Source organism: Oncorhynchus gorbuscha, linkage group LG10, assembly GCF_021184085.1.
Source record: "Oncorhynchus gorbuscha isolate QuinsamMale2020 ecotype Even-year linkage group LG10, OgorEven_v1.0, whole genome shotgun sequence".
Taxonomy (NCBI): domain Eukaryota; kingdom Metazoa; phylum Chordata; class Actinopteri; order Salmoniformes; family Salmonidae; genus Oncorhynchus; species Oncorhynchus gorbuscha.
The window spans coordinates 27,784,223-27,845,170 of NC_060182.1; the positions used below are offsets into that span (position 1 = coordinate 27,784,223).

The 60,948-nt window shown below is 45.1% G+C and overlaps 2 protein-coding genes and 1 pseudogene across 2 annotated transcripts; 2 read left to right on the top strand and 1 right to left on the bottom strand.

The window, feature by feature from the left end:
* Positions 1 to 26,613: 26,613 nt before the first annotated feature.
* On the top strand, positions 26,614 to 37,361 carry LOC124045813 (von Willebrand factor A domain-containing protein 1-like). Its single transcript, XM_046365477.1, has 6 exons — positions 26,614 to 27,093; positions 29,955 to 30,512; positions 31,432 to 31,764; positions 33,731 to 34,006; positions 34,176 to 34,457; positions 34,917 to 37,361. The coding sequence occupies exons 1-6, from the start codon at positions 27,009 to 27,011 to the stop codon at positions 34,943 to 34,945; spliced, it is 1,563 nt and encodes a 520-aa protein (XP_046221433.1). The 5' UTR covers positions 26,614 to 27,008; the 3' UTR covers positions 34,946 to 37,361.
* A 14,409-nt stretch (positions 37,362 to 51,770) lies between these two features.
* LOC124047020 lies at positions 51,771 to 52,873 on the top strand (annotated as a pseudogene).
* An 802-nt stretch (positions 52,874 to 53,675) lies between these two features.
* LOC124045074 (OTU domain-containing protein 3-like) lies at positions 53,676 to 59,985 on the bottom strand. Its single transcript, XM_046364302.1, has 8 exons — positions 59,852 to 59,985; positions 58,894 to 59,202; positions 56,198 to 56,346; positions 55,947 to 56,059; positions 55,417 to 55,539; positions 55,168 to 55,297; positions 54,668 to 54,858; positions 53,676 to 54,437 (listed from the first exon to the last, which is right to left on the bottom strand). The coding sequence occupies exons 2-8, from the start codon at positions 59,100 to 59,102 to the stop codon at positions 54,273 to 54,275; spliced, it is 1,080 nt and encodes a 359-aa protein (XP_046220258.1). The 5' UTR covers positions 59,103 to 59,202; positions 59,852 to 59,985; the 3' UTR covers positions 53,676 to 54,272.
* Between the last annotated feature and the right edge of the window lie 963 nt (positions 59,986 to 60,948).

The following is a 60,948-nucleotide window of genomic DNA, read 5'->3' on the forward strand; positions in this document are numbered from 1 at the left end:
CAAACTGCTGTCAAAATAAGTCACACTGTCAAATATACAGTGAGGATTGAAAGGTCGTACAAAGAAAATAAAAGTCCAAATACAGACATTGTGATCTGACGTGTCATTAGGGGTGAGTGGTAAAGGCAGGGCTCAAGGCTGTTTGGATCATTGAGGTTGTCAATGGTGAGTGAGTTGACATAGCTTTGTAGAAGAAGGTTTGTAAAGAAGAATCATCTAGTCTACCAGAAGAGAGAGAGAGAGAGAGAGTGTGGAGCTAAGGATACTTCTCACTGTCCTAACCTGTCACTCCCAGATGCCATCAACGTGACTTGAATGGGGAACATTCATGCTGAAGTCACTGTTTCTCAGCGAGATAGGCAGTCAGCATGTCCATGTCAACTTTCTTGAGCCCTTCCTTCAGTTCATTTTTGATTCCAACAAAGTTGCTTCCTTGGTCAGATTTAATCTGACGAACATCACCACGTATGACCATGAAGCAGCGCAGACCATTCATGAAGGCATCTGTTGACATGTCATCCAACATTTCAACATATATATTTTTACATTTAACCTTTATTTAACTAAGGCAAGTCAGTTAAGAACAAATTCTTATTTACAATGACGGCCCACACCGGCCAAACCCGGACGACGCTGGGCTAATTGTGCGCACTCTATGGAACTCCAATCACAGCCGGTTGTGATAAAGCCTTGATTCGAACCAGGGTGTAATATAATAATAATAATATATGCCATTTAGCAGACGCGCCTCTAGCAGTGAGATGCAGTGCCTTAAACTGCTGCGCCACTCTTGGGTGGTGGTCTAAGGCACGAGAGCAAAAACAGGTGAAGAGAAGGCCATACCTTTTGTGCAGTCTTCATCCTTTCTTAATGAGAAATGGGCCAAAACAATCCATACTGCAGTATGTAATGGGTGGTGATGAGTCCATGCGCTCTGGAGGGAGATCAGCCATCTTTTGCCCTTCTGTGGGTCTCCTGAGCTTTCTAGAAGTCACACATTGGTGTAGATGAGGCTACGGCCTGATTGATACTTTAGGATAAGGTAGCCCTTTGACCTGATTTCATTTATGTTCTGGCCTTTACTCTGGTGTTTGACCTTTTCATGGTGGGGAGCAATTATCATTTTTGCGATGTTGAGTTGCTTAGGAATGATTGCAGGTTGGTTGACTGAGTTAGGAAGAGAGGAGTCACAGTCTTCCTCCCACCCTGAGCACACCATTTTTGTCTAGGAAGGCATGGAGGAGGTCGTACTCATTTTAGTCTCAGCTGTCCCTTTACATAGTAACTTAGGCTCATCTTGATATAAAGTGCCTTGCAAATGTATTCATCCCCCTTGGTATTTTTCCTATTTTGTTGCATTACAACCTGTAATTTAAATGATTTTTTATTTGAATATCATGTAATGGACATACACAAAATAGTCCAAATTGGTGAAGGGAAATGAAAAAAAAATACAACATTTAAATGGAAAAGTAGTGCGTGCATACAGTTGTAGTCGGAGGTTTACAAACACCTTAGCCAAATACATTTAATCTCAGTTTCACAATTCCTGACATTTAATCCTAGTAAAATAATCCCTGTTTTAGGTCAGTTAGGATCACCACTTTATTTCAAGAATGTGAAATGTCAGAATAATAGTAGAGAAACGGATTTATTTCAGCTTTTATTTTTTTCATCACATTCCCAATTAGTATTTGGTAGCATTGCCTTTAAATTGTTTAACTTGGGTCAAACATTTCGGGTAGCCTTCCACAAGCTTCCCACAATACGTGGGGTGACTTTTGGCCCATTCCTCCTGACAGAGCTGTACACAAATCAGGTTTGTAGGCATCCTTGCTCGCATACGCTTTTTCAGTTCTGCCCACAAAATGTCTATATGATTGAAGTCAGGGCTTTGTGACGGCCACTCAAATACCTTCACTTTGTTGTCCTTAAGCCATTTTGCCACAACTTTGGAAGTGTGCATGGGGTCATTGTCCATTTGGAAGACCCATTTGCGACCAAGCTTTAACTTCCTGACTGATGTCTTGATATGTTGCTTCAATATATCCACATCATTTTCTTTACTCATGATGCCATGAGTAAAGAGGTGTGAGGTGCACCAGTCACTCCAAGCACCCCCACAACATGATGCCCGCCACCCCCGTGCTTCACGGTTGGGATGGTGTTCGCCGGCTTGCAAGCCTCCCCCTTTATCCTCCAAACATAACAATGGTCATTTTGGCCAAACAGATCTATTTTTGTTTCATCAGACCAGAGGACATTTCTCCAAAAAGTACGATCTTTGTCCCCATGTACAGTTGCAAACTGTAGTCTGGCTTTTTTATGGCGGTTTTGGAGCAGTGGCTTCTTCCTTGCTGAGCAGCCTTTCAGGTTATGTCGATATAGGACTCGTTTTACTGTGGATATAGATACTTTTGTACCCGTTTCCTCCAGCATCTTCACAAGGTCCTTTGCTGTTGTTCTGGGATTGATTTGCACTTTTCGCACCAAAGTACGTTCATCTCTAGGAGACAGAACTCATCTCCTTCCTGAGCGGTTTAACGGCTGCGTGGTCCCATAGTGTTTATACTTGTGCACTATTGTTTGTACGTGGTACCTTCAGGTGTTTGGAAATTGCTTCCAAGGATGAACCAAACTTGTGGAGCTCTTGGCTGATTTTCTTTTGATTTCCTCATGATGTCAAGCAAAGAGGCACTGAGTTTGAAGGTAGGTCTTGAAATACATCCACAGGTACACCTCCAATTGACTCAAATGATGTCAATTAGCCTATCAGAAGCTTCTAAAGCCATGAAATATTTTCTGGAATTTTCCAAGCACAGTCAACTTGTTTTTAATTTTTACATTTTTAATTTCACCTTTATTTAACCAGGTAGGCTAGCTGACAACAAGTTATCATTTACAACTGCGAGCTGGCCAAGATAAAGCAAAGCAGTACGACACAAACAACAACACAGAGTCACACATGGAATAAACAAACAGACTTTTTCTATTGTGTATGTACAGTGTGTGCAAATGAGGTAAGATAAGGGAGGTATGGCAATAAATAGGCCATAGTGGCGAAATAATTACAATATAGCAATTAAACACTGGAGTGATAGATGTGCAGAAGATGAATGTGCAAAGGAGCAAAAATAAATAACAGTATGGGGATGAGGTAGATGGATGGGTTATTTACAGATGGGCTATGTACAGGTGCAGTGATCTGTGAGCTGCTCTGACAGCTGGTGCTTAAAGTTAGTGGGGGAAATATGAGTCTCCAGCTTCAGTGATTTTTGCAATTTGTTCCAGTCATTGGCAGCAGAGAAATGGAAGGAAAGGCGGCTGAAGGAAGAATTGGCTTTGGCGGTGACCAGTGAAATATACCTTCTGGAGAGCATGCTTTAGGTGGGTGTTGCTATGGGGACCAGTGAGCTGAGATAAGGCATGGCTTTTCCTAGCAAAGACTTACAGATGATCTGGAGCCAGTGGGTTTGGCTACGAATATGAAGCGAGTGAAAGCCAATCAGAGCATACAGGTCGCAGTGGGGGGTAATATATGGGGCTTTGGTGACAAAACGGATGGCACTGTGATAGACTGCATCCAATTTTCTGAGTAGAGTGTTGGGGGCTATTTTGTCAATTATATCGCCAAAGTCAAGGATCGGTGAAAGGATAGTCAGTTTTACGAGGGTATGTTTGGCAGCATGAGTGAGGGAGGCTTTATTGTGAAATAGGAAGCCGATTCTAGATTTAATTTTGATGCGAAGCGCAGTCAGACAAGATCATAGCAAGAGTAATACAACGGGATGGTTAGTAAGGATGAAAGTATAATTTGTTTAGATCATATGTATAATGGATTATGCCACACAGAAAAGAAAATCAACATCACATTCACACTCTGTTTGTCACGTTCTGACCTTTATTTCCTTTGTTTTGTCATTATTTAGTATGGTCAGGGCGTGAGTTGGGTGGGCAGTCTATGTTTGTTTTTCTATGATTTGGGTATTTCTATGTTTTGGCCAAGTATGGTTCTCAATCAGAGGCAGGTGTCATTAGTTGTCTCTGATTGAGAATCATACTTATGTAGCCTGGGTTTCACTGTGTGTTTGTGGGTGATTGTTCCTGTCTCTGTGTTACTTTGCACCAGTATTAGGCTGTTTCGGTTTTCGTGTTACATTTATTGTTTTTGTATTTGATTCGTGTTTACTTTGTTTTATTAAACATGAATCTCAATAGCCACGCCGCATTTTGGTCTGACTCTCTTTCACCAGAAGAAAACCCTTACACTGTTGCCCCAGAAAGCCACAACGATTACTGCAACTTATAACATGTAACGTGTATTAGTCTCCTCATGGAATAATGCAGCACACCCTTATTATTTCATGTTATATAGTTCCATATGTTCTTAATTCAAGTCTGATTGTACATATGTTGTATGACTTCTGTATGTGTCTTTGAGAATATCTACCATTTCCATAAGTCTCTCTCTCTCTCTTGGTATAGCAACTGCTTGGCATCCGACCGCAGATTGCTACAGAGGGTAGTGCATATGGCCCAGTACATCACAGGGACCGAGCTCCCTGCCATCCAGGATCTCTATGTCAGAGGAAGGCCCTCAAAATTGTCAAAGACTCCAGCTATCCAAGTCATAGACTGTTCTCTCTGCTAACGCACGCCAAGCGGTACCGGAGTGCCAAGTCTGGGACCAAAAGGCTCCTGAACAGCTTCTAACCCCAAGCCATAAGACTGCTGAACAGCTTCTAACCCCAAGCCATAAGACTGCTGAACAGCTTCTAACCCCAAGCCATAAGACTGTTAAACAGTTCATCAAATGGCTACCCGGACTATTTGCATTGACCCTTTTTTATTTGCACTGACATTTTTGCACTGAATCTATGCACACTCACTCAGGACTCTCCCCACACACTCACATATATTACACACACACACACTCACTCAGGACTCTCCCCACACACTCACATATATTACACACACACACACACACACTCACACATGACTCTCCCCACACACTCACATATATTACACACACACACACACACACGCACACTCACTCAGGACTCTCCCCACACACTCACATATATTACACACACACACACACACACTCACACATGACTCTCCCCACACACTCACATATATTACACACACACACACACACGCACACTCACACAGGACTCTCCCCACACACTCACATATATTACACACACACACACTCACACAGGACTCTCCCCACACATTCACTCAGGACTCTCCCCACACACTCACAGATACTACACACACACACACACTCACACAGGACTCTCCCCACACACTCACATATACTACACACACACACATGCATATTGACACCACACACACACACACACACACACATAGAAACACTTTCATCTGTCCTGATTGCCTAGTCACTTTTACCCCAACCTACATGTGCATATTACCTAAATGACCTCACATACCTCTTACCCCTGCACATTGAGTCGGTACCGGTAGTCGTTCTATATAGCCTCGTTATTGTTGTTTTATTGTGTTACTATTTATTTATTTTTTACTATTTAACTCTTCATTGTTGGGAAAGCCCTTGTAGGTATGCATTTCACAGTAAAGTCTACACCTGTTGAATTCGGCGCATGTGACAAATCAAATTTGATTTGATCTCTCTGTCTCACCAGTTCATGCCTGGCACTGTCTGTGGGCCTGGGACATCTTGAGTGCATCTGATCTGTATAATAACAACGGAAAGACAGGAAAGTACATGTGGGTGGATTAAGAGCAAGGCCTTCATGTGGTGAAAATGTTACAACCTGTGTACTCTGTCAAGATAATATCCTGTCAGAGTGGAATCCCCAGCCTACGTACTGCATATTCAGTGTGCAGCCTAAAAGGCACCCTTTTCCCTATTTGGTGCATTACTTTTGACCAGGGCCCATAGACCCATAGGCCTTTGGTCAAAAGTAGTGCACTAAATAGGGAATAGGATGTAATTTGGGATGCTGACTATTGTCTATCTGAAAGGCATCCTGTTTACACTGTCTTTCCAGTCTTGAGTCTCTCTTGTATCATAAACATTTCTTTATTTCACAGACACAAATCATTACTATACAAGTAAAGTAATTAAGTAAGTAGAACAAATAAGAATAAGGGGCATGTGAAATGTTTTCCAGTGAATCCGACTAGAATTGCTGTAATCTCGTCCACTCAGCCTGCTTTCATATGCGGTAGCAACTGACCCTGGGGATAAGGTTAGAATTTCTGTAGTCGGTGAAAAGAAGTTGTGGAGCAAGACATGTCATGTTTGCCCTGCAATTATGTGCAGTGCAGCATTCAATTGAATCTTCATGTATCTGGCCATGCATTGTGTAGTTTTCTATAGCGCAGTCGATGGGACAAGACGGCACTGGCAAACATCAAGGGCGTGCTTGATTCACACAGCTGTTGTTAGACATTGACTGTGACCTTCAGTTAGACTTTCTACACAGCGTCCCATGCCAGCTGTTCAGAAGGGCCATCAAGCTGCAGCTGATGTTGAAAGGAATAAAAGGAAAAACGGCAGTTTTGAGTAAAACAAATGCTTCTATTTGGCAATTGTTCAAATAGCTCTGTTCACAAATGTTCCATTTCACTCTGGAAAAATAGATTATATTGACTTACAATATGTGGCAGCAAATAGAAATGTTCTGATGTGGTTCACTGGTGACATTATGAAGTCAGTGTTTCCCAAAGGACCCACTGGTGTTTACATGGTGGCTAAAAGGAACATCTGAAAGCCATACAACACAGTGAAATAAAGTTCTAATCGCTGTTATAAGTGATTGTTACAGTATATGTAGCCTATGTATGAAGTTTGCGTTTGCGAAACAACTTTGGCATTATATACTATAACAATTTTTGCCAATTAATTATATTCCTTGACACACAGTACGTCCCACTGATCCCATCTTGATTTTGATTTTGTAGGAAACAACCCCTAAACCTTGGAACACTACTGACTCTGTCTCCTTTATCTTTATCTATAACCCCAGGTAAACCATCCATTCTCCCATGCGTCTGAGCTATATGAAGCACGCTTCCATTCTATGTGACCTCAGCCATAGGTGACTCATTGACCGGTAGAAAGCAGTGTTCATGCAGACAAGTTCAAAGTTCAAAGTAACACAACCCCCTGGTACCATATCACTGACAGACAACGTGAGGACTCTTTTTGCCTCCTTCTGGTTCATTGACAAGTGAAAATAAGGCAGGCAGCTTCACCAACTGACCCTACGGCACAGAGGGAGGGAGAGAGAAAAGGGAGAAGATAAATGAGTGGAATAAGAGGAAAACATTAATAATAGATGACTGTGTTAACAGGCAGGATGAACTGGGCACATCAACTGTCATCTCCCTGTCATTAATAAGTACTTTACACATATTGTGAGAGCTATGAGTACAGGTTTGCACTGCTGTATGTCTCCACAAGATGGAAACACAGACACAAACAAACAAACACACACACACACACACACACACACACACACACACACACACACACACACACACACACACACACACACACACACACACACACACACACACACACACACACACACACACACACACACACACACACACACACACACACACACACACACACACACACACACACACACACACACACACTGAATGAGGTCACACTACTGTTACGTTAAACTCAGGGAGATGTGGAGTTGTATGTACATCCACAGTGGAATCTGTTAGCGCAAGTTCAGAGAGGGAGTTGGAGAACTTGGCAACCAATCAAAGGTATCATAAAGCAAACCCACCCTTTCTTGCATCCGCTCAATCCAGAAACTCACAAACACATATAGTTTACCCCACACAATGGCCAACTCAGACTACCTTAGCAGATCTTTGCTTTGGTGACAAGTGAGTACATAGGTCCCACGGATGTAATGGAAACTAAAATTTGCACATATGTGAATAGTGTGTGTTTTGTGTATTGATGAGTGTTACTCAGGGTGGAAGGCAGCTGTGAAACAAAGGGAGTGTGTGGGGTATGAAGAGTAAACTCATGATATCACAAAGGGAGGAAGGAATGGAGAATGCAGCTGCATTCGTCCAAGGCCAAGGCGTGCTGGGAAATACACAGAGTACGAGATACGAGAGAACAGGGTCACGTAAAAATACATAAAATAAGAGAGGAAAAACTCACACAGTATGGTTGGAAGATGGTCTGAGAAAATGAAGAATTGAGAGAGTTTAAGGGAAATGAGCACAGTGGTGTTTGAGAAGAAAATAGAAAATGAAGGATAGAGGTGGGCTTAGGTGGAGGAAAAGAGAGAGTGGCCCCACGGCCAGCTCGAGATGAGGAATCATTTAATGTAAACAGTGATATAAACACGTCTGCACCGAGATAAGGGATTTGTGAGCGCTTGTGGTGCTGTGTTACAATTTAATGTTGCATTCTTTTCCTCCAGATTGTATGATAGAACCTGGGAGTAAGGGCTTAGAGAACTGTCTCTGAAATTGGATGATTCATTGGGCCAGTAAGCAAAAGGTTGCTGGATCGAATCCCCGAGCTTACAAGGTAAAAATCTGTCGTTCTGCCCCTGGACAAGGCAGTTAACCCACTGTTCCCTGTTTCCTGGACTGCCGTGCCATCCTGAGCGGTGTCTAGTAATACGCACGGTGTTTCCCCGCCCCTCCCTGGGAGGGCATCTCGGTAGTGTTATGCACTTGAGTGAGGACCCAAAAGCGGTATTCAAAAACAGAGTCCTTTAATGTAAACACAGGGAAGACATAGATCCTCTTCATGTCATACTGGCTCCCGAACGTAAGGCTCTCGAGGATTATTTGTCTGTGTCTCTTGACGCCGGCACCGTAGTGCCTTCTTCCTCTCCTGCCGGGGCGGGGGTTTTTTTTGTTAAGAAGAAGGACGGTACTCTGCTTCCCCTGCGTGGAACCTAGGGTTAATAACCCACCTTGTTATCGAGGGCTGAATGACATAACGGTTAAGAATCGTTATCCGCTTCCCCTTATGTCATCAGCCTTCGAGATTCTGCAGGGAGCCAGGTTCTTTACTAAGTTGGACCTTCGTAACGCTACCATCTCATGCGCATCAGAGAGGGGGACGAGTGGAAAACTGCGTTTAACACTCCGTTAGGTCATTTTGAGTACCGGGTTCTGCCGTTTGGTCTCGCCAATGCGCCAGCTGTTTTTCAGGCATTAGTTAATGATGTTCTGCGCACGGTCTTCCAGTCGGTCCAGAGCCAACTCCCTTCCTCCTCACCGGTCGTATGATTGTAGTATTGATCTCCTTCCGGGGACCACTCCTCCTCGGGGTAGACTATACCTCTGTCGGCTCCCGAACGTAAGGCTCTCGAGGATTATTTGTCTGTGTCTCTTGACGCCGGCACCGTAGTGCCTTCTTCCCTCCTGCCGGGGCGGGGTTTTTTTTGTTAAGAAGAAGGGCGGTACTCTGCGCCCTCTATCGAGCTGAATGACATAACGGTTAAGAATCGTTATCCGCTTCCCCCTTATGTCATCAGCCTTCGAGATTCTGCAGGGAGCCGGGACATCAGAGAGGGGGGCCTCGTTAACAGATTCATTTTGAGTACCGGGTTCTGCCGTTTGGTCCGAGGCATTAGTTAATGATGTTCTGAGAGACATGCTGAACATCTTTGTTTTTGTCTACCTGTTTTTGACGATATCCTGATTTTTTCACCGTCACTCGAGATTCATGTTCAGCACGTTCGACGTGTACTCCAGCGCCTTTTAGAGAATTGTCTCTACGTGAAGGCTGAGAAGTGCTCTTTTCATGTCTCCTCCGTTACTTTTCTCGGTTCTGTTATTTCCGCTGAAGGCATTCAGATGGATCCCGCTAAGGTCCAAGCTGTCAGTGAGTGGCCCGTTCCAAGGTCACGTGTCGAGTTGCAGCGCTTTCTAGGTTTCGCTAATTTCTATCGGCGTTTCATTCGTAATTTCGGTCAAGTTGCTGCCCCTCTCACAGCTCTTACTTCTGTCAAGACGTGTTTTAAGTGGTCCGGTTCCGCCCAGGGAGCTTTTGATCTTCTCAAAGAACGTTTTACGTCCGCTCCTATCCTCGTTACTCCTGACGTCACTAGACAATTCATTGTCGAGGTTGACGCTTCAGAGGTAGGCGTGGGAGCCATTCTATCCCAGCGCTTCCAGTCTGACGATAAGGTTCATCCTTGCGCTTATTTTTCTCATCGCCTGTCGCCATCAGAACGCAACTATGATGTGGGTAACCGCGAACTGCTCGCCATCCGCTTAGCCCTAGGCGAATGGCGACAGTGGTTGGAGGGGGCGACCGTTCCTTTGTCGTTTGGACAGACCATAAGAACCTTGAGTACATCCGTTCTGCCAAACGACTTAATGCACGTCAAGCTCGTTGGGCGTTGTTTTTCGCTCGTTTCGAGTTTGTGATTTCTTACCGTCCGGGTAGTAAGAACACCAAGCCTGATGCCTTATCCCGTCTCTTTAGTTCTTCTGTGGCTTCTACTGATCCCGAGGGGATTCTTCCTTATGGGCGTGTTGTCGGGTTGACAGTCTGGGGAATTGAAAGACAGGTTAAGCAAGCACTCACGCACACTGCGTCGCCGCGCGCTTGTCCTAGTAACCTTCTTTTCGTTCCTGTTTCTACTCGTCTGGCTGTTCTTCAGTGGGCTCACTCTGCCAAGTTAGCTGGTCATCCCGGCGTTCGAGGTACTCTTGCTTCTATTCGCCAGCGCTTTTGGTGGCCTACTCAGGAGCGTGACACGCGCCGTTTCGTGGCTGCTTGTTCGGACTGCGCGCAGACTAAGTCAGGTAACTCTCCTCCTGCCGGTCGTCTCAGACCGCTTCCCATTCCTTCTCGACCATGGTCTCACATCGCCTTAGACTTCATTACCGGTCTGCCTTTGTCTGCGGGGAAGACTGTGATTCTTACGGTTGTCGATAGGTTCTCTAAGGCGGCACATTTCATTCCCCTCGCTAAGCTTCCTTCCGCTAAGGAGACGGCACAAATCATCATCGAGAATGTGTTCAGAATTCATGGCCTCCCGTTAGACGCCGTTTCAGACAGAGGCCCGCAATTCACGTCACAGTTTTGGAGGGAGTTCTGTCGTTTGATTGGTGCGTCCGTCAGTCTCTCTTCCGGGTTTCATCCCCAGTCTAACGGTCAAGCAGAAAGGGCCAATCAGACGATTGGTCGCATACTACGCAGCCTTTCTTTTAGAAACCCTGCGTCTTGGGCAGAACAGCTCCCCTGGGCAGAATACGCTCACAACTCGCTTCCTTCGTCTGCTACCGGGTTATCTCCGTTTCAGAGTAGTCTGGGTTACCAGCCTCCTCTGTTCTCATCCCAGCTTGCCGAGTCCAGCGTTCCCTCCGCTCAAGCGTTTGTCCAACGTTGTGAGCGCACCTGGAGGAGGGTGAGGTCTGCACTTTGCCGTTACAGGGCACAGACTGTGTGAGCCGCCAATAAACGTAGGATTAAGAGTCCTAGGTATTGTTGCGGCCAGAGAGTGTGGCTTTCCACTCGCAACCTTCCCCTTACGACAGCTTCTCGTAAGTTGACTCCGCGGTTCATTGGTCCGTTCCGTGTCTCCCAGGTCGTCAATCCTGTCGCTGTGCGACTGCTTCTTCCGCGACATCTTCGTCGAGTCCATCCTGTCTTCCATGTCTCCTGTGTCAAGCCCTTTCTTCGCACCCCGTTCGTCTTCCCTCCCCCCCCGTCCTTGTCGAGAGCGCACCTATTTACAAGGTACGTAGGATCATGGACATGCGTTCTCGGGGACGGGGTCACCAATACTTAGTGGATTGGGAGGGTTACGGTCCTGAGGAGAGGAGTTGGGTTCCGTCTCGGGACGTGCTGGACCGTTCGCTGATTGATGATTTCCTCCGTTGCCGCCAGGATTCCTCCTCGAGTGCGCCAGGAGGCGCTCGGTGAGTGGGGGGGTACTGTCATGTTTTGTCTTATATTGTCTTGTCATTTTGCTTTCCCTTCTGTTCGTTTTCCCCCTGCTGGTCTTTTTAGGTTCGTTCCCTTTTTTCTCTCTCCCTCCCTCTCTCTCTTCTCTCTATCGTTCCGTTCCTGCTCCCAGCTGTTCCTATTCCCCTAATCAATCATCTAATCTTTTCACACCTGTTCCTTATCTTGCCCTCTGATTAGAGTCCCTATTTCTCCCCTTGTCTTCCGTTTCTGTCCTGTCGGATCCTTGTATATTGTTCACCGTGCTGTGTCTTTGTCTCGCCCTGTCGTGTCTTGTTTCCCTCAGATGCTGCGTGTGAGCAGGTGTCTGAGTCTGCTACGGTCGGTGCCTTCCCGAGGCAACCTACAGTTTATGGTCGAGTCTCCAGTTTGTCCTCGTCACTACGAGTGGAATTAGTTTTTTATGTTTTGTTTTCTGCTCCGATTTGTCTAGGAGTATTGCCTATTTCCTTTACTGGAATAAAGACTCTGTTTTCGCCAAGTCGCTTTTGGGTCCTCATTCACCTGCATAACACTTCAGATGTAGATAATGGAAAAATAGACAACCCGCAGAGAGGGCGACAAATGAAACAAAAAGTCCTTCTGATAATTACAAAAGAGCCCCCTTCTTAGCAGCAGAGGAGAATAGCTGGGTTAGCGGCGACAGGCTGCAGGTCTCTCTGGGTAGGCGCGGGTCGTAGAGGAACAGTGGTACCTGATCTCACGTAGCATCAGATGAACTGGACACAGTACAAACGATAAGACAGTTAGCTGAGTACAGGATGCACTTGCCAGGCAGATTCCGACAGGACGGGACGGGACAGGGATGAAGCAAACGAGACGATAGTTTGTTTCTGGCATGAGAAACTCAAACGAGAATCTGACAAAGAAAGAAGCAGGAACAGAGAGAGAAATAGAGACCTAATCAGAGGAAAAAAGGGAACAGGTGGGAAAAGGGTGAACGAGGTAGTTAGAGGAGATGAGGAACAGCTGGAGGAGGAGAGAAAGAGAAGGTAACCTAATACTACCAGCAGAGGGAGACAGAGTGAAGAGAAAGAACAGGAACAAGACATAATATGATAAGACATGACAGGTAGGCCATTATTGTAAATAAGAATTTGTTCTTTAACTGACTTGCCTAGTTTAATAAAGGTTAAATAAATACATAAATAATACAAAAATGACACTGACCTTGGTCCATGGTTACTGAATAACGGGGCTTTAGTATTCCACATTTTAATGAACAAAATACTGTTTATTTTACCCAAGTACAAACTACTGAATGGACGTTCAAGTCACTATACAATAAAAAATGGCATTTGGCTGATGAACTTCCTATTAAATGTTATTATAACAAAGTTGTAATAGTGATGTACAGAAATCATTGCGATTTTCTGTTTATACATACAATTATAGAATAGCATTAGTATTGTAATCACATCTTGTCACGTTCTTTCAAAATCGAACCCAGAAGCAGACCAGGACAAGGAGAGTAGGAAGAAGGTGAGTATTTATTTACAAGTGAATGTGAATGGGTAGATATATCCAGGTGGCGTAGCGGGCAGCGGTGGTGAGTTGATGGGAGTAAATAGGTGGATCCAATGGGGTAGCGGAATCCTCCGACGACCAGGCGGGAATGGGGTAAATGATCCGGGTGAGTAACTGAAGACAGAACAAACGGAGGTAAGTTTAAGGCAAGCAATACGTAAAAAACAACAAAACAAATTCTATTCAACTTGAGGCTGATACTATGGCACAACATACTGTTCATGGCTAACGATCCGGCAGGGAATGGATGTCAGGTCCGGGCTTATGAAGAGGAGAGATGATGATCAGGACCAGGTGTGCAGATAGCTGATGGGATACAGGTGCGGGTAATCAGAACTCCCAACTGGCTACATTGCCCGGCAACCAGACAGGGTGTGTTCCAGGACGCCGGAAAAAACACTCCAGGACAGAACACAGGCAAAAAACAGACTCAGGAAACGGGATTCGTGACACATCTGTGCAAAATGTAAAGAAAAATGTATTACAAAGCAAAGCGTCTGGAGGAAACCTGGCACCATTCCTACAGTGAAGTATGGTGGTGGCAGCATCATGCTTTTGGGATGTTTTCAGCGGCAGGGACTGGGAGACTAGTCAGGATCGAGGGAAAGATGAACGGAGGGAAGTACAGCGAGCTCATTGATGAAAACCTGCTCCAGACCGCTTCAGGACCTCAAACTGAGGCAAAGATTCACCTTCCAGCAGGACAACGACCCTAAGCACAAAGCTAAGACAACGCAGAAGTGGCATCGGGACAAGTCTCTGAATGTCCTTGAGTGGCTCAGCCAGAGACCAGACTTGAACCCGATTGAACATCTCAGGAGAGACCTGAAAATCGCTGTGCGGCGAAGCTCCCCATCCAACCTGACAGAGCTTGAGAGGATGTGCAGAGAAGAATGGAAGAAACTCCCCAAATACAGGTGTGCCAAGCTTGTAGCATCATACCCAAGAAGACTTAAGGCTGTAATCGCTGCCAAAGTTGCTTCAACAAAGTACTGAGTAAAGGGACTGAATTCTCATGTAAATGTGATATTTCCGGGGGTTTTTTAAAATACATTTGCAAATAGTTCTAAACCTGTTTTTGCTTTATAATTATGGGGTGTTGTGTGTAGATTGATGAGGAAAAAACAAATGTCATACGTTTTAGAATAAGGCTGTAACATAACAAAATACTTTCCAATGTAACGACGTTCGTCTGTTGTATGAAGAGAGTCAGACCGAAATGCAGCGTGTAGGTTACTCATGACTTTAATGAAAATAATCGCGGTACATGAAAATAACTGTATATGAAAACAACAAACGAAACGTGAAACCTATTACAGCCTATCTGGTGACTACAACACTAAGACAGGAACAAACACCCACAAAATACAACGCAAAAGTCAGGCTGTCTAAATACGGTTCTCAATCAGAGACAACGACAAGCACCTGACTCTGATTGAGAATCGCCCCAGGCAACCAAGCCTAACTAGACACATCCCTAATCAGCCGCAATCCCAAATAATACAAACTCCAATACAAATACAACATATAAACCCATGTCACACCCTGGCCTACCCAAACATATAACAAAAACACAAAATACAATGACCAAGGCGTGACAGAACCCCCCCCCCTAAGGTGCGGACTCTGGGACGCACCTCAAGAGCATAGGGAGGGTCCGGGTGAGCGTCTGTCCATGGTGGTGGTTCTGGCTCGGGACGTGGACCCCACTCCATAAATGTCCTAGTTCCTCCCCTTCGCGTCCTGGGATAATCCACCTTCTCCGCCGACCATGGCCTAATAGTCCTCACCCTGATCCCCACATAACTGAGGGGCAGCTCGGGACAGAGGGGCAGCTCGGGACAGAGGGGCATCTCGGGACAGAGGGGCATCTCGGGACAGAGGGGCATCTCGGGACAGAGGGGCATCTCGGGACAGAGGGGCATCTCGGGACAGAGGGGCATCTCGGGACAGAGGGGCAGCTCAGGACAGAGGGGCAGCTCAGGACAGAGGGGCAGCTCAGGACAGAGGGGCATCTCGGGACAGAGGGGCAGCCCGGGACTGAGGGGCAGCTCGGAACAGAGGGGCAGCTCGGAACAGAGGGGCAGCTCGGGACCGAAGCAGCCCGGTACTGAGGGGAAGCCCGGTACTGAGAGGCAGCCCAGTACTGAGAGGAAGCCCAGTACTGAGAGGAAGCTCAGTACTGAGAGGAAGCTCAGGCAGGTAGTAGGCTCCGGTAAATCCTGGCTGGCTGGTGGAACTGGATGATTAAGGTTGTCTGGCCGATCTAGAAGATCTTGGCAGACTGGCACTTCTGGCGGATCTTGACAGACTGGCACTTCTGGCGGATCTTGGCAGACTGGCACTTCTGGCGGATCCTGGCAGACTGGGAGCACTGGGCAGACTGGGAGCACTGGGCAGACTGGGAGCACTGGCCTCGCTGGGCCGACTGGGAGCACTGGCGGCGCTGGACAGACAGGAGACTCCGGCAGCGCAGGAGAGGAGAAAGGCTCTGGCTGTGCTAAACAGGCGGGAGACTCCAACAGCGCAGGAGAGGAGAAAGGCTCTGGCTGCGCTGAACAGGCGAGGCGCACTGGACGCGCTGGGCCGACTGGGAGCACTGGCGGCGCTGGACAGACAGGAGACTCCGGCAGCGCAGGAGAGTAGAAAGGCTCTGGCTGCGCTAAACAGGCGGGAGACTCCGATAGCGCAGGAGAGAAGAACAGCTCTGGCTGCGCTAAACAGGCGGGAGACTCCAACAGCGCAGGAGAGGAGAAAAGCGCTGGCTGCGCTGAACAGGCGAGGCGCACTGGATGCCTGGTGCGTGGTGCTGGAACTGGTGGTACTGGATCTAGGACACGCACAGGAAGCCTGGTGCGGGGAGCTGCTACCGGAGGACTGGTGTGTAGAGGTGGCTCTGGATAGACCGGACCGTGCAGGCGCACTGGAGCTCTTGAGCACCGAGCCTGCCCAAGCTTACCTGGCTCGATGCCCACTCTAACCCGGCCCATAGGAAGGGCTGGTATGTGCCGCAGCTGGCTCTGCATCCGCACTGGAAACACCGTGCGCTCCATAGCATAACACGGTGCCTGCCCGGTCTCTCTAGCCCAACGGTGAGCACAGGGAGTATGCGCAGGTCTCCTACCTGGCATAACTATTCTCCTTTCTAGCCCACCCCCAATACATTTTTTGGGGTGACTTTCCGGTTTCCAACCGCGTCGCTGTGCTGCCTCCTCATACCTGCGCCTCTTCGCTTTAGCTGCTTCTATTTCCTCCTTGGGACGGCGATATTCTCCCGGCTGCGCCCAGGGTCCTTTTCCGTCTAATTCCTCCTCCCATGTCCAAATCTCCAAATGGTGCAGTCTCTCCCACTGCAACTGCTCTTCACGATTAACAGGGAGAGTAGGCTCAGGTCTGACTCCTGACTCAGCCACTCTCTCTCTGCGCTTTCCCCGTTACTTTCGGTTTTCGCTCTGTATAGCCGTGCTTTCCTTTTAGACTCCATACGTCTATAGCCCTCTTCGCATTGCTGTAGGGAATCCCAGGCGGGCTCTTGCACTCGCTCTGGGTCGGCCGCCCACCTGTCGATTTCTTCCCACGTAGTATACTCCATGCTTCTGCTGTCCATAACGTCCTCCTTTAGATCCTGCCAGTTCACACGCTGCTCGGTCTGTGAGTGGTGGGTGTTTCTGTAACGAAGTTCGTCTGTTGTATGAAGAGAGTCAGACCGAAATGCAGCGTGTAGGTTACTCATGACTTTAATGAAAATAATCTCGGTACATGAAAATAACTGTATATGAAAACAACAAACGAAACGTGAAACCTATTACAGCCTATCTGGTGACTACAACACTAAGACAGGAACAAACACCCACAAAATAAAACGTGAAAGTCAGGCTGTCTAAATACGGTTCTCAATCAGAGACAACGACAAGCACCTGACTCTGATTGAGAATCGCCCCAGGCAACCAAGCCTAACTAGACACACTCCTAATCAGCCGCAATCCCAAATAATACAAACCCCAATACAAATACAACATATAAACCCATGTCACACCCTGGCCTACCCAAACATATAACAAAAACACAAAATACAATGACCAAGGCGTGACATCCAAAGGCACAGTGTAAATTGTGCAAAACTTACCCCAATAAGTTTTTTTCTCTCCAAATAAGCCATTCATTACGATGACCCCATTGAACACCAACTCTAATGACAGTCCACCATTCCCTGTCACAATAAGGCTATTTTCAGATCAGTCCTCTGAAGAATCCAGCACAGCTTTAGAGAGAACTTCCATTAGTCAATCTTGGCAATAGGGGAAACTGTAATATTTCACTATGGAAACTTTAAATGTTACACAGAGGGTGTTGGCCCCTAGAATTTGGGAGTGCAGAAAATAGCAAAACAGATGTGTATCCTTGCTAGTTGAATCTTGTAGTTGAATCATTAATTCACACACAGATGAGTGTAGTGTGTTTTCCTCCCTAAGTTCAACATACATGATGTTTGACATATCCATGATCTAAGTCAAAGGTACCATGCAATGTACAGTATGTTGTGTTTAATGTAACTTGTCATATTTGTTTAGGAGGTCTTATGATGAATCATTTCCTTTTGAGCTCGATGCAGTTTGGCTGTCTGGCAAAGCATGGTAGAATATCCTGCACTTGGTCAGCCATTTTGTCCTGAGGGGCTTATTTAGAACCCCCCATAAAACAGTCATTTATGTGGTAACAAAGTTCGCATGATGAGCAATGGGCAGGATGCACACCCCATGAAGAGCAGGAAGTTCCAGTGACGCAGGAAAGTAAGGATCACAGCGTGTCAGGAAGACGCTGGACATTTGGTCAATTAAGTTCAACACAGCCCAGTGATGGGAAACCTCTCTGACTTCCCCCTCCTAACTTATTTTTACTTTTATTTATGTCTGGTGTCCAAATCAAAAATAGTGCATGAGCTTACACATGAGTGTTCTAGGCCTGGCATGCATGGGCTGTGAGTGTGAATACTTTGGGCTTGCTTCTGACATCAAGCAGATTGGGGGATTAATAATTGGTCTATTTTGTGGCCTATCAGATTGCCCTGTTCTTCGCTCTCATATTTTATCTCCCTTTAACCCACTTTCCCTCTTACTTCTCCTGATCAGATAGGGGCTCAATCTCTCCTCTCATTCATCGCCTGTCTCCTATCTTTGCACTGCCGTTTGTTTCCCCATAAAGGCCGGGAGAAAGTCAACACTCCACCTCTTAATTCTCACAACTCTACAAAACATGGCACGCTCATAAACCTAAAATTCCTCAAATTCGTGAAGGAAGGTGCAAAAACTGGCAAGGAGTGATGTGGAGAATTGTCTTTACTACTGAAATTGTGTTTCCATTGTGATGTGATGCCAGAAGCACTGGAGCCAAAGTTTAAATGGTAAATAACAGCAGGAGCACTGACAAAGTGTTAAGAGATTGTATAAACCCCAATTACAAATCGTGCATAGTTGTGTAAACTTCAAGTGTTCAGAATAAACAAAATAGGTCCCTCCAAACACAAAATGCTGTGTGTCTGTGTTTCCATGTTGTCACACTGTGAAGGTTGAGCGGTGTCATACAGTATTAGACTTGTCATCCATTTGTCCGTCTCCACTTCCTTTACTCGTTCACCTCCCTTCCTCCCTTATTCCTATTGCCTTGTCCACTGCCAAAAATGGTCAACTAACCTCTCTTTGCAGCTTTGCCCAATCGATTTCAATGACACTGTTCCAGAAAGACATGTGAATCTCAGAGGAGCACAACTACTCTTCCACAGAGATTGCTAGGGTATGTGCAAATAAGTGAAAACAGATAGCCAGTTTGGTTGCGTAACCTATGCTTACTGAGAGAAGATAGAAATGTGTCAACATGAGCTGGTGTGCGATTGAAATGATTTCCCTTACTCTGGTCCCCCTGTAACAACATGTGATGTGAATTGCATACAGCACAGACACTCACTTGATCCATTAGTCAAAACCTGCATGTCATAGATGCACATATGTGCACACACACACACATACAGTACACACATACCAATACAAAGTTATTCCAGGTGGGTATTTCTAACTGATTGACTGCTTACTGGACAGTGCAAAGAGCAGGACTCCCATCTGCTGAGATAAACAGTGTGCTATACAGTGGACCAGACTGGGGGGGTTGTTAAGTTTAGTTCGGTTTGGCTAACGTTAGCTAAGCTAGGGGTTAGGGTTAAGGTTAGGGTAAAGGTTAGCTAAAAGGGTTAGGGTAAAGGGGCAGGGTTAGCTAATATGCTAAGTAGTTAAACAAGTAGTAAGTAGTTAAAGTTGCTAATTAGCTAAAATACTAAAGTTGTCCATGATGAGATTCGAATTCGCAACCTTTAGGTTTCTAGACTTTCGCGTTCTATGCCCATCCATCCACCCCGAACAACCACCCCCATTTCATTTTTTGCATTAAGTAACCATCTGTCTTCTGTAACCATACCAAAGTAACATTTCATACTAATTTGAGTGTCCCAGATTTATGTTTACTATGTTACGTCTAGTCTATGAGACCAGGCTGGTCAAACAAAACAATATTATTTTTGGAAAGGGTAAACTCCTTATCTTTCATAGAGCAGCCCCTATCTTTTACTGTTTTGTGTCATGTTTGTCATTTATTATCATGTCTTGTCCCTGTGCTCCCCATTCTATTCGTTTCCCTCTGCTGGTCTTATTTGGTTCTTTCCCTCCTTCTATCCCTCTCTCTCCCCCTCCCTCTCTCACTCTCTCGCTCTCTCTTCTCTCTATCGTTCCGTTCCCGCTCCCAGCTGTTCCTATTCCCCTAATCATCATTTAGTCTTCCCACACCTGTTCCCGATCCTTTCCCCTGATTAGAGTCCCTATTTATTCCTTTGTGTTCCGTTCCTGTCCCGTCGGTTCCTTGTTTAGTATTCACCATGCTGTGATTGCGTTTCGCCCTGTCCTGTCGTGTTTTTGCTGTGATTGTGTATCGCCCTGTCCTGTCGTGTTTTTTGCCTTCATCAGATGCTGCGTGTGAGCAGGTGTCTCTGTCAACTACGGCCTGCGCCTACCCGAAGCGACCTGCAGTCTGTGGCCGCTTCTCCAGTTATTCCCTCTACAGACTAGAGGATTTTTGTTATTCCCTGTTTGGACTTAAATAAACTCTGTTTCTGTTAAGTCGCTTTTGGGTCCTCTTTCACCTGCATGACAGAAGGAACCGACCAAGGAATGGACCCAGCGACTTCAGACGCTCGTTACACTGCCGTCGAGATCCAAGGAGCCATGCTCGGCAGACACGAGCAGGAATTGTCTGCTGCTCGCCATGCCGTGGAGAACCTGGCCGCTCAGGTTTCCGACCTCTCTGGACAGTTCCAGAGTCTACGTCTCGTGCCACCTGTTACTTCCTGGCCTGCCGAGCCTCCAGAACCTAGGGTTAATAACCCACCTTGCTACTCCGGGCAGCCCACTGAGTGCCGCTCCTTTCTCACGCAGTGTGAGATTGTGTTCTCTCTCCAACCCAACACATACTCTAGAGAGAGAGCTCGGGTTGCTTACGTCATTTCACTCCTTACTGGCCGGGCTCGAGAATGGGGCACAGCTATCTGGGAGGCAAGGGCTGATTGCTCTAACAAGTTCCAGAACTTTAAAGAGGAGATGATTCGGGTTTTTGACCGTTCAGTTTTTGGTGGGGAGGCTTCTAGGGCCCTGGCTTCCTTATGCCAAGGTGAACGGTCCATAACGGATTATTCTATTGAGTTTCGCACTCTTGCTGCCTCTAGTGAGTGGAACGAGCCGGCGCTGCTCGCTCGTTTTCTGGAGGGACTCCACGCAGTGGTTAAGGATGAGATTCTCTCCCGGGAGGTTCCTTCAGATGTGGACTCTTTGATTGCTCTCGCCATCCGCATAGAACGACGGGTAGATCTTCGTCACCGGGCTCGTGGAAGAGAGCTCGCATCAACGGTGTTTCCCTGCTCCGCATCGCAACCATCTCCCTCCTCTGGCTTTGAGACTGAGCCCATGCAGCTGGGAGGGATTCGCATCTCGAATAAGGAGAGGGAACGGAGGATCACCAACCGCCTGTGCCTCTATTGCGGAGTTGCTGGACATTTTGTTAATTCATGTCCAGTAAAAGCCAGAGCTCATCTGTAAGCGGAGGGCTACAGGTGAGCGCAACTACTCAAGTCTCTCCATCGAAGTCCTGTACTACTTTGTCGGTCCACCTACGCTGGACCGGTTCGGGTGCTACATGTAGTGCCTTGATAGACTCTGGGGCTGAGGGTTGTTTCATGGACGAAGCATGGGTTCGGAAACATGACATTCCTTTCAGAGAGTTAGAGAAGCCTACGCCCATGTTCGCCTTAGATGGTAGTGATCTTCCCAGTATCAGATTTGAGACACTACCTTTAACCCTCACAGTATCTGGTAACCACAGTGAGACTATTTCTTTTTTGATTTTCCGTTCACCGTTTACACCTGTTGTTTTGGGTCATCCCTGGCTAGTATGTCATAATCCTTCTATTAATTGGTCTAGTAATTCTATCCTATCCTGGAACGTTTCTTGTCATGTGAAGTGTTTAATGTCTGCCATCCCTCCCGTTTCTTCTGTCCCTACTTCTCAGGAGGAACCTGGCGATTTGACAGGAGTGCCGGAGGAATATCATGATCTGCGCACGGTCTTCAGTCGGTCCCGAGCCAACTCCCTTCCTCCTCACCGGTCGTATGATTGTAGTATTGATCTCCTTCCGGGGACCACTCCTCCTCGAGGTAGACTATACTCTCTGTCGGCTCCCGAACGTAAGGCTCTCGAGGATTATTTGTCTGTGTCTCTTGACGCCGGTACCATAGTGCCTTCTTCTTCTCCGGCCGGGGCGGGGTTCTTTTTGTTAAGAAGAAGGACGGTACTCTGCGCCCCTGCGTGGATTATCGAGGGCTGAATGACATAACGGTTAAGAATCGTTATCCGCTTCCCCTTATGTCATCAGCCTTCGAGATTCTGCAGGGAGCCAGGTGCTTTACTAAGTTGGACCTTCGTAACGCTTACCATCTCGTGCGCATCAGAGAGGGGGACGAGTGGAAAACGGCGTTTAACACTCCGTTAGGGCATTTTGAGTACCGGGTTCTGCCGTTCGGTCTCGCCAATGCGCCAGCTGTTTTTCAGGCATTAGTTAATGATGTTCTGAGAGACATGCTGAACATTTTTGTTTTTGTCTATCTTGACGATATCCTGATTTTTTCTCCGTCACTCGAGATTCATGTTCAGCACGTTCGACGTGTTCTACAGCGCCTTTTAGAGAATTGTCTCTACGTAAAGGCTGAGAAGTGCTCTTTTCATGTCTCCTCCGTTACTTTTCTCGGTTCCGTTATTTCCGCTGAAGGCATTCAGATGGATTCCGCTAAGGTCCAAGCTGTCAGTGATTGGCCCGTTCCAAGGTCACGTGTCGAGTTGCAGCGCTTTTAGGTTTCGCTAATTTCTATCGGCGTTTCATTCGTAATTTCGGTCAAGTTGCTGCCCCTCTCACAGCTCTTACTTCTGTCAAGACGTGTTTTAAGTGGTCCGGTTCCGCCCAGGGAGCTTTTGATCTTCTAAAAGAACGTTTTACGTCCGCTCCTATCCTCGTTACTCCTGACGTCACTAAACAATTCATTGTCGAGGTTGACGCTTCAGAGGTAGGCGTGGGAGCCATTCTATCCCAGCGCTTCCAGTCTGACGATAAGGTTCATCCTTGCGCTTATTTTTCTCATCGCCTGTCGCCATCTGAGCGCAACTATGATGTGGGTAACCGTGAACTGCTCGCCATCCGCTTAGCCCTAGGCGAATGGCGACAGTGGTTGGAGGGGGCGACCGTTCCTTTTGTCGTTTGGACAGACCATAAGAACCTTGAGTACATCCGTTCTGCCAAACGACTTAATGCCCGTCAAGCTCGTTGGGCGTTGTTTTTCGCTCGTTTCGAGTTTGTGATTTCTTACCGTCCGGGTAGCAAGAACACCAAGCCTGATGCCTTATCCCGTCTGTTTAGTTCTTCTGTGGCTTCTACTGATCCCGAGGGGATTCTTCCTTATGGGCGTGTTGTCGGGTTAACAGTCTGGGGAATTGAAAGACAGGTTAAGCAAGCACTCACGCACACTGCGTCGCCGCGCGCTTGTCCTAGTAACCTCCTTTTCGTTCCTGTTTCCACTCGTCTGGCTGTTCTTCAGTGGGCTCACTCTGCCAAGTTAGCTGGTCATCCCGGTGTTCGAGGCACTCTTGCGTCTATTCGCCAGCGCTTTTGGTGGCCGACTCAGGAGCGTGACACGCGCCGTTTCGTGGCTGCTTGTTCGGACTGCGCGCAGACTAAGTCGGGTAACTCTCCTCCTGCCGGTCGTCTCAGACCGCTCCCCATTCCTTCTCGACCATGGTCTCACATTGCCTTAGACTTCATTACCGGTCTGCCTTTGTCTGCGGGGAAGACTGTGATTCTGACGGTTGTCGATAGGTTCTCTAAGGCGGCACATTTCATTCCCCTCGCTAAACTTCCTTCCGCTAAGGAGACGGCACAAATCATTATTGAGAATGTATTCAGAATTCATGGCCTCCCGTTAGACGCCGTTTCAGACAGAGGCCCGCAATTCACGTCACAGTTTTGGAGGGAGTTCTGTCGTTTGATTGGTGCGTCCGTCAGTCTCTCTTCCGGGTTTCATCCCCAGTCTAACGGTCAAGCAGAGAGGGCCAATCAGACGATTGGTCGCATACTACGCAGCCTTTCTTTCAGAAACCCTGCGTCTTGGGCAGAACAGCTCCCCTGGGCAGAATACGCTCACAATTCGCTTCCTTCGTCTGCTACCGGGTTATCTCCGTTTCAGAGTAGTCTGGGTTACCAGCCTCCTCTGTTCTCATCCCAGCTTGCCGAGTCCAGCGTTCCCTCCGCTCAAGCGTTTGTCCAACGTTGTGAGCGCACCTGGAGGAGGGTGAGGTCTGCACTTTGCCGTTACAGGGCACAGACGGTGAGAGCCGCCAATAAACGCAGGATTAAGAGTCCAAGGTATTGTTGCGGCCAGAGAGTGTGGCTTTCCACTCGCAACCTTCCTCTTACGACAGCTTCTCGTAAGTTGACTCCGCGGTTCATTGGTCCGTTCCGTGTCTCCCAGGTCGTCAATCCTGTCGCTGTGCGACTGCTTCTTCCGCGACATCTTCGTCGCGTCCATCCTGTCTTCCATGTCTCCTGTGTTAAGCCCTTTCTTCGCACCCCCGTTCGTCTTCCCTCCCCCTCCCGTCCTTGTCGAGAGCGCACCTATTTACAAGGTACATAAGATCATGGACATGCGTTCTCGGGGACGGGGTCACCAATACTTAGTGGATTGGGAGGGTTACGGTCCTGAGGAGAGGAGTTGGGTTCCGTCTCGGGACGTGCTGGACCGTTCACTCATCGATGATTTCCTCCGTTGCCGCCAGGATTCCTCCTCGAGTGCGCCAGGAGGCGCTCGGTGAGTGGGGGTACTGTCATGTTTGTCATTTATTATCATGTCTTGTCCCTGTGCTCCCCATTCTATTCGTTTCCCTCTGCTGGTCTTATTTGGTTCTTTCCCTCCTTCTATCCCTCTCTCCCCCTCCCTCTCTCACTCTCTCGCTCTCTCTTCTCTCTATCGTTCCGTTCCCGCTCCCAGCTGTTCCTATTCCCCTAATCATCATTTAGTCTTCCCACACCTGTTCCCGATCCTTTCCCCTGATTAGAGTCCCTATTTATTCCTTTGTGTTCCGTTCCTGTCCCGTCGGTTCCTTGTTTAGTATTCACCATGCTGTGATTGCGTTTCGCCCTGTCCTGTCGTGTTTTTGCTGTGATTGTGTATCGCCCTGTCCTGTCGTGTTTTTTTGCCTTCATCAGATGCTGCGTGTGAGCAGGTGTCTCTGTCAACTACGGCCTGCGCCTACCCGGAAGCGACCTGCAGTCTGTGGCCGCTTCTCCAGTTATTCCCCTCTACAGACTAGAGGATTTTTGTTATTCCCTGTTTGGACTTAAATAAACTCTGTTTCTGTTAAGTCGCTTTTGGGTCCTCTTTCACCTGCATGACAGTTTTGTACAGACTCTGTGTTTAATTACTAGGTGTGTGGTGGAGTGTTCTGTTACAATGGAAATAAGCTTGGGTAATGTGGTGCACCGAGGTCTCTAGACATCAGACCTTTCCCACTGAGCATAGAAGTAATTTCAACCTCTAGTTTTGATTTCAGTTGACACCTGGTTGAGTTGTCAACTAATCTGAATTCAATGTGAAATCAACAAAACATTTCATCATGTCACTGGATTAAGGTAAAAATGTGGTTTAAAAAATCCAAAATTCCCTTACATAACTTTTAGCAAATCCAATCAGTTTTTCACATTGATTCAAATTATTCACATTAAGTTATTTTGTTCAAATGACGTGGAAACAATGTTGATTCAACTAGTTTTTGCCAAGTGGCTTGTTCCTTCTCTTAATTCCCACTTTTGTCTTCTACCCTATTCCTACTCCTCCTCACCTCTCTCTCTCTCTACAAAAGCTGCCTGCTTTTCACTCTCATATAGACCCCATCCCAATATCACATTCTCCAAGTCTCCCCTGAGGCACTGTAGGCTGATGCAATTCAATTAAAAATAATATTTAATGGAATTTAGTTTGACTACTTGAGCAAACCTGATGCTGAAGTCCAAGAACTTGACCCCATTATTTTTGTCCACCAGTCAGTGAACAGTTTGTCATCATACTGTAATTCTATATTTAGAATTTTTTACATGATCTTATAGTATCATATTTAACTAAGCATGCACATACACATTAAATAGAATATAGCCTACATTAGGGTTGTCATCTTGAGGAGGCACTCTTATTAAAATGATTTTGGTGCTGAAAGTCAGTGGCCCTCTGGTAATAAAAGTATCCATAATTACAACTCTTCTAATAGGATAAGTGTACAGAATCCAGACAATTATACCGTTGGCTAATTTCAAAGCTTAAAGTTACAATTCTTCTTTATGTTTCAAATTTTCAAGACTCTTCACTTTTTTGCATGATTGACTACTCGCCATAAAATGTAAATATAACCTTTATGAGAAAATGGGCACCTTTCCAGAGCAATGACGTTTGGCGAGAGCTCTCTTGAGCTTCTTGCTATTCGAAGTCTCTTGAAAGACTGGAAATAAAGACGATTGAACACTGGAAGGGGAGGACCTGGACACGGGACTGGAGTCAGGGCGAAGAACCGACTTGAACACTCACGCCCTAGTTCGCTCAAAGCGCCTTTTACCTCACAAACTCACGGAGGATACCCGAGCAACCAATTTCCTGGGGAAATATTACGAGAATAAAATGTTCCGGAAAAACAGAAACAAAACTGGAAAAGTCTGAGTGAAAGTGAGGATATGTGAAGTTCCAATCTTTTTATAGCCTATTAGAAGCTCGAATGTAAGCCTGATTACCATTTCACTTGGAGCGACGGTCCAGGCAATGGACACTTTTTTGGAGGAAGCCCTTTCGATATCGTCATAATATTCTGTATACTGGAACTGATCACAATTGCAATGAAGGGTCGGTGTTTATTTACTTGCATGCTGGTTTACGTGTTCCTGTGGTCGTCCAGTGGTCAAAACTCCGCACCAGAAGCAGGTGAGTTTTGCAGGTGATTGTCGGTGTTCTGGTGGTGGGTGGATGTTATAGCCTAGTTCTACATGACTGACAGACTAGGGAGGAGAGGTGCAGTCAGAGTATCTCCAAGTGGTGTTATTAGATTGGCACAATAATTTTATCATAGACTACTGTTCATAGGTTACTGTCAAAATTGAGGAAATTCTATTTTGATACTTGTTCCTGGATTTTAATGAGACGTTTAACGCTATGTTAAATGTATTTATGCATATGATTTATGGTGATGTAAATTAAAACATCTAATTGATTATAACACCATAATAATTACTGAACGCTTGTTACAACCATGCTTGTGTTAGCTAGAGCTCATAACCATAGTGGTGAAAACTAAACTTGGTGGTGAGTCAATTCAATCTGTCAGTGGTCTGTTTTTATGACTCAGGGTAAAGGTATAATGTACAGAACATTACACTTCTCACACCCTCTTCCATTTATAGACAAGACATGTTTTGACTAAGAGCCTAATTACTTTCTATGCATCACACTCAAACATAGAAATGCTTTTAATACTAAGGACTGGCTGAGAAGCACAATTTATTCAGGTTTAATCTCCTGTGGTGTATTTTGATCCTACATATAGCCTACTGATGTTTTTTCATTTTTATTTATTTAACCTTTATTTAACTAGATAAGTCAGTTAAGAACAAATTGTTATTTACAATGACAGCCTACCCCGGCCAAACCCAGACAACGCTGGGCCAATTGTGCGCCGTCCCATGGGACTCCCAATCACTGCCTGTTGTGATACAGCTTGGTGATATAACCACATCATGTTTTAGAATCAAGAAGAACTGCGGATGAGGCCTTTTCTATCACATCTGGGCTGTCAATCTGAAGTACACACCTGTGTGTGTGTGAGCTTCCATGCATGTGTGAAACAGGTCTAAAGGGTTATGGTCAGTCACTCCCATGCTCATCAAGGTTATGGGGTTTCATAATTTACATTCAGTGTAACCATTATGGTGGACTGCAAATCTAATACTGCGAAAAAGCTAATACTGTACAAAGCAAATATTTGGTTTACAATCAATAGGCATGAGCAGAGAGAGACATATATACTGTAAATACAGTTTACAGGCGCTTTAACCTGGAGGCCACTAAGGCAGCTGGAGGAGTACAAAGTCCAAACAAGAAGACAGATGTAGCGAATTCTTTAGGAAGCAAGAGAGTGAAAGAGAGAAAGGCAGTGTTTTCACACTCACTGCAATTCGTCCTTCAACACTACACACTTGTCAGTACAACCACCACAGATCGAGCGTCAAATTAAAGCCTGAAGAAATTCACTTTTAAGGACCCAAAGAAAATAGTGCATTTCAAAAGTACTCATAGCTGGACAACTAACTTAGCATGTTTCGCTCTCGCTTTCTCTTTCTTTCTTTCTTTCTTTCTTTCTTTCTTTCTTTCTTTCTTTCTTTCTTTCTTTCTTTCTTTCTTTCTTTCTTTCTTTCTTTCTTTCTTTCTCTCTCCCTCACTCTTTCTGCTCTGAGCACATATGCTACTACTGCACATTCTTCCTCTTCTCTCAAATGGAACTGCAAAAACACACCTCCCCCTTATCCTCTCTCTCCCTCTCTCTCTCTCTCCACCTCCAACCCCCCCTTATACCACCAATAGCTCCTACTGTTCACCCCCTCTCCCCTCTCTCCCCCTAACCCCCTCTCCCTTAAATGAGAAGCCATGTTTCGTGCTACTGTTACGAAATATGGAAAATTGGCAAATCTGGAATATTTGGCCTAGTCTTCCTAAATGTTGTGACAGCATATTTCATCCATCCTTCATCCGCCCAGTCCTACTCTGATCTATCTCACTTCATCCATATTTTTTGTTTGTTTTGATCTGGTCTAATTTCTGTAATTACTTGGTTCTCACTCCTCCACTCATTTCTCTGTGTGGGTGTGCACACACTTGCATGCATGCACACTCACACTGAACAGGGAGGGGACCACTGGAAAAGGTTAAGGGAGGGAGAAGGAATCAGAGGGAGAGAGAAAATAGAGAGAAAGTTGGAAGTGGTAGTGGGTTTTTCCACAGATGCTCCACACCGTCTCAGTTTGCTCTAGGATTGTACTGTACATATCCCCGTAAATATGTGTGGCTATGAGTTTGCCACTTCTCTATGGGAAGTTTGTAGGTTAACTAACTATACCACTATGTTTCCCACATACACTAATTGTTGTGTATCTCACACACTTATTATAAGCACTATGCTTATAGAAATTCACCCACCATGAAGTGGGGGAAGAGACAGACTGAGAAGGTGTAAATATTGCTACATTTAATCTCTTGGAGCATATTCTCATTCATTTTCACATATTATTAGCATGATAATCTGTAGCCGTAGCCTATACATACAGTGGGGCAAAAAAATATTTAGTCAGCCACCAATTGTGCAAGTTCTCCCACTTAAAAAGATGAGAGGCCTGTAGTTATCATCATAGGTACACTTCAACTATGACAGACAAAATGAGAAAAAAAATCCAGAAAATCACATTGTAGGATTTTTTATGAATTTATTTGCAAATTATGGTGGAAAATAAGTATTTGGTCAATAACAAAAGTTTTCCACCATAATTTGCAAATAAATTCATTAAAAATCCTACAATGTGATTTTCTGGATTTTTTTTCTCATTTTGTCTGTCATAGTTGAAGTATACCTATGATGAAAATTACAGGCCTCTCTCGTCTTTTTAAGTGGGACAACTTGCACAATTGGTGGCTGACTAAATACTTTTTTGCCCCACTGTATGTATCTATATTCTCGTATAGCTGTAAAAATCTACTGAATGTGTGTCCATCACCTGTAACCTTTCCTCTCCTCTTAGTGTTGAACTGCTGTGAGGGTGACGTCCTCTTCCTATTGGACTCCTCGGGCAGCGTCTCATCCTATGACTACTCCCGCATGCTGGGCTTTTTGTCCGAGCTCCTCCTTCCATTCTCATTGGGTGAGGACCAGGTGAGGGTGAGCCTTCTGCAGGTGGGCACCCAACCCCGCCTTGAGTTTGGTTTTGACAGCCACAATAGCCAAACTGGCCTACAGGGGGCGCTGGGGAACACCAAGCCTCTGAGGGGCGACACCAACACAGAGGAGGCCCTCAGGATGGCCAAGGACTGGGTGCTGAAGCCCGGGGGTGGTGCGGGGGCCAGGGAAGAACTCCCCAGAGTTCTAGTGTGGCTGACGGATGGGGTGAAGCCGGGTGATGTGATTGGACCAATGGAGAAGCTGAGAGAGGAGGGCGTGGCCGTTCTGGTTATCTCCACGGGCCACGGGAACTACCAGGTGCTGCGGCAGGTGGTCACCCCTCCTGTGGAGTCACACCTGTACTTTGTGGACATCGACGATATGAGTATCATCACTGAGGACCTGAGGGATGCCATTATTGGTGAGTGCGTGTGGGGTTCTGTGTGTGTGTGTCCATTTTGATTCCACAATTGACTGCAACTAACATGGACCTGACACCTTCTTTTGAGCTCTACTATAAACTGTGCTGCTTTACAAATCCATGTCTCTGTGCCACTCCTTTATCACATACCCACTCCTAGAGACAGTGGGACATAGAGGGAAGAAGAGACCGTGTGTTTTAGACTGTAATGAGAGAGGGGGGACTATTAATAAAGACATTATTCAACCCAGCCCCCTCTACCGTGCCCCCCTACGGTGCCAGACAGATATATATATATAGACAAGACGGTATTTTTCTGGTCAGATAGGGTAACAGTCATATCGACACACAGGCACTTCCAGTAAACATATGTAGCTCTAAGACATGATGCATAGTGATGGCCGGACGCAGAGTGTAAATACAGTTTGTTTACGACACAGAAGGAGAATCCAGGGTCCCTTTAGCGAGTGCCCGAGGTTCCTTTCCGCTGATACTGAAACCTGAATACTGGTTTGCTATTTGTTACAGTGGTATCCTCCAGAACTAGTTTGTCTATTTCGAGGGTTTTTATGGTACAAGTTGTGAATGCATTGGAGAACCCACAGTTTGTCTGTCTGAGCTCCTCTCTTACTGGCGTGTCCTCCACAACTCATCCCTTTCCTCCCTCTCTTTTTTGCCATCCTGTTCTGGTTATCCAAGTATGAATGTTTGCCAGTGAGAGAAGGGAATCTGCACACTGTGTTAATATGGTATGGTACCGCCATCGTTTCAATATAAATGTCCATTAATTCCATTCCAGCCATTACAATGAGCACATCCTCCGATTTAAAGTGATTTAAAGTGAAACCAGTCTCCACTGGAGGTGTATATTGCACCAGTGGTTCAGTCCTTCGGTCTCAGTCTGTTTCTTCTCTAACAGAGATTCTCCGGGCTGAACGGCTCCAGGTGCGAGACGTGTCCACAGACAGCGCCATGCTGCAGTGGCGACCGGTTCTGGCCGGTTTGACCGGTTACTATGAGATCCGGTTTGGACCGGCTCCCAGTCTAGGAGTGAGCGAAAGAGAAGCAAGGGGGCCTGGGACCAGCCCCAGTACCAGTGGTAGTCATTACCAACGACTGACCCAGCCAGGGGACTCCAGCATGGCAAGGCTGATGGACCTGAAACCAGACACCACATACATGGCCACACTGACTCCCAAGTCCAACCTACAGGTGCTCAACCCCCTCTCTGTCACCTTCACCACTAAGCCAGGTAAGAGGAGGTGGCACGTTTACATTGGACATTTACATTGTTACAATTAACAATGTTGACTTGGAGTGTGATGTCTTTAGGGTTGTGTCCAGCATGGGCATCACACTGTATATCGAAAATTCTTGAAGATGGAATCCGCAGTAGGGGAAACAGCACCACTGTCCAATGCACGGCCGTTGTTATTCTTTTTGTTTTGTTGACAAGGTAGAGCTAGGGAAGATTGTGCCTCGTTGTAAAATTAGTACATGTGCTGCTGTTCTATCGCACTTGCAATGATGTCAGATGGGAAAAAACTGTGTTGGTTGTTTGAAGTATCTTCTTTGTTGTAATATCAGAAACGGATGTTGCAGTTCCCCCGTTAAGGATTCCAGCTTTCACTTCCACTTTAGAATAAAATCACCTGGTAAATCATCATATTATATATATTTTATTATTACATACAGTTGAAGTCGGAAGTTTACATACACTAAGGTTGGAGTCATTAAAACTCGTTTTTCAAACACTCCACAAAATTCTTGTCAACAAACTATAGTTTTGGCAAGTCAGTTAGGACATCTACTTTGTGCGTGACACAATTAATTTTTCCAACAATTGTTTACAGACAGATTATTTAACTTATAATTCACTGTATCACAAGTTTACACACACTAAGTTGACTGCCTTTAAACAACTTGGAAAATTCCAGAAAATTATGTCATGGCTTTAGAAGCTTCTGATAGACTAATTGAGTAAATTGGAGGTGTACCTGTGGATGTATTTCAAGGCCTACCTTCAAACTCAGTGCCTCTTTGCTTGACATCATGAGCAAATCAAATGGAATCAGCCAAGAACTCAGAAAAATAATTGTAGACCTCCACAAGTCTGATTCATCCTGAGAGCAATTTCCAAACGCCTGAAGGTACCACGTTCATCTGTTCAAACAATGATACGCTAATATAAACACTATGGGACCATGCAGCTGTCATACCGCTCAGGAAGCAAACACATTCTGTCTCCTCGAGATGAATGTACTTTGGTGCGAAAAGTGCAAATCAATTCCAGAACAAGAGCAAAGGACCTTGTGAAGATGCTGTAGGAAACGGGTACAAAAGTATCTATATCCACAGTAAAACGAGTCCTATATCGACAACCAGAAAGGCTGCTCAGCAAGGAAGAAGCCACTGCTCCAAAGCCACCATAAAAAAAGCCAGACTACGATTTGCAACTGCACATGGAGACAAAGATCGTACTTGCAAGCTGAAGATCACCATCCCAACCGTGAAGCACGGGGGTTGCATCATCCTGTTGTGGGGGAGCTTTGCTGCAGGAGGGACTGGTGCACTTCACAAAATAGATGGCATCAGAGGAAGGAAAATTATGTGGATATATTGAATCAACACTTCAAGACATCAGTCAGGAATTTAAAGCTTGGTCTCAAATGGGTCTTCCAAATGGACAATAACCCAAAGCACACTTCCAAAGTTGTGGCAAAATGGCTCAAGGACAACAGAGTCAAGGTATTGGAGTGGCCATCACAAAGCCCTGACCTCAATCCTATAGAAAATGTTTGGGCAGAACTGAAAAAGCGTGTGCAAGCAAGGAGGCCTACAAACCCGACTCAGTTACACCAGCTCTGTCAGGAGGAATGGGCAAAAATTCACCCAACTTATTGTGGGAAGCTTGTGGAAGGCTACCCAAAACATTTGACTGAGGTTAAACGATTTAAAGGCAATGCTACCAAATACTAATTGAGTGTATGTCAACTTCTGACCCACTGGGAATGTGATGAAAGAAATAAATGCTGAAATAAATCACTACTATTATTCTGACATTTCACATGATGAAAATAAAGTGGTGATCCTAACTGACCTAAGACAGGGAATCTTTACTAGGATTAAATGTCAGGAATTTAGAAACTGAGTTTAAATGTATTTGGCTAAGGTGTATATAAACTTCTGACTTCAACTGTATCACTTTGTCTCCTCAGAGGTGTTGAGCCCGACTGTGGTGACGGTATCTGACTCTGGGGCCAACGGTGTGAGGGTGAGCTGGGGTCCTCTGCAGCCGGAGTCTGTCCAGAGCTTCCAGGTGGAGTACATGGCCCTGCCAGGGGGGAAGCTCCACATGACTACTGTGGGCCAAGGGCAGAACTCCACCCTGCTGACTAACCTCCAGCCAGACACCCAGTACCTGGTCACCGTGAGCGCACGGCACACCTCCGGCCGGGAGAGGGCCATGTCTGTCAAAGTGTGCACTGAGGAGGGTAAGGAGCATTGAGCATTGAGGATATATTCTTCGGTATGAATGGTATTAGCCTTAAAGCTTAAACTGAAGTATTAAAAGGGGGAAATGCAAAATTGACTATTATACTTCACATAGAACTGTATAAATGCAGCACATAGGCCTTATTTCCCCCCTCCCTCCCTTCTCAGTGAGACCGGCTCTTGCAGACCTGCAGCTGACCACGGTGGGCAGTGACTCTGTGCAGGTGGACTGGAAAGCCAGCGTGGACGGCCTCAGGGGCTACTGGCTCACCTGGGAGGGTCAGGGCATCCACGGCTCTACCGCCGTCCCGCGCTCCTCCCTCTACTTGCCTTCCAACTCACTGTCCACGCGCCTCACACACCTGCCCCCTGCCACCCGAGTGTGTGTGTCACCCGTCTACCGGACGGCACGCGGGGAGGGCCTCTGCTGCATGGCCCAGTTTCATTCAGGTGAGAGGACAGCATGCTGCCATTTTGAATAAGGAAGTGAACCCTTTCAGCACTGCTGGTTGGGGTCAGTTACTTTCAGTTGTTGAGTTGGTCGATTGGAGCGGGCATGGAATTTTTTCGGGCATTTCTAATTGGATCCTAGAATTTGCACTTTTAAATGCACCCAAGCCATCTCTCTGTTTGGATAAGGATGAGTTTTGAATAGCATTTTTAATCTGAAGAGGAGCAATAGGCTATTTTTTGCCTACATTTCAACAATGATCCACTTATAGTGTGTCACCAAAACTTCTGATCATTTTTGGGAAACAACTGTCTGACCCCAAAGTAACCACACCAAAAATGTGTGGTTGTGGTTGTGCCAACTGGGGGTTCCATAACAGCTAGCTAACACTCTTGGCTTGCTACTGGGAATGTCTGGTATGAGATTTTCATGTGTGTCTGTTTCCTTCTTCCTTTCAGATGCATCGGTTTGGGGCCACAGATCATAACATTGCTGAGCTCAACAGGCACTATGCCAAGGATGGAGGGATGAAGGAGAAGAAGAGATAGAAGAACAATGCATCTGAACTTGCATCCCTCCTTCAGTTCATTTTCTCCTTTCTGGACAAGACACAAGGCCTTTGGCTTACAAATCAGTCTAATAGATACTGATACGATAGATAGATTGATAGATAGATAGATAGATAGATAGATAGATAGATAGATAGATAGATAGATAGATAGATAGATAGATAGATAGATAGATAGATAGATAGGCTTGCTGTACTATAAAGATATTGCTCTATTAGTAAGCACCCTAACTGAGTTGGGTTGCTATCTCCAGCGATATAGACATCTTGATTTTCACATTTACTTTACATTGCCTAAAACCTGTAATCACACTGTAAACATGTTTGTTTTAGATGTAGAGAGTGGCCAAGCATATCAGTGTAGATCAAGGTCATTCTGCTTGATGGTATTTTGCATAATGTAGTTTTAATCAACAAGACCCACTGGGCACAGACATGGTGATTTACTAACTTGAATTCAACAGAAAATGTCACCAAGTCGTTGGATTTAGGTTAAAAGTTGGGTGGGAAAAAACATGAAATTCCCTTACATTGATAACTTTTAGCAAATCCAATCAGTTTTCCACGTTGATTCAATATCATCTCATACATTTTTGATGTTGTTGAAATGACGTGGAAACAACGTTGATTCAACCAGTTCTTACCCAGTGGGGAGGAATGTATTTTAACAAAATTGTCTGGCTTCTACAATACACAAGGAGCAACCATGTTTACAAAATAATCTGAATATTTCCCAAAGCACCCACTCGTAATATTTTAGTAACACTTTTTACATGTGTGTGCCAACTCATTTTAATTGAAGGTCAAATGGACACTGAATCCTTAATAACAGAGGAACCCATCGAAACCAATGAAATATGATTCTCTACATGGCTGCACTGATAAAACCACAGCCAAGATGTTCTACCAGTGAGATGTTGCAGATGATTTTTCGATAAAGGATCAATCTGATATTTTCCAGGATTGTTTTGACACATCACTACCAAGACTTATACATGCAGGACATACATTGGATGATGTTGTATATTCAGTGATACAGGTTGGCCATTTACCAACGGTGCATAGATCTGCAGAGGAAATGGAAGAATTCTTCTACCAAATTCCTTGGACCGTATTCATACTGTAGGTGTAATGTTTCGACATCATTTCAACTTCAAAAAAGCTAAGCGATGTCGTTCAATCAACGTGGAGAACTGATTGGATTTGCAAAAAGTGATCAACGTAAGGAAATTCTGTCTCTTTTTCACCCAACTTTTAACTTAAATCCAATTGACATGATGACATTTTATGTTGATTTCACATTGACTTCATGTTAGTTGACAACTCAACCAAATGTAAATCAAAAATAGACGTTGAACTGACGTCTGTGCAGTGCGGTGGGTCTGTTATCAGCTGGTTTCTGCTGCCTCCCTGTGGAAGTTGTACTGATGCGTTTTAGATCCTTTTTAGATGGTTTCAGTGTTGGTTTGTTCATATTCATTACATTGAGAGTTGTTCATCACTATATTAAATGAACTAGTTTTTACAACATAGCAGATTTTCTTTGAGAATTATCATGCATATCCAAAGTGATTACAGGTGTAATACAATGTATTTGTTTGGTCATTTTTATTTTCACTCCTAACTAACTGCATCACATTTTTTTGCATTAACATGAACTGCATTAACTTCCAGAACTGTCTCTTAGTGCCTAGTATTGATGGATGCTGTTGGTTTGTTGCAGTCACCTCTCACAGTGGTACATCAGTTAAAGCACAGGGACTGAATGACTGACCATTTATTGAGGATCAGGATGCTAATTAGAGGAATTAATTGAGGAAGGGTTGATATCAAAAGGGATTTTAGAAATGATGATGAATATGAAACATTCATATCTGATTTGTGAGGAAAAGCTGGAAATAGAGGTTGTCAAAGGGTGAGTCTTATTTCATGGCCTTCCCCTGTAAGACATTCTATGCATCTCTAACTCTCATTCTAATTTTCTCATCTCCTCACTCTTCTTTGCCATTTTTGTCTCTGGCCTTAGTTATCTTTGTTTTCGTTATTATTTTGGTTAGGTCAGGGTGTGACATGGGGGATTTATGAGTTTTTCCGTTCTAGGTAGTTTTGTATGTCTATGGTTGCCTAGATTGGTTCTCAATTAGAGGCAGCTGTCTGTCGTTGTCTCTGATTGGGAACCATATTTAGGCAGCCATGTTCTTTGGGTATTTTGTGGGTGATTGTCTTCTGTCTTTGTGTCATTGCACCAGATAGGACTGTTTTGGTTTTCACATTTGTTGTTTTGTATTTTTTAGTGTTCTCGGTTATCGTCTATATTAAACATGTTGAACACTAACCACGCTGCATTTTGGTCCTCCTCTCCTTCAACGGAAGAAAGCCGTTACAATCATGCTCATTTTCTTTTAATTGTCGCCTTCTCATCCTCAGCTCTATTTTTTTGCATTTTGCATATCTTTTTCTCCCTCTTCTCCTGCTTATTTTTCCCTTTCCCCCTCTGTCCTTTCATTCTCTTCCATTTTCTGAAACTCTATTGTTAATTCTCTGTAGCTCCCAATGCTTTTTCTCCTCCTTTTCTGTTATCTCCAGTTCTTTCTTTTGCCTTTTCTCCTCTGCCTCCTGTTCTGCTTTTGCCATCCTGCTGCAATTTCTTGAGGATCTGCTATTTGTTCTTTAACTCCTGTTCTATGAGTTGTCTTTGTTTAACAGTCTATCCTCCTGTGGGTTGGCAGTTCCTCACTTCTCCTCATCACGATCACTCTCAGGAGGTCTCCTCTTTTTCGCACATTCTTTTAGGTATTCCTTCCTTCTCCCCTCACCCTGAGATGGTAACTAGGCTATTACATTCCACTCCTGTCATTTGCTAAAGAGGTCCAGAGCAGGACCAGCCATTGGTGAAAACAGCGGGAGGGGCTTGGTGTGTGTGTGGTACTGGAGGAGGGCAATGAGGGCTTGGGGGTGTCCATAGCAGGGGAGAGCTGTCTGTCCAGGGGGAGGTGCAGATGCATGTGGCAAGGGGGACAGTGGGGCATGCGGGGGGCTTGGTGCAGGCTCTGGCTGGGTGTTGGTGGTCTGGTCGGGCCTGTGTGGAAAATACCAGCTCTGCCGTGAGGAAGGATCGGCAGAGTTGGTGAGACGGGGGATGATGGATGCTGACCACTGCTTCACCACGCCTCTCTGCGTGGAGACAGATAGATGGACGGATGGACGAAAAGACTGTTCGGAAAGAGGCCAGAGGCCAAAGCTGGTTAAAGATTACATTAGGGGTGATGGTCTGGCCTTACCTCCTCCAATATGCCTCTTAGAGTCTTCAGCTCCTCCCAGATCACATCATCAGAGGCTGACTGGGACAAGAATTCAGCACTGGCAGTTTATCCACACCATCCCATATCACTCCGGGAACCACCAATACCAACTTTTTTTTCAATAGAGATGAGTTACATACATCTTTATGTGCACTAACTAATATCATAGGCTAATTAATTTGGGGTTCAACACCTGAGGAAGTGGAAACTCAAAACACAAACTTTGTAGATCTCTAACTAAATATGCCACTGCTAGTAGCCATGTATTCATCCAACAGTAAATTGAATATTGCAGTTGTAGGCTACTACCCATGAGATCTTTAGGCCTATACCCTGGCAATGGCCAGGGCACATTTAACATGTTGCTCCATATCACAAAGCCATATCAAATATCTTGGTTGTAAAATGTTATACGATCAGAACGTATTTCTCTCAAGCGCATGGGGGAGATAGGACTGGCTCACTCATCACAGCAGCAGGCCCCATCGAGGGCAAAGGCACAGGGGCTGATACTTTCATTACAGGCATCATGTTTGACCAAATCATGGTTTTAGTCGTCTAAAAAACAGGACCTTTTGAATGAGGTGACAATGTAGAATATGCTCTTTTTACGTTTACAGACACCCTTTCTGTTTTTTACGATCCATGATCTTGGCTGTCTAGGAGCAGGTCTCTTTGCTGCTGCCGTGTTAGACTTTGCATGTGAGTTTGTGTGACCCCAGCCCACCCAACAAAAAAACATTCCAGCCCATCTGGCATTTGCTAGAACTGCCAGATGGCCAATAGGCCCCTGCATATCAGTCCTCCTCCCTCTTCCTGAATAGTGTTCACTCTCTCACACATGTCCTCCTGCCTCTTCTGCAGTGGCCATTCCACAGTCCCCTTCCATTTACAGATACTGGATATAACAGAATACATTGTTCTCCCTTTGGCTCTCCTCCTGAATCACGATCACACCATCCTACACCTCCGCCATGTATTTCTTCACAGCCTGGTCTCAGACTAGACGTAACACATGAAATGTAAATCCGGGACACTCAAATTAGTATGATATGGTTACATAAGACAGAAGGTTACTGAATGCAAAAATGAATGTAGGGTTGTTGGTCGGGGTGGATAGACGGACGTATGAAGCGAACATCTAGCAACCCAAAGGTTGCGTGTTCAAATCTCATCTCGCAAATTAGCAACTACTTAGCATGTTAGTTAACCCTTCCCCTAACCTTAACCCCTAACCATAAACACTAGCCTAGCTGGCATTAGCCATTTAGCTAACATTAACCACAACAAACTGAAATTCGTAACATATCATACACTTTGCAAATTCGTAACAAATTGTATGAATTGCAATTTGGAACATATCATGCAAATTGTACTTTGTAACATATCATATGAAATGGATGATGGACATACAGAAATGAATACATACCATACGAAATGTAACATATCATACTCATTTGAGTATACCAGATTTACATTTACAATGCTATGTTTACCCCTGAGACCAGGTTGTGCTGCATCTCTGTCTGAAAGACTTGGAAGACACATTTCAGTTGAATGCATTCAGTTGAACAACTGACATGGTATGCCCCTTTCTGTCTCCATCTGCAAGGCTTTCACTTTGGTTGTTGTTGCGACTCCATGCTGGAGAGTCCTGATCATCGCTGTCCATCATCCCCAGACTTTGCCACAGCTACACCATGTCCCAGGGGACCCTAGCAATCTGGTTGAGCTCTGCCATCTTCTGGTCAAACTCAGAAAGCTTCTGGTTCCTCTCCTGAGCAGGAGAAACATGTTTCAATATTCCAGAGGTGAATTTAGACAGATGTTGCAATATAGCTTTGCTGCGTAGCCTTGACATGTCCTCTCTAAAAAGGAAAACTATGCTTTTAGCTTGTGACCAGACTGCTTTGTCAATCAATCAATAAAATGTATTTATAAAGCCCTTCTTACATGAGCTGATGTCACAAAGTGCTGTACAGAAACTCAGCCTAAAACCCCAAACAGCAAGCAATGCAGGTGTAGAAGCATGGTGGCTAGGAAAAACTCCCTAGAAAGGCCAGAACCTAGGAAGAAACCTAGAGAAACCAGGCTATGAGGGGAGGACAGTCCTCTTCTGGCTGTGCCGGAAGATAGATCTGCATAGATTTCATGACTAGAAGCTCAAAAGATGAAAACGCAGTCATTTTTTTTTGTGTAAATTGAAATTTGCTATCATAAATGTTAGCAACACCTCCGCCTCTGCTCCGGGGATATGGTCACTAGTGTAACCAGGAGGAGATTTCTCATTTAACACAGTAAATTCATCAGGTTTAAGCCATGTTTCAGTCAGGCCAATCACATCAAGATTATGATCAGTGATTAGTTAATTGACTATAACTGCATTGGAAGTGAGGGATCTAACATCAAGTAGACCTATTTTGAGATATTGCAATCTCTTTCAATAATGACAGGAATGGAGGAGGTCTTTATTACAGTGAGATTGCTAAGAAGAACACCGCCATGTTAAGTTTGTGGAACTTACACGCCGACACTGGCAAGCTGTGGAGTGTCCTTTTTTTGGCCTCCTATCAAAACACACAAACTGACTCAACTACAGCCCAGTGCTAATAGCCTTGGATTATTTACCTGGTCTGAGAGAGCTACAGTTATGTCAATAGGATCAGCAGATCGAACCTTCAGGAGCCGTTGGGAATTAAAATCAAATCAAATTGTATTTTTCACATGCGCCGAATACAACAGGTGTAGTAGACCTTACAGTGAAATGCTAACATATCAGCCCTTAAGCAACTATGCAGTTTCAAGAAAATATCAACAAAAAAGGTAAGAGATAAGAAAAACAAATAATTAAAAGAGCAGCAGTAAATAACAATAGCGGGGCAACAGTTGAAGTCGGAAGTTTACATACACCTTAGCCAAATACATCTAAACTCAGTTTCACAATTCCTGACATTTAATCCTAGTAAAAATTCCCTGTTTTAGGTCAATTAGGATCACCACTTTATTTTAAGAATGTGAAATGTCAGAATAATAGTAGAGAGAATGATTTATTTCAGCTTTTATTTATTTCATCACATTTCCGGTGGGTCAGAAGTTGAATAATAAATAATAATAATATGCTATTTAGCAGACGCTTTTATCCAAAGCAACTTACAGTCATGTGTGCATACATTCTACGTATGGGTGGTCCCGGGGATTGAACCCACTACCCTGGCGTTACAAGCGTCATGCTCTACCAACTGAGCTACAGAAGGACCACAAGTTGACATACACTCAATTTGTAGCATTGCCTTTAAATTGTTCAACTTCGGTCAAATGTTTCGGGTAGCCTTCCATAAGCTTCCCACAATAAGTTGGGTGAATTTTGGCCCATTTCTCCTGACAGAGCTGGTGTAACTGAGTCAGGTTTGTAGACCTCCTTGCTCGCACACACTTTTTCAGTTCTGCCCACAAATGTTCTATAGGATTGAGGTCAGGGCTTTGTGATGGCCACTCCAATGCCTTGACTGTGTTGTCCTTAAGCCATTTTGCCACAACTTTGGAAGTGTGCTTGGGGTCATTGTTCATTTGGAAGACCCATTTGCGACCAAGCTTTAACTTCCTGACTGATGTCTTGAGGTGTTGCTTCAATATATCCACATCATTTTCCTTCCTCATGATGCCATCTATTTTGTGAAGTGCACCAGTCCCTCCTTCAGCAAAGCACCCCCACAACATGATGCTACCACCCCCATGCTTCACGGTTGGGATGGTATTCTTTGGCTTGCAAGCATCCCCTTTTATCCTCCAAACATAATGATGGTCATTATGGCAAAACAGGTCTATTTTTGTTTCATCAGACCAGGGGACATTTCTCCAACAAGTACAATATTTGTCCCCATGTGCAGTTGCAAACCGTTGTTTGTACAGGCATTTGGAAATTGCTCCCAAGGATGAACCAGACTTGTGGAGGTCTACAATTATTTTTTGGAAGGCTTGGCTGATTTCTTTTGATTTTCCCATGATGTCAAGCAAAGAGGCACTGAGTTTGAAGGTAGGCATTGAAATACATCCACAGGTACACCTCCAATTGACTCAAATTATGTCAATTAGCCTATCAGAAGCTTCTAAAGACATGACATAATTTTCAGGAATTTTCCAAGCTGTTTAAAGGCACAGTCAACTTAGTGTATGTAAACTTCTGACCCACTGGAATTGTGATACAGTGAATTATAAGTGAATTAATCTGTCTGTAAACAATTGTTGGAAAAATGACTTGTGTCATGCACAAAACTTGTTAACAAGAAATTTGTGGAGTGGTTAGAAATCTAGTTTTCATGACTCCAACTTAAGTGTATGTAAACTCCCGACGTCAACTGTATATACAGGGGGTACCAGTACAGAGTCAATGTGTCAATGTTTGGGGGCAACGGTGGAGGCAATTGAGGTAATTATGTACATGCAGGTAGGTTTTTTAAAAGTGGCAATGCATAGATAATAACAGAGAGTAGCAGCAGCTTGGGGGCGGGCAGTTTTTAGGGCCTTCCTCTGACACCGCATGGTATAGAGGTCCTGGATGGCAGGAAGCTTGGCCCCGGTGATGTACCGGGCCGTATGCACTACCCTCGGAGGCCAAGCAGTTGCCATACCAGGCAGTGATGCAACCAGACAGGATGCTCTCGATGGTGCAGCTGTAGAAACTTTTGAGGATCTGAGGACAATGCCAAGTCTTTTCAGTCTCCTGAGGGGGAATAGGTTTTGTCATGCCCTCTTCATGACTGTCTTGGTGTGCTTGGACCATGTTAGTTTGTTGGTGATGTGGACATCAAGGTACTTGAAGCTCTCAACCTGCTCCATGACAGCCCCGTCGATAAGAATGGGGGCGTGCTCGGTCCTTCTTTTCCTGTAGTCCACGATCATCTCCTTTGTCATGATCACGTTGAGGGAGAGGTTGTTGTCTTTGCATCACACGGTCAGGTCTCTGACCTCCTCCCTATAGGCGGTCTCATCATTGTCGGTGATCAGGCCTACCACTGTTGTGTCATCAGCAAACTTAATGATGGTGTTGGAGTCGTGCTTGGCCATGCAGTCATGAGTGAGCAGGGAGTACAGGAGGGAACTGAGCGCGCACCCCTGAGGGGCCCCTGTTTTGAGGATCAGCGTGGCGGATGTGTTGTTACCTACCTTTACCACCTGGGAGCGGCCCGTCAGGACGTCTAGGATCCATTTGCAGAGGGAGGTGTTTAGTCCCAGAGTACTTAGCTTAGTGATGAGCTTTGAGGGCGGCTAGATGTTCTTTACCGTTCGGCCATCAGATTTGCCACCAATGCTCCTTACAGGACACATCACTGTGCTCTATACTCCTCTGTAAACTGGTCATCTCTGTATACCCATCGCAAGACCCATTGGTTGATGCTTATTTATAAAAACCCTCTTAGGCCTCACTCCCCCCTATCTGAAATATCTACTGCAGCCCTCACCCTCCACATTCAACACCCGTTCTGCCAGTCACATTCTGTTAAAGGTCCCCAAAGCACACACATCCCTGGGTCGCTCGTCTTTTCAGTTCGCTGCAGCTAGCGACTGGAACGAGCTGTAACAAACACTCAAACTGGACAGTTTTATCTCAATCTCTTCATTCAAAGACTCAATCATGGAGACTTACTGACAGTGGCTGCTTTGCATGATGTATTGTTGTCTCTACCTTCTTGCCCTTTGTGCTGTTTGTGCCCAATAATGTTTGTACCATGTTTTGTGCTGCTACCATATTGTGTTGATACCATGTTGTTGTTATGTTGTGGTGATACCATGCTATGTTGTCATGTGTTGCTGCCTTGCTATGCTGTCTTAGGTCTCTCTTTATGTAGTGTTGTCAAAAATCCAATCAAACTTTATTTGCCACATGCCCCGAATACAACAAGTGTAGACTTTACAGTGAAATGCTTTCTTTACAAGCCCTTAACCAACAGTGCAGTTCAAGAAGAATAAAATATTTACCAAATAGGCTAAAATAAAAAGTAACAATAACGAGGCTATATACAGGGGGACCGGTACCGAGTCAATGTACAGGAGTACAGGCTAGTTGAGGGAATCTGTACATGTAGTTGGGAGCGAAGTGACTATGCATAGGTCATTTTCCAGTGGAGATTGTCATGTGTGTCATGTGTGTCATGTTTTGTCCTATATTTATTTTTAATCTCAGGCCCCCGTCGGAGGCCTTTTGATAGGCCATCATTGTAAAAAATATATATATTTGTTCTTTTTTTATTATTTTTTTTATTTCACCTTTATTTAACCAGGTAGGCTAGTTGAGAACAAGTTCTCATTTGCAACTGCGACCTGGCCAAAATAAAGCATAGCAGTGTGAACAGACAACACAGAGTTACACATGGAGTAAACAATTAACAAGTCAATAACACAGTAGGAAAAAAATGGGCAGTCTATATACAATGTGTGCAAAAGGCATGAGGAGGTAGGCGAATAATACAATTTTGCAGATTAACACTGGAGTGATAAATGATCAGATGGTCATGTACAGGTAGAGATATTGGTGTGCAAAAGAGCAGAAAAGTAAATAAATAAAAAAACAGTATAAAAGCAGTATGGGGATGAGGTAGGTGAAAATGGATGGGCTATTTATAGACTATGTACAGCTGCAGCGATCGGTTAGCTGCTCAGATAGCTGATGTTGGTGAGGGAGATAAAAGTCTCCAACTTCAGCGATTTTTGCAGTTCGTTCCAGTCACAGGCAGCAGAGTACTGGAACGAAAGGCGGCCAAATGAGGTGTTGGCTTTAGGGATGATCAGTGAGATACACCTGCTGGAGCGCGTGCTGCGGATGGGTGTTGCCATCGTGACCAGTGAACTGAGATAAGGCGGAGCTTTACCTAGCATGGACTTGTAGATGACCTGGAGCCAGTGGGTCTGGCGACGAATATGTAGTGAGGGCCAGCCGACTAGAGCATACAAGTCGCAGTGGTGGGTGGTATAAGGTGCTTTAGTGACAAAACGGATGGCACTGTGATAGACTGCATCCAGTTTGCTGAGTAGAGTGTTGGAAGCCATTTTGTAGATGACATCGCCGAAGTCGAGGATCGGTAGGATAGTCAGTTTTACTAGGGTAAGCTTGGCGGCATGAGTGAAGGAGGCATTGTTGCGGAATAGAAAGCCGACTCTTGATTTGATTTTCGATTGGAGATGTTTGATGTGAGTCTGGAAGGAGAGTTTGCAGTCTAGCCAGACACCTAGGTACTTATAGGTGTCCACATATTCAAGGTCGGAACCATCCAGGGTGGTGATGCTAGTCGGGCATGCGGGTGCAGGCAGCGATCAGTTGAAAAGCATGCAGTTGGAGGCCACGGAAGGAGTGCTGTATGGCATTGAAGCTCGTTTGGAGGTTAGATAGCACAGTGTCCAATGACGGGCCAAAAGTATATAGAATGGTGTCGTCTGCGTAGAGGTGGATCAGGGAATCGCCCGCAGCAAGAGCAACATCATTGATATATACAGAGAAAAGAGTCGGCCCGAGAATTGAACCCTGTGGCACCCCCACAGAGACTGCCAGAGGGCTGGACAGCATGCCCTCCGATTTGACACACTGAACTCTGTCTGCAAAGTAATTGGTGAACCAGGCAAGGCAGTCATCCTAAAAACCGAGGCTATTGAGTCTGCCGATAAGAATATGGTGATTGACAGAGTCGAAAGCCTTGGCGAGGTCGATGAAGACGGCTGCACAGTACTGTCTTTTATCGATGGCGGTTATGATATCGTTTAGTACCTTGAGTGTAGCTGAGGTGCACCCGTGACCGGCTCGGAAACCAGATTGCACAGCGGAGAAGGTACGGTGGGATTCGAGATGGTCAGTGACCTGTTTGTTGACTTGGCTTTCGATGACCTTAGATAGACAGGGCAGGATGGATATAGGTCTATAACAGTTTGGGTGCAGGGTGTCTCCCCCTTTGAAGAGGGGGATGACTGCGGTAGCTTTCCAATCCTTGGGGATCTCAGACGATATGAAAGAGCGGTTGAACAGGCTGGTAATAGGGGTTGCGACAATGGCAGCAGATAGTTTCAGAAATAGAGGGTCCAGATTGTCAAGCCCAGCTGATTTGTACGGGTCCAGGTTTTGCAGCTCTTTCAGAACATCTGCTATCTGGATTTGGGTAAAGGAGAACCTGGAGAGGCTTGGGCGAGGAGCTGCGGGGGGGCAGAGCTGTTGGCCGAGGTTGGAGTAGCCAGGCGGAAGGCATGGCCAGCCGTTGAGAAGTGCTTATTGAAGTTTTCGATAATCATGGATTTATCGGTGGAGACCGTGTTACCTAGCCTCAGTGCAGTGGGCAGCTGGGAGGAGGTGCTCTTGTTCTCCATGGACTTCAAAGTGTCCCAGAACTTTTTGGAGTTGGAGCTACAGGATGCAAACTTCTGCCTGAAGAAGCTGGCCTTAGCTTTCCTGACTGACTGCGTGTATTGGTTCCTGACTTCCCTGAACAGTTGCATATCACGGGGGCTATTCGATGCTATTGCAGTCCGCCACAGGATGTTTTTGTGCTGGTCGAGGGCAGTCAGGTCTGGAGTGAACCAAGGGCTGTATCTGTTCTTGGTTCTGCATTTTTTGAACGGAGCATGCTTATCTAAAATGGTGAGGAAGTTACTTTTAAAGAATGACCAGGCATCCTCAACTGACGGGATGAGGTCAATGTCCTTCCAGGATACCCGGGCCAGGTCGATTAGAAAGGCCTGCTCACAGAAGTGTTTTAGGGAGCGTTTGACAGTGATGAGGGGTGGTCGTTTGACTGCAGCTCCGTGGCAGATACAGGCAATGAGGCAGTGGTCGCTGAGATCCTGGTTGAAGACAGCGGAGGTGTATTTGGAGGGCCAGTTGGTCAGGATGACGTCTATGAGGGTGCCCTTGTTTACAGAGTTCTTAACTGACTTGCCTAGTTAAATAAAATTTTAAAATAAAATTTTAAAAATTAAAAAAAGGTTTTTTCCACTCTGGGAGGGGAACACCATGGAGTTGTCAACTTTGATGGAGCGGTCTTTGATCTGGCAGGCCTTCCTTGGGAGGAAGAGCATCTCCATCTTGTCGAGGTTGAGCTTGAGGTGGTGGAACGACATTCAAGCTGAGATATCTGCCAGACACGCAGAGATGCATGTTACCACCTGGATGTCAGAAGGGGGAAAGGAGAAAAGTAGTTGAGTGTCATCCGCATAGCAATGATAGGAGAGACCATGTGAGTATATAGCGGAGCCGAGTGACTTGGAGTATAGAGAGAAGAGGGCCTTGAACTGAACCCTGGAGGACACCAGTCGTGAGAGTACATGGTGCAAACACAGATCGTGCACATTTCCATTGCGCCAGAGTCCAATGCCGGCAAGCTTTACATCACTCCAGCTGAAGCTTGGCATTGCGCATTAGTGATTTTATGCTTGTGTGCGGCTATGGAAACCCATTTCATGAAGCTCCCGACGAACAGTTCTTGTGCTGACATTGCTTCCAGAAGAAGTTTGGAACTCGGTAGTGAGTGTTATAACTGAGGATAGATGATTTGTTTGTGCTTCAGCACTCGGCGGTCCCGTTTTGTGAGCTTGTGTGGCCTGCCACTTCGAGGCTAAGCCGTTGTTGCACATAGACATTTCCGTTTCACAATAACAGCACTTACTCATGCAGGTCAGAAATTTGATGAACTGACTTGTATGGAAAGGTGGCATCCTATGATGGTGCCATGTTGAAAGTCACTGAGCTCTTCAGTAAGGCCATTCTACTGTCAATGTTTGTCTATAGAGATTGCATGGCTGTGTGCTTGATTTTATATACCTGACAGCAACAGGTGTGGCTGAAATAGCCAAATACACAAATTTGAAGGGCTGTCCACATACTTTTGTATATATAGCGTAGGATGCAATCCAAGAGTGCGCAGAGCCTGAGACCCCCAGCCCTGAGAGGGTGAAGAGAAGGATCTGCTAGTTCACGGTGTCGAAGGCAGCGGGTAGATCTAGGAGGACGAGAACAGAGGAGAAAGAGCAGAGAGCTTCCGTGACACAGAAGAGCAGTCACAGTTGAGTGACCCGTCTTGAAGCCTGACTGATTTGGGTGAAGAATACTGTTCTGAGGGAGACAGAGAGAGTTGGTCAGAGGCCGCATGCTCAAGTGTTTTGGAAAGAAAAGGAAGGGATACCAGTCTGTAGTTTGATGTCAGAGGAGTCAAGTGTTGGTTTCTTGAGGGGAAGTGACTCCAGCCATTTTCATGTCAGAGGGGATGTAGCCAGTGGTCAGCGATGAGTTGCTGAAGGAAGTGAGGAATGGGAGAAGGTCCCCAAAGATGGTCTGGAGAGGGAGAAGGGGATGTGGTCGAGCGGGCAGATTGTTGTGCGGCCAGACCTCACGAGACGCAGGATTTCATTTGGAGAGAGAATGGGTCAAGGCGTAGGGTAGTTCTGTGTGAGTGGGACCAGTGAACTCAATAGGCTGAGTGAATGAGAAGCAGATGTCAACCTTCTTTTCAAAGTGGTTGACAAAGTTGTCCGCAGAGAGAGAGGGGAGGATTAAGGAGGGAGGAAAATAGTTTCCTAGGGTTAGAGGGAAGAGAGTAGTGTTGAAGAGCCAGAATCAGGAGACTGGAAAGAGAAGGATTTAGCAGAAGGGAGAGATGATAGGATAGGAGAGAGAGTAGTGAGAAAGAGAGGGAAGATTGTGACAGCACATTACCATCTGGATTTGGGGTTGAGTGGCTAGGGTTGGAGGAGAGGGAGGGAGGGAGGGAGGGAGGGAGGGAGGGAGGGAGGGAGGGAGGGAGGGAGGGAGGGGGAGGGAGGGAGGGAGGGAGGGAGGGAAACAAAGTAGTGATCAGAGACCTGGAGAGGGGGTATTGCCTGCCATGTGAGTGGGAGGGGACTGGTGAAGGGATAGGTCAAGAGGCAAGGAGGGGAAAGAGTTGGAAAGAAATTAATTGAAGGCAGACGTCAGGAGGTTGAAGTCACCAATTACGAAGAGCGGTGAGCCATCGTCAGGAAATGAGCTTATATTGAGGAACTCGAAGGGGATTTGGTGGTCCATAAATGACAACAACATTATGCTTGAGTGAACTAGTGACAGAATGGAATTCAAATGAGGAAAAGGACAGGTGAGAGAGGGTGTAAAAAGAAAATCTCCACTTAGGAGGAATGAGTAGCCCTGTGCCACCACCTCAACGACCAGATGCTCTCTGACTATGAGAGAAAACATAGTCAGGTGAAGAGAGAGCAGCTGGAGTAGCGGTGTTCTCTGGGGTGATTCATGTCTCCATCAGGGCCAAAAAGTCAAGGGACTGAAATGCAGCATAAGCTGACATGAGCGCTTTGTTCTTGACCGCAGATTGGCAGTTCCAATTGCTGCTGGAGACCTGGAATTCCACATGGGTTATGCGCGTAAGGCACACTAAATTACCAGGATTACAGCCAAGGGGTGTGGAGCATCTGTAAAGCCTACAGGGAAGGGAGCAAACTGGGATAGAAAACACAGTTGCCAAAGCTACAAAAGAGCAAAATGAGATGATCTATAAATAACTAGGTAGGATACTCAAGTGAGAGAGTAGTGTGGAGCCTTCCTCTCTTTCCTTCCTTGAATAACTCGTTAGAACGGTCTTTGCTTCGGCGACGGTCTTACTTTTGCAATCAGACGTCGCTTACAGCTGCCGCTGAGAAAACAGGAGACACTGAAGTATTAATACTAATTGCCTTGCAAAGGTGAATTGCTGATTGTGTAACAGTATAATTTTTAAACCGTCCCCTCGCCCATACCCGGGCACGAACCAGGGACCTTCTACACACATCAACAACAGTCACCCACGAAGCATCGTTACCCATCGCTCCACAAAAGCCAAGGCCCTTGCAGAGCAAGGGGAACTACTACTTCAAGGTCTCAGAGCAAGTGACGTAACCGATTGAAACGCTATTTAGAGCACACCACTAACTAAGCTAGCCGTTTCACATCCGTTACACTCACCCCCCTTTTGACCTTCCTCCTTTTTCCGCAGCAACCAGTAATCCGGGTCACGGCACCAATGTAACAGTATCATTTTTAAACCGTCCCCTCGCCCATACACGGGCGCGAATCAGGGACCTTCTGCACACATCAACAACAGTCACCCACGAAGCATCGTTACCCATCGCTCCACAAAAGCCGCGGCCCTTGCAGAGCAAGGGGAACTACTACTTCAAGGTCTCAGAGCAAGTGACGTAACCGATTGAAACGCTATTTAGCGCACACCGCTAACTAAGCTAGCCGTTTCACATCCGTTACAATTGCCTAGGAGAGGAGAAGCCACTCCCCCTCCAATACAGCCACTGATTACGAAAACACCAACAGTCACAAATTGCCCTGCCCCTTAATCCTGGTTGATGTGTCAACAATCATCTGCAATTAATAGCAGTCAGCAGTTCACACAGCAAGTAGGCTACTGGAAAGACAGGCAGCACTTAAAGTAGATGGCCCTAGCTAGCAAAAAGACAGTACTAGACAACAACAGTTGAAGACCAAAATTATACTTACCACTCCTGTAGGTACAGTATCATGATAATGAGAAACTGACTAAACTGCTCTTATTTGCTTACATAGAATTGATGTATTTCACGATGACATGTGTTCTATCTATTAAGTTGTTTTAATAATTTGCTAGCTGGTCAATTGCAGACTGGCAAGCCAGTATACATTTGTTTAAAGATAATTTGATTTATGCAAGTGAAAATTCATGACAATAATGAAAATACAGTAGGCCTATAGCCTAACAAAATCATTCACCTCAGAGCCTAAAACTTTTGATACATTTATGCTTCTCACACACGTTGCTCTCAAGACCTACATGCCACTAATCTTAACATCTGTCCATCGTGAAGAGGTACTCGCCACCTTCCAGATTCAGAAAATAATTGGAGTGTATTAACCTCAATCCATAATAATCCATAATGGAGATTTTATAAATGCAACTTTTGTTTGCAGTGTGGACCAACTGATGTCATACTATGTCATACTATGCCTCTCTCTCCAGATGAAATCTCGCGTCTAGTGACGGCCGGCCGCCCAACAACCTGCCCGCTTGACCCTATCCCCTCCTCTCTTCTCCAGACCATTTCCGGAGACCTTCTCCTTTACCTCACCTCGCTCATCAACTCATCCCTGACCGCTGGCTACGTCCCTTCCGTCTTCAAGAGAGCGAGAGTTGCACCCCTTCTGAAAAAACCTACACTCGATCCCTCCGATGTCAACAATTACAGACCAGTATCCCTTCTTTCTTTTCTCTCCAAAAGAACGTGCCGTCCTTGGCCAGCTCTCCCGCTATCTCTCTCTGAATGACCTTCTTGATCCAAATCAGTCAGGTTTCAAGACTAGTCATTCAACTGAGACTACTCTCCTCTGTATCACGGAGGCGCTCCGCACTGCTAAAGCTAACTCTCTCTCCTCTGCTCTCATCCTTCTAGATCTATCGGCTGCCTTCGATACTGTGAACCATCAGATCCTCCTCTCCACCCTCTCCGAGTTGGGCATCTCCGGCACGGCCCACGCTTGGATTGCGTCCTACCTGACAGGTCGCTCCTACCAGGTGGCGTGGCGAGAATCTGTCTCCTCACCACGCGCTCTCACCACTGGTGTCCCCCAGGGCTCTGTTCTAGGCCCTCTCCTATTCTCGCTATACACCAAGTCACTTGGCTCTGTCATAACCTCACATGGTCTCTCCTATCATTGCTATGCAGACGACACACAATTAATCTTCTCCTTTCCCCCTTCTGATGACCAGGTGGCGAATCGCATCTCTGCATGTCTGGCAGACATATCAGTGTGGATGACGGATCACCACCTCAAGCTGAACCTCGGCAAGACGGAGCTGCTCTTCCTCCCGGGGAAGGACTGCCCGTTCCATGATCTCGCCATCACGGTTGACAACTCCATTGTGTCCTCATCCCAGAGCGCTAAGAACCTTGGCGTGATCCTGGACAACACCCTGTCGTTCTCAACCAACATCAAGGCGGTGGCCCGTTCCTGTAGGTTCATGCTCTACAACATCCGCAGAGTACGACCCTGCCTCACACAGGAAGCGGCGCAGGTCCTAATCCAGGCACTTGTCATCTCCCGTCTGGATTACTGCAACTCGCTGTTGGCTGGGCTCCCTGCCTGTGCCATTAAACCCTTCAACTCATCCAGAACGCCGCAGCCCGTCTGGTGTTCAACCTTCCCAAGTTCTCTCACGTCACCCCGCTCCTCCGTTCTCTCCACTGGCTTCCAGTTGAAGCTCGCATCCGCTACAAGACCATGGTGCTTGCCTACGGAGCTGTGAGGGGAACGGCACCTCAGTACCTCCAGGCTCTGATCAGGCCCTACACCCAAACAAGGGCACTGCGTTCATCCACCTCTGGCCTGCTCACCTCCCTACCACTGAGGAAGTACAGCTCCCGCTCAGCCCAGTCAAAACTGTTCGCTGCTCTGGCCCCCCAATGGTGGAACAAACTCCCTCACGACGCCAGGACAGCGGAGTCAATCACCACCTTCCGGAGACACCTGAAACCCCACCTCTTTAAGGAATACCTAGGATAGGATAAGTAATCCCTCTCACCCCCCTTTAAGATTTAGATGCACTATTGTAAAGTGACTGTTCCACTGGATGTCATAAGGTGAATGCACCAATCTGTAAGTCGCTCTGGATAAGAGCGTCTGCTAAATGACTTAAATGTAATGTAATGTAAATGTAATGTCATATATGTACCATCACACTACATAGAAAAGGAGAGGAGTCAGTCAGCATCCTGAACATTGATACTGCTCCTATCTACATTATCCACTGTGAAATGATCAATCAGTTTTAAAAACACTTGCAATGATGAGTATTGGCCAAATGTTGCCCAAAATATCAGATAAAATTACATTGCAGCCAACAACAATATACACTCTTGTATAATCTATTGAGAACATCTATTGATTCAGTGATATGTAACTTTTTGTGTGATACAAGCAAATTCACAATGAAATTTAAGTTTTAGAGCTGTCATTCTCATTGAAAGCAATCAAAGAAGCGCTACATCTGTTCTATGTGCACTATTTATATGCTTCCCGGTCTGAAGTTTTGTTTTTGCATACTTCCATTTTGTACAGCAGCTTCAAACAGCTTGAAAATACAATATTTTTGGTTATGGAAAAGATATTTCATAGCGGTTTAGATGATACAATGATTCTCTACAAAAAACTTCTCTACATTAAACTGAAATTACGCAAACTATTAGAATTTTTGCAAAAGGGAAATGGTGGAATTGATTTCTGCATAGTGCATCTTTAATCAAATCAAAAACAAACACCACAACCATTTAAAGACAAAATATATAAAAAATATGAATAAATCAAATACTGTACATTTTTTCATTTATTGCCTCATTACATATCATACCAGACAGGGTGCATCACAATCATTCATCAGCAAATCTCCCAACTGAATAATTTCTTTAAGCTTGATTAATAATACTGTAACTGCCATTAACCAGATAAAATATCAATTATTCACATACTGTATCAACTACATCATTTCAGTATCATTCACAAAACATTTCATTCTGTTTACAATGATGATGTCTCTTCCCGTTCCTTTCTTCTTTGGCTGGAATCAGAGAAATTCAACTCAAAGCAAAAGAAAAGAGGAGCCCAAGATGTACTGCATGATCGTAGTGAAAAGCAGCCCTCATTCACCAGCATATAAAGAGTCTAGACAGTGTGTCTCTAAAAGAGGAAACTATGTACACCATCTTGGGTCACTATCAAACACCCTCATAATCAACCACAACCCCTAACACATTCACACACAACCTATCGCAGGCACCATACAATTGCAAAGAAACTAAACGGTTTATGTAAGTCATCCGATGTGATTGAGATTGAAATTGATTCTGTGAGCAAAACATTGTAATCAGCCACCCGGTATAGCTTTATTTGGCCATGCTCTGTCTGTCTATATACTAAGTGTATTTAGAGCTGGCACTAGAGTGACAGGCTCTGAGAGGTTCTGGTTTTGGTCAGGTGTTCCTTTGCTTTGAAGAACCTTCTGTCGATGTCTTTCCTCCTGTCGCTTTTTCTTTTCCAAGCGCTGCTGCTCTTTCCTCTGCTTGTTTGAAGCCTGAGAGGTGTAAAAAAAAACAGGAGTCAAGATGAAAAGGAGGGACTTAAGTCCATTCTCAATTGAATAGAGAAATGCAGGTCAATTTAATTTGGAACTTGAATTGAAAGTCACAGACTCAGAATACTTATTCAGAATTGGAATTTGAGTGGAGAGTCATGGTGTAGTGGTTCCTTACTTTCTGAATAAAATGTGTTAAAACACCTTAAAAATATTTATTTAACAATTACCTTGGATGTGTGTATGTTGCCTCCATCTGGTGGTGCTTTGTGCTCACTGCACTCTGTCGCTGCCTGTCTACACGCTGAGCATGAACCAGAGGCACACTGGCCGTGACACACTTGGACAGCTAGCTCAGAATCCACCAGCCACTCAGCGTTGATGGTGGCGGCACTCAGCTGAAATAGATTCTCCTCTTCACCTGAGAGACATGGCACACAATACACATGGGGTCAGTTGCAGTGAATCTCCTGCATCAGATGTTCCTGTTGATCATTATCAAATGGTTTTTGGATGGTAGCTCCCTCTAAAAGATGTAAATCCCCAAAATAGTCAATAAACATCAGTTGTATTTACTAGCAATGTTTATTATACACGGTAGGTGTAGACTGCAGATGAATGAAAGTTTTATATGAGTTGGGGTTAGAAAAGGACCTAAAACCTGCCCAAAACAGCTAGTAGACACTGATAATCACACTGCACCGGGGGAGAAGACAGGGGGGCCACTCACAGTTTGGGCCCCTGTTCTTCAGGGAACTTAGGATCACATTGTCCTCCTCGGAGGGGGTGGGCGAGGGGGCTTTCCGTCTGTCCCTCTGGCCGTCACCAAACTCACGCTGCCCACTCGAATTATGAAGATTCTGAAACGACACAAGAGAGGTGTAGGGGGAATAAGGAACATTTTATGAATAAGACGAAGCCAATAAAATATTGAAATATTTGGGAGTGTGTTTTTAAATGAACAGCTTTTTTCCCGTACCTCTAAACGCAGCTGAGCAGGGCTCTCAGAGTTGTCACCGATTGGTCGTACACTGTCGTAATGGTCTCCATAGCGATAGGCAATGTGTAGCTCTCGGCCAACCAGCTTCTCAGAGCCATTTATCTGAATTGAGAAAACATTATGAGTAGGGCTTATCAATAGTGGTATTTCATAGGGTCTGTTACAATAGAAGAGGACTTCGGCTTAAAATACAGTACAGTGTGCTACAACGTGGTCTAGTGGTAGGACCACATATACCACCTGGCAACAGGGATTCACGCCTCTCCTCCCCAACTTTATAAACTATGCCGTTTTATTTATTTTTTACTACATCCCCATCCACTTTCCCATTCTTTCATTTAAATAAAAATGTAAAACATTTTTGGTGATTCCAATCTCCTTTAAAAACAGATACATAAAATAAGTGTGAATTTCCCCTATTGTGCACTACTTTAGCTTTTATACAGCTATGCGTCTCTTGACAAAAGTAGAAAACTATATGGGTAATAGGGTGTCACTGAGCTTCCTACCTCCCACAGTGGGGTGTTGAGCTGGTGAATGACCACCTTGAGCTGTTGACTACGGGCGAACGCCACGATGGCATCATTGCCAGCAAACGTACCAGGCTGGGAGAGGTTTGACACTGAGAGGAAGAAAACAAAGAGAAATATTAGTGACAAGATCTTTAGAGACACACTCGCCAGGATGACTGGCATACCATCAAACACTTGGGCATCCCACAACATTTTCACATGGAAATAGCATTTGGTTTCTATCTTACAATGCTGGGCGAAGGGCACATCATCCTCCACAAAGGGCTCAAAGTCCTGCCGGTGTGCCATCATGTACTGCACAGTCTCCTGACGCAGGCGCAGGTGTCCTCGAGAGTGTCCCTCCAATTGGTCACCCAGAGCCCGGAACAGGCAGTTACTATAGAATAGACACACAGTATTAGTTGCATTCCAGGCAGACTACATTTTAGAAGAGGACTTCTAGAAGTCCTCTTCTAGTCAGCTGGCCCTCGCTACATTTTCGTCGCCAGACCCACTGGCTCCAGGTCATCTACAAGTCCATGCTAGGTAAAGCTCCGCCTTATCTCAGTTAATTGGTCACGATGGCAACACCCATCCGTAGCATGCGCTCCAGCAGGTGTATCTTACTGATCATCCCTAAAGCCAACACCTCATTTGGCCGCCTTTCGTTCCAGTACTCTGCTGCCTGTGACTGGAACGAATTGCAAAAATCGCTGAAGTTGGAGACTTTTATCTCCCTCACCAACTTCAAACATCAGCTATCTGAGCAGCTAACCGATCGCTGCAGCTGTACATAGTCTATTGGTAAATAGCCCAGCCATTTTCACCTACCTCATCCCCATACTGTTTTTATTTATTTACTTTTCTGCTCTTTTGCACACCAGTATCTCTACCTGTACATGACCATCTGAACATTTATCACTCCAGTGTTAATCTGCAAAATTGTAATTATTCGCCTACCTCCTCATGCCTTTTGCACACATTGTATATAGACTCCCCTTTTTTTCTACTGTGTTATTGACTTGTTAATTGTTTACCGCATGTGTAACTCTGTGTTGTCTGTTCACACTGCTATGCTTTATATTGGCCAGGTCGCAGTTGCAAATGAGAACTTGTTCTCAACTAGCCTACCTGGTTAAATAAAGGTGAAATAAAAAATTATAAAAAATAAAAAATAAAAGAAGATGTGGCATTGCATCAACCAATGATTGTGTGCCATGTCATAGATTACTCAGTCTGGCATCAGATTGCTAGATCATATAATACAGTGGGGCAAAATAGTATTTAGTCAGCCACCAATTGTGCAAGTTCTCCCACTTAAAAAGATGAGAGAGGCCTGTAATTTTCATCAGAGGTACACTTCAATTATGACAGACAAAATTAGAAAGAAAAAAATCCAGAAAATCACATTGTAGGATTTTTAATGAATTTATTTGCAAATTATGGTGGAAAATAAGTATTTGGTCACCTAAAAACAAGCAAGATTTCTGGCTCTCACAGACTTGTAACTTCTTCTATAAGAGGCTCCTCTGTCCTCCACTCGTTACCTGTATTAATGGCACCTGTTTGAACTTGTTATCAGTATAAAAGACACCTGTCCACAACCTCAAACAGTCACACTCCAAACTCTACTATGGCCAAGACCAAAGAGCTGTCAAAGGACACCAGAAACAAAATTGTAGACCTGCACCAGGCTGGGAAGACTGAATATGCAATAGGTAAGCAGCTTGGTTTGAAGAAATCAACTGTGGGAGCAATTATTAGGAAATGGAAGACATACAAGACCACTGATAATCTCCCTCGATCTGGGGCTTCACGCAAGATCTCACCCGTTGGGATCAAAATGATCTCAAGACCGGTGAGCAAAATTCCCAGAACCACACGGGGGGACCTAGTGAATGACCTGCAGAGAGCTGGGCCCAAAGTAACAAAGCCTACCATCAGTAACACACTACGCCGCCAGGGACTCAAATCCTGCATTGCCAGACGTGTCCCCCTGCTTAAGCCAGTACATGTCCAGGCCCATCTGAAGTTTGCTAGAGAGCATTTGGATGATCCAGAAGAAGATTGGGAGAATGTCATATGGTCAGATGAAACCAAAATCTAACTTTTTGGTAAACTCAACTCGTCGTGTTTCGAGGACAAAGAATGCTGAGTTGCATCCAAAGAACACCATACCTACTGTGAAGCATGGGGGTGGAAACATCATGCTTTGGGGCTGTTTTTCTGCAAAGGGACCAGGAAGACTGATAAAGGAAAGAATGAATGGTGCCATGTATCATGAGATTTTGAGTGAAAACCTCCTTCCAGCAGCAAGGGCATTGAAGATGAAACGTGGCTGGGTCTTTCAGCATGACAATGATCCCAAACACACCGCGAATGGCTTCATAAGAAGCATTTCAAGTTCCTGGAGTGGCCTAGCCAGTCTCCAGATCTCAACCCCATAGAAAATCTTTGGATGGAGTTGAAAGTCCGTGTTGCCCAGCAACAGCCCCAAAACATCACTGCTCTAGAGGATATCTGCATGGAGGAATGGGCCAAAATACCAGCAACAGTGTGTGAAAACCTTGTGAAGACTTAAAGAAAATGTTTGACCTCTGCCATTGCCAACAAAGGGTATATAACAAAGTATTGAGACAAGCTTTTGTTATTGACCAGATACTTATTTTCCACCATGATTTGCAAATAAATTCATTAAAAATCCTACAATGTGATTTTAGGGATTTTTTTCCCCCTCATTTTGTCTGTCATAGTTGAAGTGTACCGATGATGAAAATTACAGGCCTCATCTTTTTAAGTGGGAGAACTTGCACAATTGGTGGCTGTCTAAATACCATTTTGCCCCACTGTATGTGGTTAGCTGATATAATAAATACCTATTCAGGCATTTATAGGTCTGCCAGGTGTCTGCAATGTAGTCAGACCTTCTCTCTCTGAATCTTACCCATCTCCAGGCACCTCTCTCAGTTTGAGCCCCAGCGCTTGGAGCTGGTTGGAGAAGCTGACAAACTCCTCTCCCTCGTCCCCGTCCTGGGGCCGGTTCTTGCGGTCCTTGGCGATTGCCCTGCGAGTGACCCGCTCATCCCGCTTTCGCTCTGCATCACACTTTCTGTTGCTGCCACGCAGTGGCTTTCCTGTCTGCTTCCTAGACATGGCTGCCCTGACTACAGACACAGATCTCTACAGATGCAAGTAGATCTCTGTCCGTCACTCACTGGCAAATGTATTGGGTTACTTCCACACAGGTGGAATCCTGTGTTTCAGAAAGAAGAGGGAAAGAATAGAGATGAGGAGAGTTTGAATGTTACTTAGATGAGCTACACGTGACAACTTAGTTACTTCCACATTTCACTGACACGGATTGGTACAGTAGCCAGCTACAAAAAAATATGGTTAGGATTAGCTAGTTGTTACACAGTCCGTTTAGTCAGTTGATATACGTGGCACAGCACGCACTTGCAACTCTACATGGGTTAGCTAATTATCTACAATGTGATAAGGATAACCAAAGATATCTACTGACCAGTTGTATTAGCGTGGTGTCTAATGCCGTAGCTGTCATGCTAGCTAGCTGGTAGATCTGGCATCCTGAATAACAGCAACAGCTGATAGGGTTTGATTTCGACTAGCTAGAGATAGCCTACTGTACTGGCCAGGTTTGACGTAAGCTAGCTAGCTAATTATATCGGATAAGTAACTAGTTAACTAGCAACTGTTATGCTAGCTGAATATGACTGCTAGTTAGGTTAGCCGACTACTTAGCTAGTTAGCTAACTTTAACGTTAGGTAGTTTACAAAAGTCAGCGGTTAATGCTAATAGCGTTCTCATTGATTTGGAGTTAAACACAACAGTGATTAAATGTCAAGCAACCAGAATATAAGGAACATAACAAGTTACTCACATTCTACAGGGTGCATCCAATGATACGCAAACCACGTCCTATACGGCAGTACGTTCCTTTTTAAAAAACTAAATAAGATCTGGCTCATGAGTTTGTTTACAATTCATGTTTAGCACTTCCGGGACTCGTCGTAAGAGTACGGAAGCCTGAGAGCATCAGACTTTATACATTACCGTCCGAATGTATAACTGTCAACGAAATACAATACATACCCTTTTATTAAAAATCCTATCAATTTGTAAAACGTTTAGCTCACCTTAAAACCCCTACTTTCAACTGTTTTGAGAAATGTTCATTACTTGAATTTCACTAAGCAAGAATGGTGTTGCTAATGTTGGGAAAAATAGGGGACAAAGTAGGGCATTTTTACATGGAAGGATGACCACTGTATAGGCCTAATTCACTATCTTTACGACATTTACATAATAGTCATTGTGCAGACTAGGCCTACTTATTAAAGTTGGTTATGGTAAAGTTCAGAATAAGCTTTCTATGCTATAACAAAGTGTTGCATGTCTATCAACTGAGATATGAAAACAGCTGGCACATGGCGATCAACAGTTATCAAGTTAACAAGCTCTGAATTATGTTAATGTCTGAAATCTGCGTCTTTCAGTGTATGACTCAAGATAAAGTGGGAGGGTGTGTTATGTGTTGTAAAGGGAAAAGACTGCACTTTATTATCACTCTCTTTTCTCCTCTCCTCCATTCTCCTCTTAAAAATCGGTTATATTTTGAAACACCACAATGCAGGCCCTCTTCTCCAATTCGCTCCTCCTTATGACAGAATGCAGTTGGAAAGAGTTGTGTGGAGGAGGAGTGGGTTGAGGAGGACAGAGAGTGTTTGCTATGTAGAATTATATCAGACAGTGTCAAAGAAGTCGCCTCAGGGCCTAAAAATGCATCAGCAGGCATTGAAAGGAAATAAGAATATATAGATCACAAAAACAAGAAAACACAGTCAAGTAAATACCTTCCCAGTTGTAATAACGATTTACATTAGAAACTACAACGATGTGTTCTGGTTTACATGGTACGGATGTATTTGCTTGTATTTGTTTATGCACTGACATCTTGTACATAAAACAGCTATCTGC

What these genes read in the sequence shown, in the direction of transcription:
- LOC124045813 (XM_046365477.1), top strand. Translation starts at nt 27,009, where the DNA reads ATGAAGGGTCGGTGTTTATTTACTTGCATGCTGGTTTACGTGTTCCTG. An exon ending in AAACTCCGCACCAGAAGCAG is followed by an intron (nt 27,094 to 29,954) that starts GTGAGTTTTGCA and finishes CTCTCCTCTTAG; the next exon opens with TGTTGAACTGCTGTGAGGGT. An exon ending in CCTGAGGGATGCCATTATTG is followed by an intron (nt 30,513 to 31,431) that starts GTGAGTGCGTGT and finishes CTTCTCTAACAG; the next exon opens with AGATTCTCCGGGCTGAACGG.
- LOC124045074 (XM_046364302.1), bottom strand. Translation starts at nt 59,102, where the DNA reads ATGTCTAGGAAGCAGACAGGAAAGCCACTGCGTGGCAGCAACAGAAAG. An exon ending in CTGCTCAGCTGCGTTTAGAG is followed by an intron (nt 55,298 to 55,416) that starts GTACGGGAAAAA and finishes GTGTCGTTTCAG; the next exon opens with AATCTTCATAATTCGAGTGG. An exon ending in GCAACATACACACATCCAAG is followed by an intron (nt 54,438 to 54,667) that starts GTAATTGTTAAA and finishes TACACCTCTCAG; the next exon opens with GCTTCAAACAAGCAGAGGAA.